Consider the following 72,089-nt stretch of genomic DNA (forward strand, 5'->3'; position numbering starts at 1 on the left):
ATGCATAAAAATTGAAAAATTTCGAAAAATCACAAAAATATGTCTCTTAATTTCATAATTTCAAAAACCATAAAAATTTGAAAAATTTAAAAATCCAAAAACAAGTTCATTTCCTTTTTAGTATAGTCGTGTTTATATTGTTTTGTATATATTATGTTTGTTCTATCCTTGTTCACATTGATCGACTATGTCACATCCGAGACATGAGGATATTGAAGACCGCATGGTATGATCTTTCCAATCTCCTTTTTCCTCTTTATGTTAATGACTATGTGGCTTTATTTTGATTGATGCGGTAAAAACAATGTGAACTTAGGATTGCATTTAGAATTATTTGGCATATTAGTTGGTAGAATCATTTGCATTAGGATGTTTATATGTTAGTTGCATCATGGCATGTAGTTTGCATGTTAGAAAAATTTTGTGAAACCGTCTAATTGGGAAGCTTGACAAGTGTATATAGGCCCTAGTAGATGCTTTTTATTCTTAAGACTTTGCTTGTTAGAATACTTGTAAAACACCCTAGGATGTGTCATGCTAGTATCCTTTGACCCATGGTTTAAGGCCTAGTCAAGAGTACCTTGTGGTGTGATAACTCCTTGGCTACCGTTTATTCCAAGGTGACCCTTGAAACCATGCATACTTCCATCATTCATCCATGTTCTACCATATTTTCGTCATCAAAGGGAATGGGCACAAAAAGAAAGTCAATTTGAGTTCAAAGAAATGAAAAGTGAAAGAAAGTTTGCAAAAATGCATCAAAAGAAAAGAGGAGCAAAAAAAAAAATAGACTCCTAAAACTTCAAATACAAGGCACCCTTGTTACTAATTGGGGTGACTTTGAAAATGTTCAAAAAGAAATGCAAAAAGTTGTCAAGTGTTGAAATGCCACAAATCAAAAAGAAATGGCAAAAAGAAAGTGTTCTCAAATGTTATATGCCACAAGAAATTGGGGGGAAAAACAAAAATGAAAGCAAACTCCCAAAGTGAAACTCAAATACTATCGATCCCTTTTCCATCTTATCCATTTTTGTGCATGGTAGAGAGGGGACGACCCTTCTTCTTGTCTAGGCAAGAGGGGGAATTCCGCGATCCTCCAGTGTTTCTAACACCATAGGGAGTCTATTCTTGACAAAAGCATTTAACGATTGAGGACAAAGGGACCCTAGCTTGACACAATTTGGAGGTGATTTATTGGTATCCTTCTAGGCTTAGTAGTTTGAAGAAATTGCATCTATGAAGGAGTGTGTACCCTTGAATTGCTTCCCTTGTAGATAATTTCCGCCGCTTAGATGAGGAAAGTGGCTATTCTTTTGTAGATGCATCCATTACTTGATTTTGTGTGCTTTAATGTTTGGATGTGTCGCCATTTTGGCAAGACCCACCTTGCCTTGCAAGAAGGCATCCTACTTCATGGTTGTCTTGTTGTGAGTTGAAGGGGCGGAGTGAGACCCGCTAATTGTCTCATATCGGCTATGTTATTAGGTTAGTTTAAATAAAGGTCTAGTTTTAGTCACCTCTTTACTCGGGACGAGTAAAGGTTCGGTTTGGGGATATTTGATGTGACCATAATTAGCGCACATTTAGTCCCCTAATTGAGCCTTTTTTGCATACTATTATAGCACTTCATGGCCATTTTATCCGTCAAAACCTTCCTATTTGCTTTTCTATCGCATTTCATATGTTTTGTAGAAAAGGAGAGAATAAGGCGGAAATTCCCGTCTTTCATGCATATTTGGAAGCTACTTGACGATAATAGATGGACTAGTATGAAGAGGAAGCAAGGACAAAAGACCAATCTCGAAAGAATAAAATGGAAATGAGCAAAAAGGGAAGAAACGAAGAAGAACCATTGCTGAAGAACAATCGAGCGGATTGTCAAGAATCCGCCCGTCCCATCACCACAATCCGAGCGCCCCGCTCTCTAATCCGCTCGGATTGCCCCACTAGAATCCGTCCGGATTCCCCTGAATCCGCTCGGATTCCCTTACTGTGAAGCCGCCGTCCCGACTCCCATCCGCACGGATTGTAGCACAAAGACGTTTTCATTCTCCTAGCAACGATAAGAGAAGCCCTTCTCTCGGACAATCCGGAGTCTCCCGCTCAAATCTCAAAAGTGTAATTACTAGTTTAGCCCTTAGTTAACCCTAATGCATCCTCCCTAATTTTCACTATAAATACCCCATTTGTAAATAATCAAAGGGGGCTCTTTATGTTGTTTTAGAGTAGAAAATCCTTCTTTAGATTAGATTAGGAGTAGATTAGAATAGATTACCCTTTAATCTTTCCACAAATTACACATTAATCTCTCCTTAATTATTGTTCAAGTTTATTATTCAAGTTTATTATTGGGTAATTGAAGATTATTGGGTTATTATTGGGAGATTGACAACCTTCCATCAATCAATCAAGTTTCTTCTATTATTCTTGCTTTATTATTTGGATCATCTTAAGTTGGTATAATTCCTTTACTCTTTAATCTTTATTGTTCATTCCTTCATTCTATTATCATGTTTATACTTGTTGTGATGATTGACACCATTAATGACATGTTTCCCATGATAATGAGTGAGTAGTTTCTTTAGCTAGGATTAGTGGGTAATTAAGGGAAACCAACATGGGATTGATTCATGCTTAATCTAATATGTTCACATGATTAAATTGCTTGCTTGTTGTGATGTCAACTTTATGCACATGTTATGTTTGATGAAATGCTAAGCCTATGAATCCTTGCATTTTTACCATCTCTTATCTACTCAACTTGACTTGTAAGATATAAACCAACTCGAGTCTTGTTAGACCATGCATAGAAGTTGATTAGGAGGAAAGTAAGTCGACTTGTAGGTGTTGTACAATCTAATCGATTCGGCTCCGGGACCCAACTCTTCCTAAGAACCGTAAGATATAACCCAACTCGGTTTCTCCACAACATTAATTGCTTGCAACCTTGTAAACATGTTTGTATGATCAACACCATGAATCCCCTATGACCCCATGATATCCTAGCACTTTTAATCAATTGTTTACATCTTCCCTTTTTATTGTTTGTTTTACTATATTGCTTGCATTAGTTTAGACACAACTACAAACCCAAACAAATTGTGACACTAGCATAAATTGAGATAGATAGACTTAGAACCCAAAACACACCGTCCCATGGATCGACCTCGACTTACCGCTAACTAGTAGTTTGTTGAGTATTATAAATGTGTTTGATTGGATGAGTGACGACATCGTTCCGGATCAAGTTACAACTCTAAATTAAAGTATATGTAATATATTGATATGATTATTAAGACTTTCTTGTCATTAAATAAACTTTTAACATTATACATCACAAATTATACCAAATTTTTTACATAAACTTGTTTATCCAAGCTATTTGTAGGATCTTACGATCCTACTTCGATCCGAAGTAGGATCTCGATCATGACAACACTGTCTACAACCCTTAATAACAATACACAAATTATTGATAAGACTGTATTTTTCGTATTATGACTAAGATGGATTAAGTATCATATTATTTATGTATATTAGACAAATATAATGTTTTTACTTATGTATTTTTACATATACAAGTAATACATACTTAATTGGTCTTAAACTTAAAACAATAGTGTTATTTTAAGGGAGACTTATCAATAACTATATAATCTTATTTAAATTGTGTTATAAGAACTCAAAGCAAAATAGAACATTAATTTTATGATGCTTTCTACTACTCCATGAAACTAATTAAGAGAAAACTAGTGTAGATCCCGTGCTAAAGCACCGATTTTTGAGATATAATATGACATAGTGTAAAATACTTTGGTAGGATATATTTTTGTATAAATATTCACAAATAAGAATTATATATAAGGTAGGCCAACATTTGTATAGATTATAGAATGAGCAAAAATGTTAAGCCCAATACCAGATAACTACTCCCTCCGATTCACTATGATCTTCCACATTGCTTTTTGGGGGGTTTTTAAGAGGAAGGGGATTTATGGTGGAAAATGGAGGAAAATGAAAATAAGAGAGAGAATGTGGGGTCACAAGTCATAAAAACCACAAATAATAGACTAATAAGGAAAGTGGAAGAACTTAGTGAATTTGCCATTTTCGGAATTGTGGAATATCTTAGTGAATAGGAGGGAGTATTAAACATGTTAAGGCCCAATATATATAGGTAAAAAAATTTAAGCAGGAAAATTTCTAGATTCGCCCATTCTTTTAGTAAATAGAGGATTGTACACGAGTTTTAGATCACATAATCGAAAATTTGTACTCCCTTTATTCCAATAGTGCTGTTTGGGGTGTATTGTATTAGTCAATAGTTAGATTTGTGTGGAGTAAAATTAATCTCTCATATTTTTTTGTGTTGATATCAAAGTAATAGATAACTATTAATTAAGACGAAAAAAAGTAGAAGAAACAAATAAAATTTATTGAATGAAGATTTTTTAGGGATTCATAAAGGTAAATATAACGCTGACTCGATTGAATCAGAGTCGCGAGTATCTAATATTTTAGCAAGTGATCTAAGTACTCCCTTTGTCTCAGTTAATTGTTATCATTTACTTTTTGGACACTATTTATAGAGGATGACAATCTTTAAAGTAATTTCTAATACATAATATAAATAGTCATAAGGAATCTTATTTGATTCGTCTTAATGAGTACATTGAGAATATTAAAGTTTTATAATTTTACACTTACATAAATAAAGATATCTACAAAATGAAATGAACATTGTCAAACATGCAAAAGCAAATAATAACAATTGGCTGGGAGTCTGAGACAGAGAGAGTAATATTTTCAAAATTATTGAATGAAATTGGAATGGATACTATAATGCAAATATTTGTAGGCCTGGTAAACGGGTTATTCGATTCATTTTCGCTTCATATTTTTTGAGTTGAGAGTAAAAAAATTAGCTTAAGTGTACATCTATAAATATTATTAAAAGGGTAAACCTTAAAAGCCATGTAGACAATGCCACCTTGCATTACCAAAATTCCACTTCACCAATCCTCCATGTAGTATGACGTGTTTAATTAAGAGGGTAACTCATGTTCGTATAATGATCCATTTAAAACGATACACAAATTGAAAAATATTTACATAAAAAATAAATTAGCATAACAAACATTAAATTTTGCCCTTTTTAATTTCCAGATAAATTAAAAATCAATTAAAAATCAAAATTCATACTAAATTTTAAATTCTACGTTTATTCTTAGAATATTTTAAATTTTTAAGTAACAAATAAATATCACATAATTCTAATTCTACGCCGTTTATGAAATAATAAGGAATTTGTAAATATTAAGGGCAAATAATAACATACTTAACATTAAACATTGACATTTTAATTTTAAAACTACAATTGGTTAAACAAAAAATAAAAATTTACATCACTCTAATTTTAAATTATCTATAAAATCTTATTAAAAGGCTAACCTAAAAAATGTGACATGGCAAGTTTAATTGTGACGTGGCAAGTTTTAATGTGGACATCGCAAAAAAAAAGTGACATGGATTACCAATTTAAGAAAATTAAAAAATATAAGTTAAAAAATTTAAAAAAAATTAAGGTATAAAAAAAAAATTATTGTAAACTATTGATCTCCTCTCATAATTTTTGTTATTTATTTACCTTATTTATTTAACCATTATTTCCTTTATTTAATGAAATGACCTTTTAACTTTTCTTTCATCATTGCTATATATACTCAGTAGTTATGTACCATATTTTTTATTTTTGTTTCATTCATAAAATTTGAGAGAATTAGTAATAGAATTTTTCATATATATAACTACTATATTCACCCTAATTTTCAATTTTATTCAAAAAAATAGCACCTAAAGTAAACATAGAAAAGTAAATTAATTTTTTCGTTTTTATTATTCTTATGTTTTGTATTAATTTGTTATTATTTTTTATGTTTGTATTAATATCGCAGGAGAATTAATTTCCATCTTTATTCAAACTTAGGTATAAACACAAAAAAGAAAGAAAAAAATATTGTAAACTATTGATCTCCTCTCATAATTTTTGTTATTTATCTACCTAATTTATTCAACCATTATTTCCTTTATTTAATGAAATGGTCTTTTAACTTTCCTTACATCATTACTATATATACTCAGTAGTTATGTACCATATTTTTTATTTTCCTTTCATTCATAAAATTTGAGAGAATTAGTAATAGAATTTTTCATATATATAACTATTATATTCACCATTATTTTCAATTTTATTCAAAAAACTAGCACCTAAAGTATACATAGAAAAGTAAATTAATTGTTTTATTTTTTTTCATTCTTATATTTTGTATTAATTTGTTATTATTTTTTGTGTTTGTATTAATATTGCAGGAGAATGAATTTCCAACTTTATTCAAAAACTTGGTAGGTAAGGTATAGCTAAAGAACTAAATTAATTATTTCGCTTTTTATTTTTATTATGTTTTGAATTAATTAGAATCTTATTAGTTATTTTTTTGTGTTTATATTAATATTTCAGGAGAATGAATTTTCAACTTTATTCAAAAAATTGGTAGGTAAAGTATACATAGAGAACTAAATTAATTGTTTCACTTTTTATTTTTATATTATTATATTTTGAATTAATTAGAATTTTATTAGTTATTTTTTTTGTGTGTGTGTTTGTATTAATATTATAGGAGGATGACATACTCACATCTCAATAACAATGCACGAGATTTGAAATAATGGCTATGGATCATCTTTATAGATTTTTTTCTTTGTTTCGATGACTCTTTCACTTTTATCGGTTTTTCTTTTTTTTCTATAATGGTGTATCTATAAAACATTATTAAAAGGCTAGCTTAAAAAAGCCACGTAGACAATGCCACATGGGATGAAAAAAAGCTACGTACGCAATAACAATGTGACTTGGCAAACTAATATGACATGGATTATCAATTCATTATTATATTGCATTAATTTAATTCACTTATTTCCTTTAAAAATCCATCCATATTCCATTAGCTTTAAACTTAATTAACTAAAAAAACTACAATAAAAAAATACGCATTAACTATAAGTTAATAATTTCAAGATATTTCATATGGAGTAGTATTATATGTATTCGAAATAAAAAAACCGAATACATGAAATTAAAAACGAAGAAGAATATATGAAGTTGAAAACAAAAAAAATTGCATCTATACAATATAGTTAAAAGGCTACTTAAAACATTTAATTTTTTTCCACATGCGATTTTTTATTGGTAAATACTAATTCATCTATATTGATTACTTGATTATTTATTTATACAATATTATAAAAGTTTAGATTATGTATTAAAAAGTTATCTTTAAAACTGTCACATGCTTATAAGTACAAAAAAAATAAAAAAATATTAATTGCAAACACAAAAAATAAATTAATACAAACTCTTTATTTTCCTCTCATAAATCTGGTTATTAATCTACTTATTTATTTAACCTTTAATTTCTTTTATTTAATAGGATGGTTTTTTGGTTTTCTCTCACCATCATTATAATTTGTAGTTATCATAATTTTTTTTTATCTCCATTTTAATTCACAAAATCGTTCCTCTTCCCTCGAATAAATTGTTGAAATTAATCAATAATTAATAACAAAAAGTTTCCTATATTACTATTATAACAATCCTAATTTTCATTTTTATTCAAAAAGTTGGTAGGTAAAGTATACATACATAGATAATTAAATGAATTCTTTCGTTTTTATCCTTATTATGTTTTAAATTTATTAATAGTTTTTTTTTTTGGTGCTCTTAAATTTATTAATAGTAAGAATATTATTTAGTTATTGTTTTTGTGTTTGTATTGAAATTGCAGGAAGATGACATACTCAATTATCAATAACATTGCATGAAATCTATACTATCTAATTAAAAGGGTAGCTTAGAACATTCAATTCCATTTCACATGACATTTTCACACCCCATTAATCCTTATTCATATTTATTGATTATTTAATTATATTGACAATATGACATGCATGGAATAATAATTGAATTTATAAAACTATAATCTATAATTAAAAGTAAGCCAAACTATCTACCATTATCTGAATGTCATATTTTAAATTTCATAAGATAATTTCAAAACCACTCTTATGCTAAGTGGATTTTGTAAAAAAAAAAAAGAATAATAATAATAATATAGCAAATCTTTTACATTCCATTTCTCCTTTGCTCCATATTTATGTCTATATTAAATTTCATAATAATGAGAAAAATCTATAACTCAATAATCTAAATATAAAATATATAAATCTAATTAAAAGGCAAGCAAAACTAACTATCATCATTTACATGTCATATTTTAATTACATAATAAGACAACATCTTAAATCAATCTCCTATAAAGTGGATCTTGTAAAAAAGTCATAAAACGCATCCTCAATTCTTTATATATTTTTTATGGAAGACAAAATTTATAAGCCAAAATTTTTCTTATCTCTATCGTCAGTAGAACTATATGTATCACTAAACTTTCCTATCATTCTATTAACATCAAGCCAAGTGTATTAAGATTTTAAATTTATTAACTAATTTATTTACTTTTTATGTAAGTTCCATTGGGTTATGAAATGTTCATCACATAGTCAATTTCATCGTTTGTGTTTGTTTTGTTCTCATTTAGGGCTATCAAGATTTGTGGTGTTGAGCTATTCAAAGGTAATGTACTTACATCTATACGACTTCATTCTCATTCCCTTTAAACTTAAGTTAACAACGATAATATTGCATAAAACAAATTTCACTATTTTGTTGGTTAATTCAGACTAATTACTGAGTTACTTTTTTTATAATAGGGTCGATTCGTTGGAAAAATAAGACTATATGGAGAAGTAAAATACTAGCTAGGATAGCTTAAATAACTATATACTGGAGACTAACTACAAGATTGACGACATCAACGTGAATGACTAATAGTTTTTTTTTTCTTTTTTTTCTTTTTTTCAAATGTATATTTTATTTTGGTATTTGTTTTTTTTTTCATCATTTTTACCTTCGAAAAAATAGCAATACTCACCTACTTTGGCTTATTTAATTTATCGACTTTGATCTTTATGTTAACATGTAAATGCCCGTAATCTTAGTACGCAATCAACGATGACTTATTCATAAGGTGAGCTTACTATATGTTTTGATATTTTATAAAATTTCAATTACTAAAAACACTAGAAACATCACACTCAAAACAAAACATCCCGTGAATTTTACGGGCCACAAAACTAGTTATGCTTTTCAATTTGGATGTAAGAATTCATAACATCAGTAATAAATAAAAAATCAATGAAAAACTACCTAAATATGAGTGTATTTATGAGAAAATAAACATTTTTCATTCGTGTCAATCGATTTAGTTATTCTTATCGATTAAGATATATTCAGGTTCGAGTATCATTCATTGAGTTATTGTTGAATTCGATTCAGTTTCGAACCGAGTTTGGTTTCGGGTACCATTTAGATTACTCATATCGGGTGTTTGATCAGTTATCAATTCAGATGCTTTCGATTGGTTTTTCGAGTTCGGGTTAAATTTATCAGTTCCAAATATTTGTGCTATGACTTACATAAATTCACATAGTTAAATAAAATAAAAACAAGTTATTTTTAACTTTTATAGTACTCTATTTTTTATCTTATCTATTCATATGAATAATATTCATATTTGATACTTCCTCCATTCTCCTTTGATGTTCCCATTTTCCTTTTTGGTCCATTCCATTATAATGTTCCCATTTGCTTTATTTCCTTTTTTGGGCCAAAAAAATTACCAAATGGTCCTTATGCCCATTACATATTTACACTAAATACCCTAGATTAGCCCATCTAATTTTTACTTACACTCTAACCTATTTATCTTAATGACTCCCTCCATTTTTTTTTTCCCACCAAAATTTCTGACCAATACCCTCATAACTCCTCCACTTCTCTTCATTAACTACTCCATCTCCCCCTTTCTAGAGTATTCCACTAAAAACCCTAGGCATTGTTACTCTCTTCCGCCGTTTGCTTTCTCCTCCTTCTCTCTACACTCTCTAGATCTCACCTTTCATCTCCTTCATTTACTGCCTCTCATCCTATAATCTTCATTTTTCATCATAAAATCCATCATAAAAATCAATATTTCTTCGATCATTGCTGCGATTATGTCAAATAATCCATCAAAACACCAACCACTTTCTCCCTCTTACCATGAATCTCTTGATCATCTATTATTTATACCCGGTGTTGGGCATGTTGCACCTGATACCTACTCCTCAGGTTATGGTTCACTTCTTGACTCGATGTTGACGATAATACCGAGGCTACTTCTCGCGTTTTGTCCGAGTCAAACACCATTGTTCGATTTCGTTATTGATGTCCCCGCTTATAACGAAAGTTGGTATTCATGTTGATGAAGGTAGATCTGGGTCTTTGTCACCGCGTACTAAAAAGTTCAATGCTTTTTGTTCGAGAGCCATAGAACGGGAGAGAAAAAAAGAGGCTGAAAATAAAGGTAAAATCTCAAACTCGTCTTTTAAATTTGTGTTGTTGTTTGTACTTGTAAAATTTCAGAGGAATTTGTAAAATAAAGGTACTTGTAAAATCGATATCTGATGATTTTGTCTTTTTATTTTGAAGGTAAAGTTGATTTTGTCCCAAAGGAAGCCGTCGATGATGTTGATTTGTCACCAACATCAAAGAAATTCAAGAAATTTTGTGATAAATACTTGGGGGAAAACAAGTAACTGTGCTTAAGGAGGTTTATCTCTTAAACTCTTTTTTTTAACTGATGTCCATTTACGGTTTTTGTTGGGTATTTGGTTCTGGCTGTGTTATGGAGTTTGTTGGGTATTTGGTTATCATTGGTGATCTTGGATTTTCGATGCAGGATATTCCGTCTATTTTGGTTATTGTTACTTCTAAATTTCTATGATGTTCCCATTTTCCTCTTGTGTGCCCTCGTTCATTTGCAGTATATGGGGGATGTGTTCGGGTTTGTGTTATGGAGTTTGTTGGGTATTTGGTTATCTGTTGGTGATCTTTGGATTTTTCGATGCGCAGGATATTACATCATTTTGGTTATTGTTACTCCTAATTCTCTATGATGTTCCCATTTTCCTACTTTGTGCCCTCGTTGCTGCATTTGGCTTTAAACATGACATTTGTGTATGTGTTGTTGAACTTTTAAGGTTACTGTCCTATATTTGCTGCCACCAAGGGGAATTTCATGTTGAGATACTCTCTAATTTAGTTGAGTTTTCATGTTTTGTTTCCTCCTGATGAGGCACTTATATGTAGTCATGTTACTCCATGAGGCACAATTGCTTGCTGAGAGTAACCTTCTTTGTCATCACTAAACTACAAATGTCATGCTTTACTTGCCTTTGCTGCTGTCATATTTAACCTCAGTGAAGGTCTTTACTTGACTGAGAGGTTAAATATTGTTGTTGCCTTACTTGTAAGGACAATACACATATACTCCTAAACAGAGTGCTCCATGTATCCCATGTTGAAGTGCCCTTGTTCATAGGTGTATATGGTTATTGATCCATATTTGATGCCACCAAGAGTCTTATCATGTTGAGACACTCTTTTTGCATTTTCTGAGTTTCCATGTATTCTCTTGATGAGGCACCTATATGTGATCAAGTTACTCAATGAGGAAATTGTGCTTGCTGAGAGTAACCTTCTTGCATTCATTTACATTCTGATGTTTGATTTATTTGCATTTAGTTTTGCATTTCTTCTTTGTGATCTTTGAGAGTAAAGTTCGATGAAATTTTTTCCATTTCCAAGTTCATTGCATACATACTTCACAACACAAAATGGAGTCTTACAAAATGGAGTCTTACAAATTTCTTGAACTAAATAAAATAAAACAACCTTCACTTTGTGATGTTTGATTTTGGCAAACTATCATGTCAAAATCAGCCTTGATGATAGTTTGTCAAACAAACAACCTTCTTGGTTGTTCAAAAGGGGACTTGGATACCTAGGTCTAACATGAGTTGATCCAATTCACCAATCATACCACATGTAATTAAGAATTGAATGCATTCCTTCACTAAATCTTCATTTACTTGCAAATCTCTTGGAAGTGTCCCTTGCCTCCTTTGTGCAGCTTTTGCCAAGTGTGGTAGTGGGTAGTTATTGTGCCCCCTTTTTTGCATTATTTCAACCATACAAGCTTGCAAGCTTAGCCAAACATTATCTAAAGTTTCAAAAGTTTCATCTTCATATGCTTGAGTCACATTCTTCACTAATTCTTCAACTGTCTTAGCTGGATTTTCATCTTGTAAAGATTGAATGGATCTAAAGAAACCTAAATCCAATATGTTTAAATCTGGAGAGTTTGTTGGTTGTTGTTCTAAAATGATGTTGAAACCATCTCAAGTGGTTTGCTTCTTTGAATTCTTTATCTTTCCCACTTATATGAGGCTTGGCATTATCTTGTTGTATGCTTATATCCTTTGATGCGAGATCTTTGGCCATTTTTGTTTAATGGTGGTATCACTAAGTTGATTAAAGCTTCTTTTGTCACCTTCTTTGTGATAGATTCAATTGGTTTTGTTACTATTGTTCCAGTTGCCCTATTCTTGCTCTTTCTTTTTTTTGGTTCTTGGTAAGTAAAGGGCCATATACCCGACTTCCCATCAAACAAAACTTCTCCATTCTCTTTGTATGTTGGCCTTGAAACAAAGACTAAGAACATTATCTTTGTTATGTACCTCTTGCTTTTACAACTTCTGTAAGGAAGAGCTTCATTCACGCCAATGTAGTATCGACACTTTGGATTGGTCATATAAAACCACTTTTCATCAATATGAATGATATGGCTCATATCCTTGAACATGACACACCTCAATATCCTATCAAACACTAATTTACCAATGACAAAATGCAACCTGGTGATTTTATGGTCATTACTCAATCTTTGGATGTATTGAATTGGTATGAGACTTTATAAGACCTTCTTTTACCCATCTATGACATGTTGATGGGGCATGTCCTATTACCTTGCCTAGTCTCTTGGTGTTGTTCTCTTTTCGACATCAAGTGCCATGATAGCCTGAATTGGACAAGGTATTCTTTCTTTTCCCTTCTTTCCTTTTATTTTACTCCTCACATTAATAGGCACATGCCCCCCGCTCTGGTTTTTAGTTTGTCCATTTTGTGAATACATCTTCTTGACACATTGAACATGGCGAAACTTCATTCATCTTACCATGTTACGGTTTATTGTTTTTGCGGCTCTCAAGCAGAAGACACACGATTCTATGCCTCTCATCGTCTGTCAAATTTGGTTTTTTCATTGTAAAAGTAGTTTTGAAGTGTGTAATTTCAGTAGTTGGTTTACTGTTTTTGAGACTTGTAAAATATTTGGGGTGTAATTTGGTTTGTGTTTGATGATTTGTAATGGCAATCAGACTAGTGTAAGCTGTTTGCCTATTTGTAACCTAATTTTAGTGATGGGATGTAATTTGGTGGGAACTTTAAAATTTCATGTGAAATTTTTCCCCCCTTTTTTGTAAAAAACCGGGAAGAGTACTCTGTGTACTTCATTTCCAGATTTTTTTATCAATTTCCTACTTCCAATGCAAATTAGTGATTTTGTTTAATTCTTACCCCACTTGTTTACAAATCTGCTTTTTGCCTAATTATTCATGCTAATCACCTCTCCTTGGTTGTTGTGCCATTTGCAAATGGGAACATCAAATAAAAATGGAGGAAGTACGTTATTATCGGTGACAAGCTAGACTTGCTAAACGACTTATTACAACTTACAAGGTACTCGCACCAAAGAACAACTTACAAGGTACTCGTAGAAGAAACAAAGAAGGGGTTGGTTTTGGGGAAGTGTGAGATATTGAGAAAAAAAGGTGAGTAGCTGACAGTGGCGGCACCGCTTAAGTTTTACTTATATGCTCATGTCCCTTCAACATTCTTACACCACCCTCCCATTGGAATTGTAGGCCATTTTTTAGGCTTTTATATATTCTTCCCAAAATACCCTTTTACTTGTAATAAAACCCTTTAAATTAAGTATTTCCTTTCTTGGAAGCATGAGACTTTGAGTGGTACATCACCTCAAAATATAATTACTACTCTTTGAAGAAACCATTTTTAAATAAACTAATTATGTGTCTTATAGTATCAAAAATAAAGAAGTGAAATTTGTTTGATTGTTATTAGAAATTTGGAGTCCTATAAAATCTTAGGAAAGTGTAGGAAAAAAGGAGTAATCTTTTTATTTGGTATAAAGAAAGAAGAATGTCAAATGGAAAAAGAAGTGGGTTTGGAGATTGGGACAAAGGTGAGACAAGATCCCAAGATGTTGGGTTGGGTTTAAGGTTACAACATCCTCACCAAAATCATGTCTACTCTTCTTCAGGTTATTTTGCTATCAATTTTACTCTTAAAATAATCTTCTCTTTTCTGCTTATTTTGATTCTTATTTGTTTATTGTTGATGTTATGTTCTCCAATTAGGTCAATTAGTTCCCATAATCCTATCTTACTCTGATCCTTTACTTTGGTTATTTAGTGGCCGACACAACACGACACTTTGATACTTCCTTTTAGACTAAAAATTGAAAAAATCGCACAAAATAGATGTATCCAACACTTTGACATAGTATGAGACGGTGGTGTTACCTCATACTAATATTTTTATAATTTTTTAGTTAGTAAACTTTGTTTCACCATGTTCAATTAATTCTTGCAAATACCATTTTCAAAATTAAGAAGTGAACTGGAAGGGGTACACCGTACATGGTTGGTTAATTCTCTTAAATCTAAGGCATTCTCATTTTTGTGTTTGTATTCGAGGTATGTTGAATAATACGGAGTATAATCGTTATGGTTGCCACTCGAGACTTTAATATTCGATGATGACATTAGAAGCAGAACTAGAAAACATAATTTTCAAAAAACTTGGGAGCTATTGATTTTCATTTTGGACATTTCCCTGGAACATTTAGCGATTCTGAATAATTTGCTACGATGCTAGCTCCTCTTCCTTGGCTGCTGCATTGAATAATCCTTTATAATTGACAGTTGTGGGGGTAATGTGTAGGAGAAGGGATGGCAGCAAAAGCAGTATTCACAGCAAACCAAAGGGAAGAACTAGAGAGACAGACAATGATATACAAATACATGATGGCATCCATACCAATTCCTCCTGAACTGATCATTCCGCTTTCCAAGTACCCTAATTTACCACCTTTACTCAACCACAATGACCACTCTTCTGTTAGAAAAGGATTGCAATTAAGGTATACTGGTGGTGGGCGTGGCGGTGGTGTTGGCGTTGGTATCAATGGCGATCCAGAGCCATGGAGATGTAGAAGAACAGATGGAAAAAAGTGGAGGTGTTCAAGAGATGTAGCACCTGATCAAAAATACTGCGAGAGACATTCCCATAAAGGCCGTCCTTCAGCTCGTTCAAGAAAGCCTGTGGAATCCTCTCTTGTTTCTTCAACCTCTACCGTTACTAGTACTACTACTAGTAGTAACCCTATTGCTCTCAACCCTTTCCAACATCATCCTTATAACTATGACTCCCCATCTTCTCTTACTCAATACAACCACCACACTTCCCTCAGGTGACTTTTCTTTCCCGTATTCTTTTATTTTCTTTATAATCTTCTACAGTTTTGGATGTTCTTATAAATACATTCAGACGTCAGCTAGTTCAATCAATTGGTATGATGAATGTTTAAAACTCATCTATAACAGTTAGCTCCCTTTGAAAACAGAGAATGATTAGTTACTTAACTACAAGAGTCTATTGTCACCTCGCCCCTCGGTTATCTAATCGTCAAGTATTTTAAAAACGTAAAGAATCTAGGAAACAAAAGGGAGTAAAAGAAGAAAAGTACTATAGTTTTTTATTTACCATATTCAAATTGTTCTTATCCAGTTGGAGTATTTTTGGAAGAAATATACGAGTATATTTACTTATTAGTACCACATAATATCTCCTTTGTTTGTTAGTGATATTTGTTTTTGTGGTTGGGGAGTAATAGACATTAATTGTGGGTCTTCATATTTATGGCAGCTTCCCCCACCTGTCATTTGTTTTTGTTCAAGTAAATGGTTTAGGTAGCAATAACAATAACTACTGTATGAAATAAGACAAATTGAGTTTGAGTATCTGACTCTATAGTAGGACTTCCTTAAGGCGGATATATCCGTTTTATCGTTTTAAGAATAAAACGGGTCAAATAACATTTTACTTGCGTAGATGGGACAAATCTTTTGCTAATCTCAATGCATTCTGTTTTTGTCATGTGTGATATTTGACCTGTCTTAAGATTAAGATGGATATACCCGTCTTAAATGAGAGTTTGTGCCAACTCTTGAACCTCTCCCAACTTGTAAATAATTTTGTAGGTATCCAGACTGGTTCATGAAGGAGGAGCATCTTGTACCATCTGCTCAAGTTTTGTACTCACAACAAATGCAACAGTTTTCTGGTGAAAATAGAGGACATTCACATGCTTCTCAATTTAAGCCGAGAACCAGTCCTTCGGACCAAACTACCCGTCCACTCCCTCGCCCGTTTATTGATGCTTGGTCATTGGAGGATATACACAAGGTTGCTAATACTAATCTTACCCTCCCCACTGAAGTTACCAGCAGTAGCAAGTGCACTAATCATAATTCCTCTCCATTGAATGCTAATTTGCCACTTACTTTATCCATGTCAGCCGGGTTTGACCCTAATAACGATCATAACAGCGCTAAAGATGAGGATTCTATGACCCTCAGAGGAATCAGGTCGTCTTGGGTTAATATGCCGTCTGGTGGGCCCTTGGCTGAGGCATTGTGCCTTGGAATGTCGGGAACTACTAATGCTTGGGGAACTCATTCGGATGAGTTGGTGTCTCCGAATGGACATAGCACTAGCTCTACCAGTACTACCATGAGTAGTAAGGGCTCTCATGCTAGTGGTGATACTGGTTGTCAAGGTTTCCATCTACGATGAAGTCGATACGACTTGTGATGTTTGACCTGTTAGACTTTTGTGATCAGTGGCCAAGTCAGTGGACCTTTTTTAACTTACGTAGCAATGATCTCTCTTACTTTGTTGTAGGCTGAACTCTTTGAGAAGATTTTGAAAACGAGATTGAAGGCAATCTCTAAGTCGCTGAAAATTTGTAAACAACTTCGCTATTGTCGTGCTATTCCTCTTAACAGCGTTGCACTTAATTTTTCCTTGAGCTAATGTTTTATTAAATGCGAAACGTTTTCACTAGATAGTTGACAAAAGTGGGGTGTCTGTTTCGCTCTAGATAGTTCACACATTCACTGCGTTAAGACTCCCCAAAATGGAGAATTACATATTAAACCTTCTAAGTTGCCCGACAGCCTTGTGATTACCTGAACTTTTTCTACAACTTAGGCCTGTTAATCCTTGCAGTTGAGTTTACCAGTCTTCCAGGAGCATAATTGTGTCAATCACCCATTCCCTTATCGTCTCTGGGCAATTTAGGTCCAACATGAATGGTTCAGGAAAGAGTAGTTTTTTTGCTACGACAACATAACCCAAGGGAAACTATGCAAGGAAAAAAAAAACACTCCTTGATCTTAAGCTGAATCCAACGAAAATGTCAACAACGCTCTGGTGTTATTATACGAATCTAGTACGGAGTAATGTTCAGTGACAAAAAAAAAAAGAAAAAAAAAATCTCTTACGAAACTGTTGTGCATAAAAAACAATTTCATTTCACTGCATTACTCATTTTACAACAGAATTATTGACCAGTATCTATACAACGGTTTAACATAGGGTTAGCTAGTCCAATCTCTATATATATATAAAAGAGAGTTTTTTCGAGCGATCTGAGAGTGTCCACATCATCACAAATCAATTTAGGAAAGTATAATTTTTGATATAAAAAATAAAGTGGAAAATCTTTTAATTATTATAATATGTATATTTCCTAAATTATATTCAAGTGATATTTCCAATTTTTATATCAAACTTTTACATTTCATTTGGCAAAAAAATATCACTAAAAAAATTATGAAAATAATATAATTAGCTTTGTGTTAAAAAATGCTATCATTAGAGTATAAATTTCATATTATTTGCACATATTAAAGATGGTGTACTTCTTAATACGTAAAATTGTGTACTTTTTAGTATGTTTTGTCCCACATTGGAAAATAAGTAAGTGTGGTGAATATACTACATATAAATAGTAGAATTGTCCCACATCGAAAGATTAATATAAGGTGTTGTGATCCTATGATTATAAATAGGATGCATATTTAGAACTTATGTATCCACCAAAAAATTTTTGAGTCTCATAAATATTGTTTTAAAGAGCTTTTAAGATTTTCTATCATTATCTACGATATGATATAAAAAATAAAGTGGAAATCGTTGGGAACTACCCGGGAAAGAGTTAAGAACATGAACAAGAAAATAAAAAAATAACTAAAGGTTTTACTAATGATAGTCTCCTGACACAATACAAAACTAAAGATTTTACTAATGGTTGTCTTCTAAATGCAGTAATAGAGCGTTAATGAGTCGTTATATGTACGATGTAGAGATCCATATCTAATGATCGAGACTAAGTGGTTTTACCTTCAAAGAAAAATAATATGTATACAATAGTGGTTTTTTAAGAAGAGACAATGTATTTCTTGGTATGTTATATCTTTCACATTGAAAAATAATGTAAGCATTATGAACATACTACGTCTAAATAATTAAATTATGTATCTCACATTGAAATAATAGTATACGGTAGGGTGATTCTATAAATATAAATAGGAGGCATCCTTGAAACTTATGTATTAATACACAATTTTTTGATATAAAAGATATAGACTTTTTAGTATGTTATATGTCCCACATTGAAAAATAATGTAGGTGTTGTAAATATATTATGTATAAATAATAGAAATGTCCCATATATATACATTTTCTATATTATATTAAAGTGATATTTATAATTTTGATATAAAAACTTTATATTTCATTTGAAAAAAAAGTATCGTATGAAAATTATATAATTAGATTGTGACAAAAAAATGCTATCATTAGAGTGTATATTGTATTGTATTGTATTTTCTCATTATTAAATCGGGTTGATGTCAAAGTAGGTGCAAAAAAAATGGTGTACTTAGTATGTTATTTGTCCTACATTGAAAAGTAACGTAAGTGTGGTGAATATACTATGTATAAATATTAGAATTGTCCCACACCGGAAGATTACCATAAGGCATTGTGATCTTATGATTATAAATAGAAGTTATAACCCAAAATCTTTTGATTCCCTTAAGTATTGTCAGAGATAACTCTTAAAAGAGTTTGTATTACCGTCTCTACAATAATGATTTCTAACCTAAGTTAATGTTTGGAAAATCTTTTATTTATTATAATATATACTAACAAATAGAATTTTCCCACATCGAAATATAGCATAAGGTGAGTGATTCTATGAGCATCCTTGGTACTTAGGCATCAACCTAAAATCTTTTGAGTCGCTTAAATATTGTCTTGGAGAGCTCTTAAAAGTTTATATCATTATAGTTTCTACCTATAGATTTTATATGTCACATATTGAAAAATAATGTAGGTGTGGTAAATATTTTATGTTTAAATAATATAGTTAGAATTGTGTTAAAAAATATTCTATCATTAGAGTATAGTTTCTTATCATTTGCACATATTTTAATTATGATAAAAAAAATAGAAAACAAACGTCCATGGTAGCATATGTAATCTATCAAAGTTCAAGGTTACCATGAGGGATTTCCAATATTATAATGATATAGTTAATTAAATTTGTATTTAAAAGAGAGATATCTGTACCAATAAAACAATAAAGGGGTATTATTTTTTAATTGTTATTTTATTGTCACGCCATCAAACTTAACATCCATTTAACAGTCTTTACATTAGGGGGTACCATGGGCAAAAAAATGGAACCTCAAGGGTATTATAGGCAGATTTTTAAAAGTAGGGGTAACATGAAAAATCTAACAAAATTAAGGGGTATCATGGGAAATTTCCATATCTCAATTATGTTAAAAATTTTTTGAAGAAAAACAACGTACAAATATTAATGGAGAGTACTTGATCATATTATTAAATTTAAATATAACTATTAGATATAATGAGTAGCAATTGTCTGTATTCGGTATTCGAGATCTGGTTGGATGTCGAACTAAGTGCAAAAAAGATGGTGTAATTTTGAGTATGTTATTTGTCCCACATTGAAAAATAATGCAGGTTTGATTAATATATATTACGTATAAACAGTGGCGAATCTAGAATTTTTGAAATGGGGGTGTTTAATAAAATTTATAGCGTAACAAATTACCAAAATATAATTACTCGAATCGGGTTGTCTCTAATATTTCAGGGACCCTGTACGATATTCAAAATATAGACCCCTATTAATAAAAACTTTAATTAATATATATGTTTTAATTAATGATTATCAAAATACTAAAAACTTTTTCCTTTAATGCCCAAGAATTACTTATATTGCTCAAATAAAAGATAAAAATTGCCCTTCTTTTCAAACTCCATCCTTATCCCACCGTACTCCCTTGTTTCTCTTACACCTTCCTTCTTTTCCTCTTGCATCATGAACAATATTTTATTTCTATAACATTATCTAACTGATCAATGTAAATTAATTAGCTCTTTAATTTTCAATTTAATAAGTTTAACGAGTGTCATGGTTACTAATTTTGCATTCAATATCTGTTATACGGTATAAAAATGTCATAAAATAAAGAATTTGTAATTCACAACACTAGATGAGTGAACAAATTCTGGAAAATTGGCATAAAAAGTAGTGAATTAATGCTTTTAAATCTCTAGAAAAATACCATATGGAAAATTGCTTCGTCCATGTTCACTTTCTGGAAAATTGCAAGGGGATGGGCTAGAACATTTTCTGTTTATTTTAATATAAAAAATTAAAAGTAAAAAATGCACCTATAGTGTTTCGAACTCGGATTGCTCAAGGAAGAAAGACTAATCCTACCACTGAACACTAAGGCTAGATACAATATAAGAGCACAAATAAATATATATCTTCTTTCTTTAAATAATTGTTTTTTTGGAAAATTAATGGAGGTGAGGGTTCACCCCCATCACCCCCTATAAATCCGCCCATGCGTATAAATATTAGAATTGTTCCACATCAGAAAAAAATCTAATTTTTGTGAATATTATTTATAAATAGTAGAATTGTCCCACATCGAAAGATTAGTATAAGGTGGGATGATTATATGATTATAAATAAGAGTTAACCCACGTATATATTAATCTTTTATTTTTTTGAAAGAGATATTTTAATAATATGCAAACAAATCATTAGACATATAATGTAAACATTAAACACTTATAATGTTTTTTTTTTACATTATAAATAAGTTAATTTTCCCGTTGCAACGCACGGGCATTCAAACTAGTAATATAATGGTTGTAAGACTACGAGTCTTGTCAGTTGCGTGTTCATATTTTCTTTTTGCTTTACAAATAGCGTACATGACTAGTGCATATTTACAGGTTATATTGATTGTTATCTTCCAAGTGTAGATGAATGTTATCAGCGTATTTTACTTAGAAAAGACGAGGACGCACCAAAGTAGCATAGCGTACCTGGAATTGCGTCCATTTCAAGGTCCACATCCAAATTGCCGGTGAATTCTACTTTGGAATTGAATTAGTTAGGGGACAACTCCAGAGATTTGAAAGTAGGGGGTTGTATTCCTTGATGAATGCTGGGTGGCATCATTAAGTTAAAGCAACTCAGTTGAGATGTTTGTCTCGCATATTGCCGGAAGGTCCTTGTAACATAGCTTGATCAACATGCAGCTCAGAAATGACTGAAAGCGAAGCACTGTGATACGGAGCGATGATAATGATCGTCACCATGGGAACAGTAGAATTAACGTGTTTATGATCATCACCTATGAAACATTTAAACAGCAGTCTCATTAGTACGTCAGACATAACACAAGCATTAGATACTCACACAACACGACAAATATGCCGTATTTAGTGACTTGCTCCAAACTTGGAAAAAAATGAATCTACGCAAACCCGTTTGATAATAAGTTTCAGCACTACCCAATTTGTGAATTATTTTAGTTTTGAACATTAATTAAACAAAGAAAAACATTCAAACAACAATACGTATTGACGAGGGTAATGTTAGACCCTGTCAAACATGGTTGGGTCAAAAAATAGGTCAAGAAATTTTTTTAACATGTTCACCCATAATATTTTCGTACTGCCTGCAACAAAACAAATCCCAGTGTCTAAACTCCTATTTGTGACAGCGAACAATTTTAAGACGTGAACTTATTGCAGGGTGTTCAAATGTGCAAGAAAACAAATTCCTCAGAGAATACAATATTTACTAAGAGATTCACTAACCTTCTGTTTAAGCAGTTCCTGTAATTAATTTCTCTCTTTGATCCAATCTCTTGACCTTAATAACGCCAAATAAAGCTTGAAGGCCAAAAAGTGCACAGACAGTGAAAGCAGTAATAGCAGGCACCTGAAATGGGCAAGTAAATTCAATCATTTGAGTTTGATACTTTCTGCAAGTGACAATGATACTGTAAAAATCTCAAAACGATTACTTACTCGAATTGAGTGAAGGTACAAAATTGTGGCCAAATTGATCAAGGTCCCAGCAACTATGGCCTGTTAACATGATAAACTAAATTTCTAAAAACATGATTTTAAGTTTGACCTCTACATACACCGAAAAAATAAAAAAGACAAGAAACACAGTTCACTAAGCCATTTTTCTTTCCTCCAACATATCCGAAAACCATAGAATAGTGAATCTTTTACTTTCCTGGAAATGGAGAAAATGTTAATCACACTAAATATGTTGAGATAAAAATTCATCTGAGGACTCACACTTCCTATCGTCTTCTGAACTGCAGCAACTCGTTGGAATGCCCTCTCAGACTCCAAAGCCCTAACACGAAGCTTCAGGTCCCCCTTTTCCTGTCAGATTATTATTGCCACGTATGTGGTAAGGTACGGAAGCAACATGAAATACTAATACTCCCTTTATTTCATAATAATCTTCCCACTTTCATTTTGCACAGAAAACAATTTATATAATTATGTAATGAAGAGCATAGAAAACAGGACAAAGTTTAGACGGAAACAAACAGCTTTTAGTATTGAAAAAAGAAAGTTGGGAGATAATTCGAGATGACTAAAAAAGTATGGGAAAATAATTTTGAGATGGAGGGAGTAATATATGTCTCTTGAGATCATTGGAGGATGAGTACCAGCCGTTCAATAATGTCAGCGAGCTTCCCAACTCTATCTGCCTGTCTAAACAGGTTATAGAATGCACTGGATTGTCTGTCCCATCTTTTCCGGAAATCCTAAAAAGAAAAAAAAATGAGCTTTTTAGAATATAGGAAAGTACTAAGCCTACGACACACTGAAAAAGGACTCAAGACTAGTAATCTAGTACCTTCAAAACAACTTCAACGCCAGCTTCACGAAATTTCAGCAATTCTAGGGCATAGCTGGAAGACAACATTAACGTGTTAACCATAATTCCATAAATAAAATATATAGCCTCCATTGAGATCAAATGTGAAAATAGCTTAGAATAGGGGATATGAATCCACTCTTACGGTTTGGCGATTTCAGTGATATCAAAACGTGGATCAAGCCCCTTGCCAATGCCATCTAACACTGAAAATATTTGAAGATGGAGTCGTAAGTTTAATTTCAGTAGGCCCTACGCGATGAAATATAAAAGGTATAAGTCAATTGTCAAATACCAGAAAATGCCCTGACCACAAACGTGAAGGTAGCGGGAAATCTGAATGGTTGGTCAGCAGCGATTGCCAACAAATCTTCCCCTGCATTATATAATGCCGTAAAATAGTCATAATTCAGCAGATTTACACCAATTCAGTGATAGTCAGAAGATACATCAAATTTAAAAGCAAAAAGTGCAGGATTCGAAAGGGCAAAAGATGAAATGGATAGAAATTCACTACATTTTCCTTTTTGGTCCATGACTCCATTCATACCAATGAACTAAATTACCTTCGATGGATAGAAATGCACATACAAAAAACGGGCGGGTTCCAATTTTCTTACTCATCCACTAGAATTAATAATACTCCGTAACGGTTCCAAAGGATGATTCATGTCAGCCGTCCCCAAATCATTTTGGGATTAAGGCTCTGATGTTGTTGTAAGTATAAGGCAGCTTGTCTCAAAACCAGGTAAATAGCGATTATTATTGCCATTTCTACTTTCAGCTGCCTTAGCAATAGTATCATATCCAAATGTCTTCTCGAGACTAATCGAATGGACGAGACGAGGTGTGATTCAAACACAGGTCTAATACGAAGCTTAAATTTAACTTATGACTTAGCACGCATGATAGCTGAGAATAATTAAATGTCTTCCAGATATTTTTCGACAACACTGACAGTGCCAGTTAAGAAAAAAAAAGCTCCAGTTAGTTCTTTTAGAGTTGGAAAAAACAAGTCTACATACAAATCAAGTTGAAGGTCTTATACACGACATTTTATTGCTATACTTGAATTGTACCTATAGCAGCTAGTCGTTGCTTTTTCTTCTCGAGTTTCTCTTCCTTGCTCAATTGCTTTTTGAATCCAAGTTCTGCTTCTGCTTTTTCTCTCTCTCGCCTTTGTGCTGCAAGACGCTCCTCAAAACTGCATAAGAAGAGTTAATGGGTGTCATAGAGTCACTCTGATAAAAATAAAACTTCTTTCTTACTTCTTAGTTATCTTTAGGCATCCAGATAAGTTGATAGTCAAATGAGTATGTAAAGATGCTATGTTTGCCAAATAAAAGGGCACCTAAATTTTAAATGAGAAAAAGATGTACAGAGAATATCATAGACAGATAGTCTAAATTTCAATGTCTTTCAAACTGGCAGAGCAGGCCCTATTTAACATTATGCTCTAACAACTTTCAGATGTATGGTTTTGGATCACAAGAAAAAAAAACACTAATAACTTAATATGCATGTTTCTATCCATATATCTGATGAAATTACCTGTCAAGGAAGAATTTTGCGGTTCTTCTGACAGCAGTCATATCTCCAGTCGGCACCAGAACACCCATTTGAATCATAGCTTGAAGGACCTGTATGTGAGGGTAAATTTCACATATGCACAAGAATAGCGACAAATAATAAGATTCAGAATTTCAGATAGCTTCACCATCAGCTAGGAATTTCTGAAAACCATGATACAAAATTTCAAAATAACCTTGTCAGGATCTTTCTCATAGACTCCGTAAAATGTCTCTAACAAGCCTTCTCTAATGTTTGGACTTATGCTGCAAGATATAAAACTTCTTTACTATATTATCACGAACTCCAGAAGTAGATGTACAACAGGTGGAGGATATATTACCTTCCCATCATTCCAAAGTCGTAAAATATTAGTCTTCCACCATTTACATCATCAACTGCAATATTCCCAGGGTGCTGCAAAGATAAATAAAAAACATTTCAAGCAATATCGCCTAGAAAACAACTAATGCAACTTTCAACCACTGAGCCTTTAAAAAGCAGAATTGCAGTAAATGGCTCTCAACAACTGATAACTACCAGATCTATCACTATAATTTAGTCTCCGTAGTCTATACATAGCACTGTATCAGGACAAAATAAAAATTTTGGTCATCAGTCATTCCAACACGAGCACAACTCCACAAGTATATAGATGACGTATAATCATGTTTGACAACACATCTCCAAGAGGATAAATTTGTGTTAAATCCTAACAAATAGTCAATCCTAGGGTTTCAAAACTTACAGAAATAGAGACAAAGAATACTCACCGGGTCAGCATGGAAAAACCCATGAGAAAGTATTTGTTCTAAATAAGATTCAACAGCGTAACGACTTAACCTGAGACAGTAACCAATAAGAGTGGTATATGAGTTGTTGGCAGTAAACTAATATCTTTTTATCAAAAGTCATCTGGTAAGACAAGCAATAAGATGCTGCTTGACATTAGTAGGATCATACTTTTTGCGATCAACGCCCAATTGGTCTAATGCTTGAATCCTGTTTATCTTAATTCCAGGAACATACTCCATTGTCAAAATCTACAACAATAGTAAGACATGTCAACTAGAAAGCATGGAACTAGAATATAGAAAAAAAAATTGCTTTGACAATATTCTCAATATGCTATACAATCAAACCTGTGGAGTAGTGTATTCCCAGAATATTGTAGGAACCTTGACATAATCCATATTTCTGAAATTGCTAGCAAACAAGTCTGCATTAGCAGCTTCCTTTGTGTAGTCAATTTCCTGAAAATTCTCACAGTTACTCCATCAATCAGTGCAAAATAGCAAATTGCACCATAAAATAAAACAAAAGATGCAGACAGAACTAATACAGCTATAAGTGAATATAAGCTTCGCCAAAGGCACATAACTTACCTTGTAGGTTGTAGCTCATGAAACGCAAATTAAACATGACAATCATGTAAATAAAAATAGAATTATTTTTGAATAATATACCTCTCCCCGTAGCCAAACTAAATGCACTAGAGGACTATAAATTTTCAGTACCTCACCCAAGTCTTCAGCTTATTTGCAATTTTATTTTTCTATGCCAATGGTAAATCATTAATGGTCAATACTACTTTGCCTTTCTACCATTTATATCAATATTCTTGAAATAGTTGCACAAGTAAGGAGCATATTCCATAGAGAGGTCAATTTAAAATCTACTCGGGCAATCACCATTCACCAAAAACAATTATTAGACACAATTCATTCATGCAGCAAAATTCTCGTCCCTTGAACTTCGAAATCACAATAATGCCATCGAGTCATACTCGTGTCTAGCCTATTTCTCTATCATACGATTATAAGCCTAGACTAACGCAGACTTTCAAGCAATCCAGTTATCTACAACATAGAATGAAAAATGTGGAACTTCAAAAGTAAATTGAAATGGCAAATAAAATACTTCAAAGTGGCAGTGAATGCCAACCTGGTATAAAACGTTAGCACACTCATCATATATTGCAACCCAGTCCCTCTTTGCACCATCTGACTTTGGATCAATCTTTTGAAGGTATTCAGCAATCACCTACAGACATACCACCAAATTAATCGAAGTATCAAACAACATGAAGTCAGAATATCAGGTTTGATTCAAACAAATAAAACATCCTTTGAAGTATATTCTTTTTTTTTTTTTTACTTGGAGCATATCTGCGTAGGGTTAACCATAGCTAACATCATTAAGTTGCCAGAGTTAATAACAAAGATCAAGTTAGCCAAACTGTGAAGTAACACATAAGACAACTCAAGTTCTTTTCGCCTCAAATTCTCAGAATACTCAAGATAGCTAAAAGTTTAACACTGGGAAGTAACTTCGGCCTACGTCTGCTGCTTCATCTAAGATAACAAATCCATGTAACATCACTTAGGGATCACTACCAAGCAAATCCTCATCTGTCCTTCAATAAACTCAATAATAGTGAGTTTACCAGTGACATAAGTGAACGACGAAATTTTTTTTCGTCCAATCCTGATCCCCCACATGCTCCATATTTCCAATGAAGCCAAAGACTCATTACTCTTTGGTTCTGGATTATGATGGAGTAAAGCAAAATGGCAAAGTGGTTGCGCTTCTTTCTCTTGTGAAGTAGTAGTCCTTCGATGCAGTTCTCGACGCAATTTTCATCTTGGGTCATTCGGAAACAGCCTCTTTGTGTTTCTAACACAAGGGTAAGGCTGCGTACATCCGACCCCCCTTACACCGCAATTTGCGGGAGCCATTGAGGCACTGGGGTAATGTTGTTGTTGTAATCCTGATCCCCCACAATATGTCACGAAAATGTGTAAGCAGCCTATTACATATACATATAGAACTGCTGGCTTTAGGTTCTGATATAAGCAATACCGGCTCACAAACCCTTTTCTTTTTCAGCATTATTTTACCATAAAGCAACAATAGATAATGTGGATAGCAGACCTACAAATTTTCATCACTCTAGCATAAATGTACCCAATAATTTGAACTCTTTCATCCACATTCAGGATAATAAAATCATGCTTCTTTTCAAAGGCCAGGAGGTTCTTTAGATGAATAGCCAGCATAAATAAACCAGTTGAACAGAGCTAGAAGCGAGAGATATAAATATCAAGTATACAACACATGACTAAATATAACACGAACCCTTAGATTTTTAAGATCGATGTCAAAGAGATCTTTGAGCCCAGGCCTCTGTACTTTAACAACAACTTCTTGTCCTTTCAGTCTTGCTCGATGAACCTGACCTGCAAACCAGATATTTTACACTGCTATGGCTAATTAAATCAGTCAAAGTAGATAGGAGGGGCGTAATAATTACCAAGACTTGCAGCTGCTATGGGCTCATAATCAAACCGTTCGAATACATCACCCAAGGGAGATCCAAGCTCCTCTTGCACAATAGAAAGTGCTGTTTTTGATGGGAAAGGAGGAACTTGGTCCTGCACATGAACAAAGGTTGTTGAAGGATTAGCTATGACAAAGGCATTGTTTGGATAGGTGGATTTGAATGGAAAGGGAGGGGAGAGATTGGGAGCAAATATCCTTTGTTTGGATGGCAAAGTGGAGGTGAATGGTCCTGCACAGTTTGCATACTAATGGCAAGATACAGAAAGTCTCATAAGCAACCTTAGATTTGACTTACATTATTAACTATAAAAAATGGTTCTATAAGATCAAACAAGGAAACACTTTTACAAAGAAAAAATGGAGCCACAATAGAGGCCATGCAAAAGAATATCATAATCAAATAAAGAAAATTTGAGCCTCTCAATGAGAAAGTATGGCACAACTGCATGAAGATGTTCTCTAAAACTCAATTTTCAAATTAATGGCATAACATTTACCTGAAGTTCTGAAAGTTGATCGACGTATTCTTGAGCAAGAATATCGACTCTTGTAGAGAACTGTTGTCCAATTTTTATGAATGTTGGACCTAACCTCAAAATATTTTCCTTCAACCATTTTGCAAGAACTATCCGCTTTAGCCGTTTCTTCTCTTCAGTCATCCCTCCTGCAAAAGAAATTTGAGTTGTTATCCATTAGCTTGTTAACATACAAGGCATATGACAAATAACATGAATTGTGATTCCAGATGCATGAAACGTCCAGTGAAAAGGGTTATACCACAGTACCAATATACCAATATATTCCAGAAGGGGGGCATAAACCCTACACAGAAGGACAACAAAACACAAGAAGGCTTTTCACTTTGGTGATTGGTTAAAATCACTAAAGCGCCATCAACAGGAGTGCTCTGATGAAGGAATATATCCCAGAAAACGAGGGGATAAACCCTACACAGAAGGACAACAAAACACAAGAAGACTTTTCACTTTGGTGATTGGTTAAAATCACTATAGCACGATAAACAGAAGTGCTCTAGTGAGGGAATATTAACTTAAGTTCTGCATAAGTCATTACTGAGAATCAAAGTCCCATTTTACTTATCTGCAAACAACAAAAAAGAATACTTGTAGGCAGGCTTCCATGCACATAAATGTCTTAGTGAGACATAACAGAAAAAGATTTACTAGTTTTACCTTTATAAGAGAATTTCTGATTGTTCAACCAGACTCTAAAGACAAAAGTCAGAACAAATCCCCAAATTTCTAAAGTCCTTTGAATCGTTGAATATGTTTTAAATCTGCTCCAGCGGCCTCCAGGAGCAACAGAGACCTACAAAAGGCAGCGAATTGTATGTTATAACAGGAATTAAAGCATTGATGAATAAACCCCAGTTATAGCGATTAATTATAAACATCGCATAGAAACATGCTGCAAATGTAATACATACAAGGACAGACTAGGGAATAACGGTCAAAAAATTCTAACTGAAAGGTTTCTTTGATAGAATCATCTTCAAATGTTTCTTATACAAGAACAAGAACATTGAGACGTCACTTCAATCTTTGTACTAATCCGTTCATTTCTATCATACTCTCTAGTCTCTACCCTCCATATATAAGTAGAATTAAACAAAACAAAACAAAATTAGTCACGGGGACAAATAAACATGCTCTAAATTCAGGCCTAAATCCACGACTAGAAGCTATGGCACTTCTAATCCATCGAAAAAGATAGCATTATATAAGTGTGTGCTGTGATATGCCTAGGAAGTTCATCCAGAGAGAGAGAGATAGCAAACGGCCAGTAACAGCCTGTGTCTAACACGGAATGACATAATTGTCGCAACATATTATCAGCTTCTTAAGGGGAATTAATTATCCTAGTTGTAGTACGTACATGTATACGATATGTACGTACATGTACACGGAATGACAGATTGCACGTCTTGGACTCTCTAACTTTCATTGAAATAGTCAGCGAAACACATCTATAAACTACTCTTCTAATCGCGAAAAAAGAAATGAGTGTTGTATAGTGGTTGTGAAAAGATAATTATGTCAAAACTCGAAGAACTTCCGTCTCATTCATTTATTTAATACGTCTCACGAATAACAAAAGAGGGGGACGAAGTAGAATTAAGAAAACAAAGTGAGAAAATACCTCCAAACGATCACGGTCACCTTGCTTAAACCAAGCATCTTCTTGACCAATCTCCTCCACCGTCTTATTCTTCTTCTTCTTCTCCTCCTTCTCCAAAACTACTTTCTCCACCGCAACTTCCACCGTTGTTGCCGCCGCAACACCACCATTAACGTACTTCATCAAGATTCCATTACCATTACCATTGCCATTACTATTCAAAAAAGCTTCAATCGATTTATTTCCATTTCCATTGAGTTTAACAGTGTCAACTCCATTGATCACCACTTTACTTTCTCTCTCCCCCGCCGAAGACTCCCTTACCGCTCGCACTTTCGCGAATCGACGTCGCCTAGGGTTTCGAATTGCGCTAATTTTACGGCAATTGAACTCGAGTTTGGGAACCGTTAGTGGAGTGAAGTCGAGAGAGTAGTGTGAGGAAGAAATCAAAGAGGGAGAATACGCCATTAATTAAGTGAAGTAGCAAAGTGTGAGTTTCAATGGTGGATTAGTAAGCTTTGTTGTGGGTAATTTTCATGGCGAATGAGTAGAGTGTTAGAAGAAGCAGACAAATGGAAGGAATAATGAGGAAGGGGTGGTAAAAGAAACGACACGTCGGAAAAGGAAGATGAGGCTGGGATTTTCGAGTGTTTTCATTGGTAGACATTTGTGAACGTTATGTCCGCGCCAGCGCCACAAGGGCCAAACTCAAGGGTACGGAATAACTCAGGTATAGAGCTAAACTCAAATGGCTTATATCGGTATGGATATGGGTCTTACTCTAATGGGCCGGATACAAGTCTTCTTATTTTGGGCCTGTATGGGTCGGGTAGAGGTATTTGGATTAAAAAAAATCGGGTACGGGTATGGGTCGGAAATCAGATCCATACCCATACCCTTAGAAAAATGTATACAATATATTTAGCTTAATATTTTCAGTTAAAGGTATAAACTTGATTGACGTTGGCATTTAGGTGCTGTGTGGCCTTGTTTATGGAAAATGACTTTTCCTTTTTAAAAGGAGTTTATTCACAAGTTACTTTTCGGAAAAAAATTAGTTGTTTGGCCATACTTTTGTAAAAGTGGTTTTTCACAAAATTTATATGTTTGGCATAACTACTTTAATACAACTTTTGTTTGCTTATTTGGTTCTTTATGTAAGAAGTAGAAGTAGAAGTAGTAAATATCTACTTCTCCTTTTGGGTTGAATAATCAGTTTTTGACTTCTCAAAAGCACTTTTAAAACTCTTTAATTTACCATGTTTGGCCAAGCTACTACTTTTTCAATTACAAAAACATTTTTTAAGTTTGGCCAAACAGCACCATAATCGGCGTCAAGAGTGGTTGTTTTCAAATTACATGTATGGTGTCTTGATATATTGTGAATGTAAACATGAAAGATTTTATTGTTTGTCTTTGTTGTTACATTTTCAATTAACTTCATGATATTTTAAACCGCGAAAGTGGTGATTAGCCCCCATAACTTTAGCTAATTGTGAGATTAGGCCCCATAACTTACAAATGTAGTAATTAGGCCCCATAACTTTGATAAAAAGTGAAATTCAACCCAATTTTTTATATTCAACCAAAATTGCACCAAAAAATTCAATTTCATTCATCAATACAATTTATAAGTATACAATAAAACTTACAAAGAATTTAAAATTGTGTATGCAATTTATTACACATTGTTGGAAACAAATATTTGAATGAATTAAATAAAATTAAAAACTTGTAAATATCTCGTATATGTGAATTATAATAAAACTAGGTTAAAACCCGTGAACTTCACGGGCTGTTTTGTAGATAGATCATTAGAATAAAGTTAATAGATCATTAGAAAAGTTAATATATATTGCTAATAAAGTAAAAGTTGTATTTGCCCAAATCAATCTCTTATAAATATTAAATACTACAAATTAAAGTGGGTTTTACACAATCCTTATTCCATATTAATTTATGATAGTTTATGAGTTTAAAATAAATTTTATTTTATTTTATTTGATGATAATTATTATCACCAGTAATCACGAGCATATAATTAAGGGTATGAAAATAAAAATGGGAAAGATTGAATTTCAGGGATACCATGTATGAGAGTATTCGCTATTCCGTGATCTCTATTGTAGTAAATCTTTATTTGATTTAATGATAACAATCATCATTAATCAAGTGATTCAAGTAGACCCGTCAAATTCAATCTAGACCCCTGACCCGTTTTTACAAGATAAGAATCGGAAAACCTCGACCCGAACCCGAAAACCTCGACCCGAACCCGAAATGATCCGTTAGTTTAGGGTAGAACCCGACTCGTTGGGTCAAAGATAAATCAAGAATTTTATTAAAATGTTAATATATATTATTTTAAATAATAATTAAAAGTAATTTGTTTTTGTACTATAAATTACAAAACTAATTAAAAAAAATCAATAATATATAAATTACAAAACTAATTAAAAAAATCAATATTATATAATTTTTGTAACTTTTAATTTTAAAATAAATTAATTTCTATAATTGTGACAATATAATTAATGTAACCATTTAATATGCTTAAAATATTAATATTAAATATGTTTTATTTTTTACAAAAATATTTTTTCTGATTTAGAAAATGGTGGAAAAAAAAGACGTTAGAAACTATTTTTGACTCGTATTCTGACTTAACCCGACCGGTAGTCTACCCGGCCCTTTATTATGACCCTTCCTGCCTGACCCGTTTGACATGACCTTCCTGGCCCGTTTGACATATCTAGATTCAAGGAAATATAATATAATGATGAGTATTTCTTTTAAAAAAAATATATACTTCGTATATGATGTAGAGTATAAATATAAACGCAAATATTACCCTCAAAAAAGAAAATATAAATGTAAATATGGTAAAAATTAAACACTAGATGTTAAGGAGCAAAAATCACGGACTGAATGGGCCATGTTATGTTGCTTTCTTGTGGCAAATATTTCTTTCTTCTTTTAGTCTTATTTTGTGTTTTGTTAAATGGCTTAATGTCATAGTGACACGTCATCTATAGTGGTATATTATTATGCCATGTAAGTAGTTGAGTTAGATGATTAATATATTATACTAGGTTTAAACCCGTGAAAATTCACGGGATTGATTTAAAATTTTTAATATTAACAACTACTTGGAAAACTTACTCCTTACTTAATAACTCATTTTATATAATTATAACACTTTGTTAATAGTCATGATAATGTCAATACGTAATGGCGATAAACATAGTTATATATGTTCGAAAATGAAAGAAAAAAATAGATTTTATTATTTTGTTATTATTAAGCATATTAAAATAATAATTAAGTTTTTTATTATTGGAAAATACTATTCATAAGATCGTATGACAAATAAACCTATCAACATTAACTAAATCTCTACATGTCATGAAAAATCATTTTGAAGTTGGGTGTATAAGTAACGAGTACATTGACTCAAAATTGCTAATTTTAAATTTGGAGTGACCGTAGTCTGGAAATTAGAAACTTAATTCCATTTAAACTGCTCATTTTTAAATAAAGCTAATATTTAATAAAATTATAACATATTCAAATTTACCAATATTTTTCACGCATTGACCTTTTTAATAATATTTTGACAAATAAGGTAACTATAGTATCCATAAAAATTTTTAACATTTTGGAAAAACAGTTTACCCATTTTATGTGAAAAATATTATAATTTATTTCCTAAAAAAATAGCCAATATATATCTTGAATTCAGCGAATCACTAATAAAATCCTTATTTTCACTACTACAAATATAGGCAATAACAACGCCCCATTAACAACGCATATTAACGCATTATATGTAATACCGTTGTTAATCAGGTTAGTATATTTTGGCGCAATTCTATGAAAAGTAATAACGGTTATTTCTTTAAAACCGTTGTTATTAGTAATCACAACGGGTTTCATTTTAGAACCGTTGTTAATAGTTGAAAAGTTATAATAACGGTTTTTTGCATATAACCGTTGTTATTACTTTTAACAACGGTTTTTTGCATATAACCCTTGTTATTACTTTTAACAACGGTTTTTTTTACATATAACCCTTGTTATTACCTTCGCACCAAAATATTTTCATTGTGGGACAAACCGGATCCCTTATGTTTCTTTCCCTTTCTATTCTTTATTCATCTTCAACCTTCGCATCTTTATCTCTCTCACACTCGAAAACAAAACCTCTCACACAATACTCACTCAAAACCCACCAAATCACCCCCAAAACACTCAAAAGTTCTCCCTAACTCAATTTACATACTTATAACCCATTTTCCAACCTTCAAAACTACCAAAATCACTCAAAATCGACTTTTAGAAACCTAGGGTTTTAAAAATACGAGAGCAAGAAATTGATTTTTTGGTTTGATTTCCGCCTTATTACTTCGATTGTTAGGTATGAAATCCTAACCTACTCGATTTATTTGTCAACACAAAATCTTAATAATTACACATATATTTTATTTCCCATTTTACTGTTGTTTGACTAACCCTTCTTTATCTCACCATCGACATCACTCTCCCCTTTATCAATTATTCATTTTACACTATCAATTACCCTATTAAATTTTAGGGTTTTGTTTGGTTTCATAAGGATCTCATCTTTCAGAGTATCCATGAAGGGATTCAGATCTAGAGGTACTCTTTCTAACCGTAATTGCTTCGCCTATTTTGATTTTAAAATCTCTGGTGCCTTGTTGAATTTTAGGTTTCGTTTGATATTTGTACTTTTTTTACCGTCTCGCATTATTCTTATACTTGGAAATTTCTACATTGTAGTCTTCAGTCTTGGAGTCTTGGAGGTAGTATGCTAATATGCTCAGCTGATTTAGAAGGTCAAACATGGTGGAAGTTTGTACATTGTAGTCTTTTACCGTCTTTCTTGTTAGGTAATCTCGCTCAATATATAGGCTCCTTATTTAATGATCATATTGTTTGGTGGACATGACGCTTCTTTGTATACTATTGTTCGATTATAGATGATTAATTTCAGAGGTGCGTGAAATGGTATGCATTCCTTCCTTTTCACGAAGATACTAACCTGTGACCTCTTCATTTTCCCCATTTCAGCGGTATTACCTAGCATTGGGATTGTAATATATGCTCTTATTCAGGTTAACATCTTAAATTGACCTCTTCTTTAGAGAAATTGATCCTGCAGGTAGTAATCACTTCTTCTTTGGAGCAACTCGACTCGACAAAGCAGACGAAAGCCACTTCGTTTGGTAATTATCACTACTTTTTTCACTAGAAATTATGTTGTTCATATATAGTTTACATATAGTGCAAAGTTTTTAATTGCTAAGGATTCGCAAGACTCAGAATATTTTGTCTTTGGAATGTTATAGAACTGTTTAATTTATTTGTTGCATATCAACAAGTCTTTCAACTATAACTAATTTGACTCGGTAATTTAGTTCACCCACAATATCCATTATGGTTTGAATCTTCTTCCAAATTTTATGAAGTTAAGATGGATCAATGTTGTTTGTGTTACTTCAGTTTCAAGTGTTTGGGTTCACGACTTTTAGTTTTATGGCTAAAGATGCAATATATGCTCATTTTTGGCTAAACTTGTGAAATTTCTATGTTGTGCTACCTCACTTTCTTCTTTTTGATTTCTCCTTCATTTTTAATTTCTGCTTTATTCCTTGATTTTTGCTAGTAAACATTCATTGAAGAGTCTATAGATCCAAAATACTCAAGGGGGGGTGGGGGGGGGGGGGGGGTGAATTGAGGATTTAAAACTTTTAAAGCTTTTTCGATTGTATGAGTATAATTGATTAAACTTTTACTAATCAACTAATGAACAAGTAAGAACAAAGTAAACAAACAAACGAAGGAGAAGGAGACACACGGTTTTTGAAGTGGTTCAGTTTCACAAATCGAAACCTACGTCCACTATTCTCGATTAATAAATTTAGTACCTTTCTACGGATTATAAATTTACTAACCCAACTCGTACAACTAACTCTAGCTGTAACTCAATGAGTACCGTTAAATACTCGAGTGACTAACTTACGCTAATAAGAAAGCACTAATGATTCTTGCAAAGGTTCACGTTAATGAACAAGTAAGAAATCTATTGAGCACTATTATCTAATTATAACGATAACTTGACAAATGAACATATATATGAGTTTAAAACACATGGCCTTTTGAAAATAGCAAATCGGTTTTCTTGCTTGAAATACACGGTTTTGCTCTTTGAAAATAAAATCAATTTTATGCTTAAGGTATCTCTTTTAAATGTCGCAAAAAAGCAAAGTATTTATAGTAAGGAAGGAAGCTAGGCTAATCGGTTTTCACGAAACCCTTATAGCCGAAATAAGAGATGTGTAAACAAATCATATCTTCTATTATTTCTTCCCTTAAAGCCTAAAAGATAATAGAGAATATTCCAAAAGATAGAATATAAATTATTCTATTATTATCTTTTCCATAAATTCTAAGATATGATAAGATTTTCCATAACAAGAATATCTTTATCATAAATAATAATATTAAGTAAGATATAAAAGATATGTAGAGATATTCCTTACAGAATAAAATCTTTACAAAATATATCTTAGGTCACACGAGATATCACGGCTCATATGCCTCGTGACTCGTGTAAACCCTAGCTCAATATTAGATTAGAATTTAGGTTTTGGGAGTAGCTATATTAAAACTCTAATTAGTAGCATGGTCCAACTCATAAGTTGACCCAAAACGACTACTAACCAACGTTCAACATAAATCCGAACTCCGCATTAAACCGGGCTTTATTTAATAAATACTTTTACTAAAACGTTTAAAATAAACTTAAACAATTTTCAAAAACAATTTTGAAACAATGTATGTCGTGTAAAATAAACTCAACATCTCAATGTTATAGTAGAAGAGCTATAACATTGAGCTCTTTTACTAGTAATGTTATAGCTGCAAAGCTATAACTTTACCAATACAAGAAATTCACTCTTAGTTATTATTACGAGATAATCACCTATACTATTCTAATCTTCATAGGAGATCTTTGAGCATAGGCTACTTCATCATTCAAGCTTGATCAATCTTTAAATGAGCTTCATCCTCTCATGAACGCTTGAATAATTCTTCCACTATCTTGTAATATCTTGATCCGTGAATGAGGGCATGATCATGATATGTTCTTGTATACTTCCGTCACAATTCTTTAATGCTTGCGATTAGTAAGTCCAATCTAAAAGACTAAACAAACAATTACGCGCAACGAGTATATAAAATATAAAGCACTCTTGACATCATCAAAACATAAACATATATTCTATATGGTTCAACATTCATTTTATGTTGTTTGTAGGTTAGACTTTTGGTGATTTTCATATATTTTCCTCAGGTATCTTCCTCCTTTGTTTTTCCTCAACTTATTGCTTCCATCCACTTCTCATATCTACGTAGGTTTCCCTTTTTTATTTTCATCATGTTAACTTAAATGTATCATTGCAGATTTAAATTTAAGAGTGTGTCAATTGAGGAGATGAGAGATGATAATGAGGTGTAGACTTACCAACTATTTAGGGAATACGTAATATTGAATAGTCTATTCACTAAGATGTTATTGTTATGTTGGATGTGATGCGAGATTGATGTAAGTTTGTTGGAGTTGTATTGTTGAATATTTTATTCACTAAAATGTGCATGCGTAGTAGTGGAGTCGTAACTCTCGGATGTAAATGGATGTTTGAATTGTGGTATTAATATTTTGAGAAAATCGTTGTGCTAGTGCATAAAACTTTGCAGGTGTTTAATTTTGGGTTAATCAATTTAAAGTGAGCTTTTGTTGTATGTTAATACTGCTGCTGTTGTTGATACAAGATTTTTAATGCACTAATTTTGTAATTTTTAAAAAAAAAAATAATAAACATCAATAACAACGGTTATATGCCAAAAACCCGTTGTTAATAGTCAATTTTAACAACGGTTTTTTTAACATATAACCGTTGTTATTACTTTTAATAACGGTTTTTTTTTAAAATATAACCCTTGTTAAAAGTCTTCACAATTTTGGTGGGAAAGATACAACAACGGTTTTTTATATTATAACCGTTGTTATATCTTTCTCACCAAAATTTTGTCAAACTTTCCACAACGACTTACTCGCAACAACAACGGCTTTTAACCGTTGTGAATAATTTCCACAACGGTTTTAGTAAATAACCTAACCGTTGTAAATACCTGTTACAACGGCCGCTTTAACAACGTCCGCTTTTTGTTTTAACAACGGTTTTTACCCGTTGTTATAGCCTGTATCTGTAGTAGTGTTTAGTTGTTTTAGTAGTGTGAACATTTAAATTTGAATTTTCGAAATAAAGTAGGGAATAGCATGGAAATTCTATTTTTATAATAGGTAACTTTAATTACTCACTAGATTTATTTATTTTCCTTGTATAACTGTTTTCTCAATAAGTGACATGTCAACTTTTGATGAAAATTTATAATGCCACATCATCAACTTGGCTATTGCATTAAAGAAATATATGATATGATGATTAGTAAAATAATATTCTAAAAATTATGTTAAATTAAATAAATACTTTTAAAATGTTAATAATTATTTAGTGTACAATGAACTTATATATAAAATGATTTAATTATATGATTTAAGTTGAAAAGAGAAATTGAGTTAGATTTCACTTTTTGTCAAAGTTATGGGGCTTAATTAATACATTTGTAAGTTATGGGGCCTAATCTCACAATTTGTTGTCGTACGGGTATGGGTCTACGAATTTCAAACCCCTGACAGGTACACGACTACACGAGTACTGTCGTACGGGTATGGGTCTTATATACCATACCCATCGCCGTCCCTACTTATGTCCAACAACCAATGACGCATTTTTGCCTTCATAAATTTTAATGAACTATCCAAAATACCTTGTTTGTGGCTTGAATCTTTTAGTGTCGCTTCGAACAACTATCATGGGGTCTCAATAAGTGGATTATACATCCGATGTACTACCACCCATTTATATTTTTTGAGCATTATAATAAAGTTTTTGAACTTTGTTTTAAAAATTATGAGTCTTACTATAAAGTTTCTGAATTCATTTACTAAAACATTAAGCTCAAAAAATTACAATAAAACTCAAAAACATTACATATAAAACTTACATAAATTTGAGTTTTGACGGGAAAAAAAATTAAAATTAAAATTATAAACTTTATTAAGCTAAAAAAATATACACATATGCTCAAAAACAAATAGAGTTTGAGGTAATAAGCTCAGAAAAAATAGAAAAATGATCAAAAACAAGTAAAATCTGAGGTAATACATCCGATATATATTCCTTTTTCTCGGTCTCAGTGTCTCACTAATCGAATTAATAAATTAATTTTGAGCTTTTGTAAGGATCGAGTGCAATCAACCTAACTCATTAGAAACACAAGCCTGCTTTTGAACAACGTATAATGAAAAAGGTTTTGAGAATTAACGCAAGACTGAAAGAACATTTATATCCTCATGAACATGAGTGTAACCTGAATAAGGTACAAGGTTTTACAAAATTGAGTACATGAAAAGACCATGATAAGAGCTACAACTAGAACTTCACTCGAGAAGGTGAATCTGGCGTCAGATTCATCCACATGTATAATTCAACTACATCTTGTTCTTGTAACTTAGCAGCGTTTAATTATTCCTCTACTAACACTATCAACGACTCCGACACTGCAAGTTTACACCAACTCTAGAATGAAACATTACTCATGGCAAACAGGGTATTCCTGCCCAATATAAACCTTGTCCGGGTAAAATGACAAAATATTGAAGCTCAGTCTAATGGCGGTCATCTTCCACCAGCCAGAGAATAGAAACGGTCACCAATCGCTCTTCGTCTTCCTGAAGATGGATTATAGGACTTTGTGGGCCTTCCCATAATACCTGTTAATAAAAGGAGACTGAACGAAAAAACAGTCAACACCACAGTTTGTCGCTAAGCAGTAGCAAATCTATATAATTCTTTCAAAAAATCCAATTCATACAAACTATCCAACTTTTAGAAATATTAATTAATTATTATGCCGTAATCTGATCATTCTGATGGCAAATGTATACATTTGATACACATATGACTAAAGTTGTCATATAAAAACTCTAACTGATCAGCATATAAATGAGTACACATTTGAGCCACAAAGACAGCTTAGATTTTGATGAGCTTCATTCTTATGTCATGAGCAACACACATCTCAATGACTTTAATGCCTTCGGTAGCAGACTACATAAATCTTATGTTGTAGATTAAGTTACACAAAAACTCAAGTAGGGCATTTTATATCTTACACACAGGCCTATCAATTATCTGGAACTATAATCAAAGAATAGACATCAGAAACCACACATCTTCTATTCAAAGAAAAAGAAGAATCAGAACTGTACCTTCACTTGTGATACATCAGGGGAATTTGGTGTAGCCACAGGATAAAATTTGTAAAATTTAATGTTCTCAAATGCAGCTTTTGTTTCTGCACTCATCTCCTCTAATGCTTTCTTTCGAGCTTCCCTCGCCTGCAAAAATAGGAAACCATGCTACACTTCAGAAAACCAAATTATCATGTCAGGAAACCATACTACACTTGAGTAGTCATCCATCACATACCTCCCGATTTGTCTTTTTAGCTTCCCGTACTTTCTCTTTAATATGATTCTGACAAATATTCAAAAAGTTAGGTTCATTCATGTTGCTTTTAGAAGATAGAGAGCTTTCAGATAGTTCAATATGCAAACCTTGAAGTCCTCCTTGTGTTCTGAAGGAAGTGCGTCATCACTGATAAGTTTATCAGCAAATTCCTGGAAGATGTTGAATCAGTATAGCATTGAGTATAAAGACGCCACAGACTCACATACACTAAAGCCTCAAAAAAGCTAAAGACTTAATATTAATCCCTTCCAAATTTCATCTAGACATACAATTAATATATGTATTACATTTTTTTTTTCTGAAAAGTAAGAATTCAGGTACTACAGTTCTCTTTCTGATTTGCAAACTCCCCTCTTCAAAAAAAGAGCTTAGCAGACAAATACAGGAACATGAAGACCGAAAGAAAACATGGATGGAGATCCCGAGGGCAATCAGAAATATGACATATCTTTGTTGACGTAAGCTATAAGGATGATAAATCAGTTGCACAGGGATAGCAATTTCACACTAATTGCCATGAAATTCACTTTTAAATTGATGTCTCTAACATATGAAGGAGCAAAAAGTAATGAGAGCATATATCATTTGGGTGGGGGGGTGGGGATAAAAGCCCATAACCAACGGCTTATCCAACACAACTAAACTTGACCAAACACCAATCACTAAAGATACTACAATACCCCAGTGCCTCAATGGCTCCCGCAAATTGGTGGTAGTGGTGGGTTAGATGTACGCAGTCTTACCCTTGTGTTAGCAAACACAAAGAGACTGTTTCTGAATGACCTAAGATGAAAATTGCGTTGAAAACTACATCGAATCACTAAAGATATCAAAGAAATTAAAGTAGGTAAGTATAGGATCACAGCTACATTAAACATACTATACTTATATTATTAATATTTAACATGCTGCCACAAGACTCAAGAATATTCCTTCATCATACAATACAACATAAAAACTAACTACCGGCCAAAGCCTGCAGATTGTATGTGAAAGTCAAAGTGTACCTCAAGTTCATCAAGCTCCCAATCAAATTCACAAAGTACCTGGAAAAACAAAGATATGAATGGGTATAAACTGAAGCATAAACCACAAACAGAAAAGTGCTAACAAATAAGTCATTGGAAATTCTGATGAAATACAAATAATACACCATCAAGCAAATTCTGACATAACATCAGCTTGTTCTTACCGGCTTTGGCTCCATGTCGTATACAATTGTCACTTCAGTACTCTGTTCAAGCTCGTCTTCCAGAAAGGGATTGTAGAAATCTACCAGTTATAAGAGGGATTAGCATCATATGGTCTCAAGTGATTACATGGAGAAACAAACTCAAAAAGTAAATTAAATACATGAAAAGATTTGAAATTACACATATGACATATCAGAGTAGAAACTAATCCCGTCATCTAAGCCTTTGTCAAAAATGTTGGTGACCATAGTTTGGGATTATTGCGCTTCACATTTGGTTTTGAGTTCTTCAGAATTCAGATTGATCATCGATTTTAAGTCAATTTTGCCTTATACAAAAAAAAAAAAAAAAAAAAAAAAAAGGATAACATAGCCAAGACCACTACAAATAAACTTCAACATTACTCCACTGTGGCAGTGCCTCAAAGATTCCTGCTTACGGCGAGGTAAAGTGTGTTGGGCTTTGTGGCCCTTTGAATTTTTAAATACAATAGTCCAGTGTCAATGGAGAGTAAGCATTTGACTTAATTTGGGAATGGAAACAAACCAAAAACACTGCGAAATTAAGAAACTTCAAGAGTGCAAAAATTTTGGGTGGATGTGAATAACTTTTCGTATGGACCTCACAAAGGGATTAAAAGACATTAGCTCTGTAGTTTTTGAAAATAATTGCATAACCTCACTTGGGGTTGGGACGGGGGCGATTCTAGGATTCAGTGGACGGGGGTGCGAAAAATTAACGAAATTACGGAAGTTGCGGAAATATGTTTATATAATGAGAAATCTGGTTTTAACATAATAATTTCTTGTGTGATTGGAAAAAATATACACAACACAAATGGTAAAAAAAAACATTGAATAGAAAATGTTTACTAGGAGTATTGAACCCATGACCTTGATCAAAGAAAAACTACCCATAACCACTAGACCAACATAATTAATATGTCTCCTAATTACACAAAATTATACTCCCTCCTAGTCTGATTGTTGGTTCCCTTTCTTTTGGGCACCAAAATTAAGGAAATGAATTTGGACCACACAAAACACCTTACCCCACATGGAATTGAATTTGGACCACACAAAACTTACCAAAAAAGGAAAGAGGAACCAACACCTGACTAGCATGGAAAAGGAAAGAGGAACCAACAATCAGACTAGGAGGGAGTACTTATTTTTTAACAAAGGGGGTGCGGGTGCATCCCCTGCACCCCCTCCATAATCGCCAGTGGGTTGGGATGAAGCATCCAAGTTGAATACCATGTTCCTAATAGATACGTTGAAGGATTTAAGGACTATGCATACCTATGGGCCAAGAATTATGCTGAAGAACTCACTAAATCTTAACGAAAGCAGGACTTATAAAATAAAATATATCTAATTCTCCAATATGAATAGGTTATGTTGAGAACTCACAAGGCAGGCAGTATTCAAATTTCTTGACCCGCTCTTCCCTCAAATGCCTTAGTGCAGACCTGCAGTGAACATATTAATAATATGAAACATGTCCTCAACCTAAAAAATAGAATTAGTGTCTCAAATGGGTGGATAAACTGAAATGCACTAAAAAAGAGAAAGGTGAGGTTCCGAAGGAACCGGCAAAACAGCAAATTAATCTCACAATAGATTGCAATGCAAAGTACTGTCACACCCAAACAACTAAAAGAACATAATGCAAACAAGCACAATTGTACAAAGTTAGATCTTTCTAGGCCTCTTTGGTCACTCAATCAGCTCTGACTGATTTACTTAAGAAATGAAAATATGAAACATATGACCATATGCCGGAATTCGGAAATCAAACAAAGTTGCACGAAGAAAACACACTTTATAGCGCTACTAGTAGAGTCAAAGTCATGTTTGAACACATTTCTTATGTACTCCCTCCGTCCCAAGCATTTGTTTGCCTTTGATGTTCTTTGTCCGGGGTAATTTAATCAAAGGCAAAGCAGTTTGTCAACTAAAATAATAATTATTTTTTTCTACCACCAATCTAAAGAGGCAACAGCCAAAAAACAGTTACGATGATCAAGGTAGTACAAGAGGGTAATCAGTTACCTTCTCTGAGTGCAACCCAAGATAAATATCTCTGATTTCAGCCTTTCAACCATTCTATCCCTGTAGATAAAATCATAAGCTACAGTAAACAAGAACCTTGGGATATAAGGCCAACAAAAACAAGAGATGCACAAATACCAGCAGGTAGTGCACTAAAACAAATACCTATTCTCGAAAGGAATATATGGGACCCAGTCCATCTTCATACGCTTCATGGGAACTATTTCTTCAGCCTCCCTTTGGACAGAATTAATCCCAATCTTGTCTGAAGGAGGAAAGGGGGAAACAACCTGTTCAACAAGAGGTGTTCAATGCATATACGCAACAAAGTTAAAGGAATGTTGCAACCATGTAGAAAAATAACAAAACCAGCTGAAATAAAAAGAAATTAATAAAAGTACTTTGAGGTCTGAATACTATAAGAGCACTAGAGCAGCAATCCTATGTTATGATAACAAAAAAATCATGAGCCATGTTATGATTTTTATGTCATTACATTAATCATCCAGAATATAAAGCCAGAGCGACAGAGGAAACGTAAACGCGCGCGCAACTCTAACAGACAAAGCTAATAAAAAACAAAGTCAATACATAGCATATATAATCTTGATACTAGTAATGCAGATGAAGCGGAACATCCCTGAGACACTAAAGTCCGTTACTCATGATTTGACACATCTGCTTATCAAATTCTAGAGCCATAAAGTGGCAACAATAAAACAAAGGTGTTAAAAAAACTTTATATGTTCTCTATATGGCACAACAATAAATAACCAGTGTATTGCCACCATCGCAAATCAAACAAGGCAGGTAAACCACAAATCAAAGAACTACTATTTTCAAACTTCATACATGCATGTCGATAAAGTAACTTACCGCAACCACAGCAGGCACAAGTGTTAGTCGCATCTCACCATTGACTGGAACCATTTGAGCTGCATCCAAGCAAAAAGTGAACAAATTAAATGTGAGAGAAGTCGGATGAAAGTACATTGTTTAAATGGAAAAAAAATAGGATCAAAGAGGAAAAAGTAGTGTCGTGTAAACAAGAATTTGATTTAATGATGCAGAAAGCGATACATACGTTCTGAGCACCCAAAAAGGTACACTTTCTTGCCATGTAGATCTCCTCCTTCCTCAAAAGCATTCTGTCAAATATATGAGAAGTACACAAGCAACTCACATGGTGCAACATCTAACAATAGCACTAACCCGAAGGCACAAATAAGAATGGCAAACTAGGCTTTCTAATGTAACATACCTCCAAATTTGTAAAATCCCAATTGTGTTGGTACATCAAGTGTAGTTGATCCCACTGACATTCAAAACAAAGATTCAAAATTATTATCCACCACAACTCGGGTGAATTAGATAACGAGAATATATAAAGCAAAGTAGGCATGAAAAAACAGTTCAAACCTCAGTGCCAACTGGAAATACTTGTTTCCACAAATCCTCCTGAATACAACAATCGAGAAGAGAATTTGAAGACATGAATAATGATACCACAACAAAAACAAGATTGCAAAGACTGTCAGCTAAGTTAATTTCAAGTTGGCCCACGTGAAATCGTGAATATGAAAAATCAAGACTCTGCTACCACCCTACAGATCACAGGAGAAGAACAACTCTCAAAGCAAAGAACAAAAACAAGTGCTAAGCTTTACAAGAGAAGCCTAATCAACAAACACACAAAAAGAACACCATTTTCAAAACAGACCAGCCAACAGAAAAGTACAAGTTCACAACTTGCAGAAGAAGCAAATAAACAGGTACGGATTGTGCATCTGTATGTCAGATAACAAGAACACAACAGTCATGTTATTTCTAAGCCTTTGTATCAAAGACACAGGCTTTAAAAGCATGCAGACACAGCCTTTTGAAGTAGTGGCACATAAACTCATAAATCAAACACACAGGCCCTTACAGCGAAATGCAAGCCTTAATAACCCCATAATCATCACATGTACTGAGTATTACTTAATCGTAAACTCGACAATCAAGCTTACAAGCATTAATACCTAAGATAAAGCAGAAATCTAAACACCTAAAATAAAAAATTCATCTGACCAACAAAGATCGCTGGTAAACAGTAATCAACAACATGAAACGAATAAAAAAAGAATTAAGGATAAAGTAAACAACCAAATTGCGAGTATCTTCAAAGTACTCAGGTTCAGGATTAGGTTTAGAACGCTTGTTAGGCCGTTTCGAATCTTTCTTATCCTCCTTAACATCATCTTTCTTCAACTTTTGGTGATTCTCAGCTACCTGTTCCGTACTCTTTTCTTGAATTTGTTCATCTTTTTGTTCTAGCTCAGAAATTTGTTCATCAACAATAGTTTTGTCTTCGACTTGAGCATTCTTCTTCTTCGCGGCAGCACCTTTTCGTTGAGCAAGCTTTCGCTTCGCCATTAATGTCGGAAAGGATAAATTAGGGTTTGGTATTGGGGGGAATTAGAAGGGGGAGATGAGGGTGGTGGGGATAGTTTAATTTGAAGGTTTGGAAAGAGAGAGAGGCGGGAGGTTCTGTGAAATTGAGGTTTTCACTTTTTTTTTTTACGGAGTTTTTATATGTGTACAACGGGAGTTTCAAATTGTGCGTAAGATCAACGGCGGAAATTAGTTTTTGTTTTCAATTTTTTTTTGGGCGTGTTAAAGAATGACGAAACGATAATTAGTATATTGAACTAGTTTATGGAGTGTTTGGTTCGCATAAAGGTATTGGTATGGAACCAGGAATCAAACCAGAATGGTATGGGTTTGGAACTCGATCCTCATACTTGTGTTTGGTTCAATTCTGGAATGAGGATTCAAATCTTGTTGTATTTTTATTTTATTAATAAAATTTTGTACAATTTAGTTGTGTATTAATTTTCTACTTTAAATTTTGGTGTATTAATTAGTTAAAACTTTTTTATAATTTTTTTTATATCTGTTACTCTTTTTTTTTAATATCATAATATTTTATAAATCATTATTTGTATTTTTCCCGGCAAAAGTCTCAAAAACTAGTTAATTTTATGAATATGTAAAAAATATGGATCTTTTCACAACTTTTTTCTATTTAATTCTCTTCTTTTATTTGATACCAAAGGTATCATTCTCATAAATCTCATACACACCTCCCCCTTGGGTATGAGAAACTCATACCTCATAGGTTTGAGGTATGAGTATCAAAATACAAAAAACATGAAACAAACACAAGGTATGAGTTTGACTCATTCCAAACTCATACCTTATACCTAAAATTGGTGAACCAAACACCCTCTAGATCCCGCGCAATGAACGCACAATATTTATAGAGTTTTTTTTTTTTGTATTATTTTCATATTTCACGTCATTATATTTTGATATGAGAACAAATATTGAACTGTAAATTTATTCAAGAAAATTGAATAAAATTGAACTATAAAATAATAGTGACATCTTATTAATTGTTCATTTTTCTCGTTAAAGATTTAATAGTTTATAGTTTGCCTTTATTTATATTTTAATTAAAATATTATAGTTTAGTTTTTAGTGAAAATTATATAATTTGATGAAAAGATTAATTTTAATGAAAAGAATTATATAATGAAATACATTATATTTATTAATTTCTTTATTTAGTGAATGCAATTAAATTATCAATAGTTTCCTTATTTAAAAAGATATTTTTTTGAAGGAAAATGTGTGGGTTCACCTATTCTTTTAGTAGATAGGAGACTTCAAACTTGACCCTCTCCCGAAAAGACTATGATTACACTCAGTGTATAGAATATTGCGAGTAACATCATCACACATATGACACTTATGGGGGCATGAAATAAAGTCTTTTTTAATTTTCATTTGTTATATTTTGGAAGTCAAAATTTAGAAAATCAAATTTTAATCTTTTTTCAGATAATTCACGCGGTACCCCTGAAATTGGCCACTTTGCACAAAATACCCAAATTTTTTATCCGAAAAACTTAAAGAGCCCATAACTCGTGTTTATGAACCATAAAGTAAAGATTTTTTTTTTTCAAATCGATCATCTTTTCGACTACTACGATTTGAAAAAAAAGTTTGTCGAGTTTAGAACTCGTGACTAGGAGATATGTTCACTCAAAGTTTGTTCGGTCGAAAAAACTTTGACGCATAATAACTCCTAGTAGCGGAATCCAAATGCGACAATTTTTTTTTTCAAGTTCTCGAAAAGATGAGCGATTTGGAAAAAAAATCGTCACTTTTGGAACTCGTAAATACGAGTTATGACCTCTTTAAGATTTTGGGATAAAAAATTTGGGTATTTCGTGCAAAGTGGCAAACCTTAGGGGTACCGCGTGAATTATCCGATCTTTTTTTTTTCAAATTATTATTAGTATCTTTTTATACCATAATTTTTTTTTTGATTTGGTGAGATAATATTCTCATTCCTTCCTCTTTTACGTTTTTTTTTTCCTTAAGAACAAAGTGTACATCCAATTAACACCAATTCGTAACACCATCACTGCCTCCTTCGCACCAGCCAACCGCCTACGGTGCCTGAGACCTATCACGCCGGCGAATGACCCTGGCCACAAGTGGCGACGGAGACCTCTTCCCTGCCAGGCAACCTCCACCGGCATACCAATATCCTCGACCCCACCAGTAGAAGACCCAAGATTCTCAAGCCTCTGGTTGTACACCACCACTTCACGCCGCTCATCATCTCTTCGTCCTCCCCATATGCCGACTTTAGGAAGTTTCGCGGAAGGTGGCTCTGAGGAAGGTTCCTCGATTGAGTACAACAACACTCGATCGAGTAAGCGACTTCCCGACTCGATCGAGTGAAGCTTGACTCGATCGAGTGAAGCTTGACTCGATCGAGTGAAGCTTGACTCGATCGAGCGTCCAATCTTCTAACTTGTTTTCTCGTGTTCCTCTTCCTCTTGTTCCTTTGTCAACTCTCCTAAATTCTCATGCCATTCCTTTTATGCTCCATCTTGCCGACTCCGCGGTACTCCATTTCACTCTTTTGCTCCATAAATGAACTTATCCTGCATTAAATACCAAATAGCGGAAGTATCGACATTTTAGTATAAACGGCATATAAATGACACAATTAAGCATAAAACCGTCTCAAAAATGACTAAGGGGAGGCATAAAAATGTATATAAATATGACTCATCAAACTCCCCCAAACCATCTCTTTGCTTGTCCTAGAGCAAAGCATTACACAATACATAAGACAATCATACAAATGGTAAATGAATAACTCAGAGCTAATGTTTATGCACATACAAATCCCAAGCTATCCATATCTTTAACAAAGTAAGGGCAAAGGTGTACCAATAAAACAAATTCAAAGGCACGGGTAATAGAAAATGCAGCTCACGTCCCAAGTTATTGTAACACCCGCGAATTTCTCATTTTGACATTTATAATTTATTTAACCATTCTTACTTTATTTTATATTTTTAAAAAATTTAATTTTATTAATTTTATTTTAAACATGATTTTTATAAAAGTAATATTTTAAAGTTTAAATTATATAAAATACGTATTTTAGTCGGATAGTAATGATAGTGACAATAATAAAGATAGTTTCCGTCTTAAGTTAATATAGACTCGAGACTTTTTCCCGTCTAGCAAAAGACCGTCACATTTCACTTTTGAACCTAGTTTAATCCGGACCAACCAAAAATCGACAACACACTCACCTACTCTCTTACCCTCTACATTTATATTATTATTATTATTATTATTATTATTATTATTATTATTATTATTATTATTATTATTATTATTATTATTATTATTATTATTATTATTATTATTATTATTATTATTATTATTATTATTGTTATTATTGTTATTATTATTGTTATTATTATTATTATTATTATTATTGTTATTATTGTTATTATTGTTATTATTGTTATTATTATTGTTATTATTGTTATTATTGTTATTATTATTATTATTATTATTATTATTATTATTATTATTATTATTATTATTATTATTATTATTATTATTATTATTGTTTAGGTGATTTTTACCAAATTGGTTGTTTTAGGTCAATGTGGTCTTACTCGTTGGTTATTTGATTAGTCGTTTGTATAATGATACTTAAATAAGGAAATAATGCTTGTAATGTAAATTGACACGTAAGATTTGGTGACGCGGAAAACCCAATGTGGGAACAACCGCGGGAGGGACGGTACCCTGCCAAATATTGCACTAGCTTTGAATAGGAGGATGATTACAACTGAGATGGAATGTAAATCTTGCTTGTACGTGGTATTGGTTGAGTATCTTGAGTGAATGTATGTGTCCATCTTTGATTGCTTCCTTGGCTATTTATAGGGTAAGAACCCTAGACGTATCCTACCTTGATTATGGAAAGGAATATAACTTCCATAATAACTCTTTCCATAACGCACGGTCTTCCTCTATTCTCCCTGATCTCCCTGACTTCTCCCTGACCCCTCTTTCCTAAGTTCAGACGCTTCTTTTAACGGGCTTCAGCCTTCTTCCCACGTGCGTGCCGACCCATTCTCCCTTCCTTGTACTCAGCTCAATCGTGGGCTCCCCTTCTCCGATCCCTTCTCTTATGGTCCATTACTTGTTACGTGGGCCTTTCCTATTATGTGATTTTTAGCCCAAACAGTTTGCCCCAAATTTCTTGTGAAGTACGCTTCGAGGTGTCGAACAAGGAATTTACGTAACCAACTGCTAAAACCCTAAGCCGTCATTTGCACTCCTTTTCATGCAAATCCATCATCACTGCCGCCCTCCTCCTTATTTCTCGCGCCCCCCTCTCTCTCTTCCTTTATAACCTCAACTCCCTTTCTTTACTCCATTAACCATAAAATCATTTCCCATAAACTCTCTCTCTCTCTCTCTCTCTCTCTCTCTCAAATCCTTAACCTTCCTTCCCTTCTTCCTCTGTCGGCTTCACTGCTCCACTCTCGTCGTTCCCAGGTATTTTCCTTTCCCTTTCCTTTCTTCATTCCCATTTTCTCTTTCTCCGTCATGGGAAAAACCCGACACTCATCATCGACTTCCACTCCCTCTGATCGCAACCCTGACCCGGTCTTTCCTTCCCGGGGACTCTTCACTCACCCCCATGACTGTGACTCTGCCCTGACCCACGTCGACATCCCTTTGATCAAGGATTTACTTGGTCTTGGTGACGGGGTGGATGTCGCCATTCCTGAACCCGACCAAAAAGCTGATGCCATCCGTCCAGGGTGGGTTTGCTTTTATTTATACCCATTTAGATATGGTCTTCGCTTCCCCTTTCCCAAACTCGTTCAAGACTTCATCTTTACAAATAACTTTGCCATGGCACAAATTTCTGCCACTGTCTGGAGGGTTCTTCTCTACTCCTTGGCCGCTTGTCAAAATACCGGAAACTCCATCTCTCTGGGCGATCTGGCTCATATGTATGATATCAGGTCCCTGGGTAGGGACCAATTCTCGTTCCGGAGATCTGGAGAGGCTTCTTTCAGGCATGTGTCAAAATCTCGGGATGAGAAATGGTTCGAGGACTTCTTCTTTGTGAGGAAGGCTTCTATCCAGCCGCCTGCCGATTACATCTTCGAGAAATGGGTCATAACTTCGAGTAAGTAGCCTTCCTGTCATCTGATTCGTTTATCTTGCTGCTTACTAGCTTAATTCATCGTCCTCGTGCAGGTCCCTGCTACCTGACCCGTATTGGTGCCCAAATCCCTGCCCGCAACAAGTTATTCTGCATTCCTCAGTTAGAGAGGAAGTTTCGACGACCGCTTCCCGGATTTTCTCCCGCTTCTTCCTCCAACCCCTTCAATCGTCTCACAAAGCATGTCTTCCAAGAAGCTTTCGTAATCGTTTCGGTTTGCGTGCAACCTTATCGATGCTCAATTTTCCGACGTGAAATGATGTTTGCTTGCGGGTTCAAAAGTTGACCCTTTGGAAGCTATACTCCAGAGCGCAAAAAGAAAGAGATCCGCTGCCAGCCCTGATGTGGCATCTGCCTCCAAGAGGAGTGCTCCTGATGCTTCTTTTCTGACTCCTCCTACTCACTCCACCTCTGCTAGGCCTGAACATTTGGAGGTCGACCCGTTGTCTCGTCATCCCCCTACTCCTCCTACCAGCCCTCGTGCTTCAGCTAGTGGAGGCATCATTGCTCACTTCCCAGAGGGTTTTGGGAACGTTGATAAGGTGCCATATTGGCCAGAAATCGACCATTGCTTTTCCCTCCTCTAAAAGAGGCCTTCTCGAATTTTCTCGGAGGAAATGGTGAGAATGATGTGCTGTAATGCTTTCATGGTGAGTAGCCTTCGTCTTCCACCGCTCTAAATTTTACCTTTAATTCCTTGCTAACTTTTAATTTTTCTTGCCCCAGACCCTCCAGTCTGCTCTTTATAACAGGAAGATGATCAACATAGTGCGGACCACCGGTAGTGCTACCAACGCCAAAAACAGGAGTTGATCGCGTCTAATGCCGATTTAGAGAGAATGCGTGTCTTGATTTGAGGGGAGGGTAGCCGAGCTTTGAAGGCGGATCGGCGGCGCCAAGAGGAAGTGAAGGAGGAGCCGATCGGTGGCTCGTACTCAAGAGGTTTGCACCACGTTCTCGACTCCTTGAAGCGTTCGAGGAGAGGATCGGTGAGTTGATCACCCCGGCCACAAATATTGTTGCTTATGCCCCGGCGCGGGAAAGATCAGCGGGATGCGTGCTGCCCTTGAAGAGGCTCCAACCCAGCAAGCCATAGAAGAGGAGGAGAGACACCTGGAGATGCTCTACCCCGCTCAACCTGACCTGAGTGCACTGATGCCTGAGGTTGGTGAGGTGAACTCTCCGTCTTTGGCCGAGCAAAGCCTTCTTTGGAGATGTTAGGTTGCCCAGGAGGGCCGACGGAGGTCGAGGAAGCTATGGCGGTGAGGTGTGCAAGCTCGTCCGTGCACACGAACAGGATGGTCACGGTGGCGGAGGAGATGCCAGATGTGGAGGTCATTAATGTGACCGATAATTAAGATACTATTTTTTTTATCAATGAACTTTTGGTAGTCTGGCCCTGTGGTGGCAGACTTGCAATATTTTAACCTTTTTCTGGTAGCTCGCCATGGTGGCGTTTAAACTCTAGGGCCGTTCTTTTGGCCACGTTTTGGAATGCCCCTTGCCGTAGTTAGGCAAGTTTTAATTACATCTTATGTGCTAGATTTCGTTTTTCTTAGTTTAGGAGGTTGCCGTGTCAGCCTGTTGGCTGATTTAGGCGAGTCATGTCATCCTGAGGAGGCTGACTCAGACTCAGCTAGCTACCGTGTCAGTCTGTTAACTGATTTAGGCGTGTGCCGCATTGTAAGGAGGGGTGGCCGTGTCAATCTTAGAGGCTTATTTGGACCAGTCGAGTCAGCCTGAAGAGGCTGAACTAGACTCAGCTAGCTGCCGTGTCAGTCTGATGATTGATTTAGGCGTATGCCGCAGTTTTTGGACTACTTAACCTTGTTCATGACGCAAGGTGTGTTCATCACGTTTAAAGCCAACAGGGGCGTAATTTAGGCAAGTTTATCGTCGTTCTAGGATCAATGGGACGCTGCAGGATTCTGGTAGCTCAGAGATCCTTACGTTCCATATTTGTGTGCATGCATGCTGGGGCCCTGATTAATTGCGATTAGTGCGAGCTATATCCAGGGGGTGGTATCAGGGGTAGCTGGGTAAGCGTGTTTAGCTGTCAACCAGGCTCCCCTTTCGTATGTTCCACAGTCCGCCTGGTGAGGGTGCTCCTAGTGGAGAAAGTAGGTTAGGCATGTTGGAGTGCCATGTGCCTTGTCACCCCGCATTGGAAGTTGACAGTCCTGCTAGATACACTTTCAACGTACCATAGATATTAGGATTCAGAGTGACGTACCTAGAGAAGCCTGAAAACAGAAAAGTCTATTAGAATGGTATGAAGTACCTGACGCTATCTCATGGGGTACCAGGGCAATTGTGGTCCCAGGACGCTGTCAGACCATACCATTCAATAGTAGTTTGAAAGTTGAAAGAAAACAAAGATATCAGGAAAGGATATGGAATTGGTAGTATGCCTACTACCGGATTTTATTTCTTTGCTTAAAATAATTTGGCTTTTCATGGTACATTACTCCGTAAGCTAAAATCTACTTATTATTAAAAGTAATATCTCTTCAGGTGAAGTATGTTCCATGGGCGTTGTATGATTTGACCGTCCATAGTCATCAGTCTGTATGAACCATGGCCAACAACTCCTTCTACCTGGTATGGCCCTTCCCATTTGTAGGCGAATTTACCTGCCTTTCGGTTTTTTGTGTTCTGAAACACTTCACGGAGAACCAGGTCCCCTACCTCCAGGAGCCTGACTTTCACATTCTTGTTGTAACTCCTGGCCACCGACCATTGTTTCAGAGGCGACCAGGACGTATTTTTGCACTTTTTCTCAGCTCGTCTACTGTGTCCAGGCTTCTGACCATCTCTGCATTGTTTAGCTCCCCTGTCATACATCCATACTTGTGAGTGGGAACAAGAACTTCTGATGGAATGACTGCTTCCGCGCCAAACATCAGGCTAAAGGGTGTTTGGCCTGTTGCTATCTTTGGCGTCGTTCTATCTGACCATAACACCAGTGGCAATTCATCTGCCCACTTTCCTCCTAACTCCTGTAACCTCCTTCTCAGATTGTCCATGATAATTTTGTTGCTGGACTCAGCTTTCCCGTTAGACTTTGGAGTCCTGGGTGCTGATTTTTTCAAGGTGATGCTCCATCTGGCACAGTACCCTTCAGCATCGTTGGAGATGAACTGTGAGCCATTGTCACATATGATCTCTGATGGGATACCAAACCTGCAGATGATATTGCGTTTTATGAAAGAGATGACTTGTTTGTCCTTCACTTCGTGAATGCTTCGCCTCTATCCACTTGGAGAAGTAATCTGTCATTGCCAACATCCATATTCTATTCCCCGTGGCTCTTGGTAAGGGGCCTACTATGTCCATGCCCCATGTCATGAACGACCAAGGAGAAATGATAGGGTGCAAGGGCTCTCTTGGTCGATGGATCATTGGTCTTTGAACGCGGCGGGCGTCACACTTACGTGCGTATTCTGTTGCACCCGCCCTCATTGTGGGCCAAAAGTATCCTTGTCTCGAGATCTTTATTTGACAGACTCGCCCCCGCATGGTTTCCACATTCACCACTTGTGGAGAGCATGTAACACGATCCGCGCCTCCTCCTTGTTCGGGCATCGCAAGCGGGGACACCGGTGACTTCTGAATAGTGCATCATCAATAAGTATAAACACGGGAGGCCTTTACTCGAAAGCCCTCACTTCCTTCTTGTCATCAGCGACTTATTATGACGTGACCCGGTCTAGGTAGGGTGTGCGCCAATCCCGATTTATACTCTGTGCGAGATGGTTGATCGGGCCGATCGACCGGGCCGAGAGCCTTCCGGCTTCCGTAGCTATCGGACTCCCACTTCGTCCCGATGATCCTCAGTTCTCCTTTGTCTATTTCATCGTCTTCCGGATAGAAGGTTCTAGCATATGTGCGATAGGAATGCTGGATAGTTCTGTTGGCTTGAACGTTGCCCCTAGAGTTGCTAAGGCATCTGCTTCCACATTCCGATCCCTGGGAATCTGCTTGAGCTTGCAAGTTTTGAATTTCTGTTTTAGCTCTTTTGCTATTTTTAAGTATGCAATCATCTTTGAATCTCTGGCTATAAACTCATCATTCACGTGGTTGACTATTAGTAGAGAGTCACTTTGGATATGTGCAGTGCGACCCTAATTCCGCTAGCTAGCTGCATTCCTAATATCAAGGCCTCGTATTCTGTCTCGTTATTAGTTGCCTTGAATTCACATCTTACTGCTTGCGCTATCAGATCTCCCTGTGGTGACCACAGGATCAATCCTACACCCTCTGGTTGGAGGCTCCGTCGATATGCATCTGCCAGACTTCTACCTCCATGTTCTCTTCTAGGGCGAGGATTTCCTCATCTGCCAGATTTTGGATGGCTGGGCTGAAGTCTGAGACAAAGTCTGCTAATGCTTGCGATTTGATTGCTGTTATGGGGTCATACTGGATATCATATCCACTAAGGTGTACGGACCACTTCGACATTCTACCTGACAGTTCAGGTTTCCTCATGATAGACTTCAGTGGGTAGTTGGTCACAATGTGTATGGTGTGGAACTCAAAATAGGGGCGCAGCTTATAAGATGCTACTACCAGAGCTAGTACTAGTTTTTCAAGAGATGTGTACTGGTCTCGCGGCGCAGAGACTTGCTTACGTAATATCCGGCCTCTGTTCCTTCTCCCGCTCTCGACTAGAACAGCGCTCACTTGCCACCTCTCGTGACGGCGGGTAGAGGAACAGTGGTTCTCCGGTTACGGTTTTGACGGCGGTGGTGGGCTGCTAAGGTAGTGTTTCAGCTCTCTGAATGCTTGCTCGTGATCTGCGGTCCACTCAAACTTTTGTCTTTTCCTTAGTATGTCGTAGAACAACCTGCACTTATCTGAGGATCTTGAGATGAACCTGCTCAAGGCTGCTACCTTGCCAGCTACTCTTTGAACGTCCTTAGGTTTTTGGTGACTCAATTGCAAGACGGACCTTAATCACGCTCGACATCGGCTTCTATCCCTCTTTGAGTTACAATGTAACCTAAGAATTTCCCAGAGGATACCCCGAAGGTACACTTAGATGGATTTAGCTTCATTTTATATTCCCTCGGGTCTTTGAATGTTTTCGAGATCTGCATATGATCTTTGGCTTTCTCTGATTTTACTACCATATCATCGATATATACCTCCATAGTTCTTCCTATTTGCTCTTTAAACATGCGGTTGACCAGCCTTTGATATGTGGAACCTGCATTCTTTAGGCCGAATGGCATGACGTTGTAACAATATATTCCTCTTTCAGACATGAATGCCGTTTTTTCTTGATCTGCAGGATCCATCTTAATTTGATTATATCCACTCCATGCGTCCAGGAATGTCAGCATCTCATGTCCAGCTGTCGCATCCACCATTGCATCGATGTGAGGTAGTGGGAAAGGATCTTTAGGACATGCTTTATTGAGGTCCGTAAAGTCCACACATACTCTCCACTTCCCATTCTTCTTAGGAACCACCACCACGTTGGACAACCACTCTGGATATTTCACCTCTCTTATCTTCTTTGCTGCCAGAAGGCTATCTACCTCTTGATTAATTACCTTATTCCTTTCTGCTGCAAACTTCCTTCTTCTCTGCTGGATGGGTTTACACTTTGGGTCAACACTGAGCTTATGCGTTATGATGGACGGATCTATTCCTATCATGTCGTCGTGTGACCATGCGAAACAGTCCATGTTATCTTGCAGAAATTTGATTAATTGTTGTCTTAGGTTCCCTGTGCATCCAGCTCCAATTAACACGGTCCTTTCTGGGTGTAGCTTGTCCAGGTTGATCTGATCTAGCTCCTCGGCTGGGGGCTCAATGTATTCGTCCGGACAGTCGCTTCGTAATTGCTATCTTTGGAGGACCTGGTGGTGCACTTTAGTGCTTTCTTGTAGCAGCCTCTAGCTTCCTCCCGATCTCCTCGTATTGTTTCTACCCCCCATGGAGTGGGGAATTTTATGCATTGATGATATGTTGAGGGGACTGCTTTTATTTGGCGCAGCCAGGGTCTTCCCAGAATGACGTTGTAGGTGCAGTGTCCGTCTATGACCAGATACCTGATTTGCTTGTTGACCCCTCCTGCTGCTTGCCTCCACGTGGTAATAGGTGGCTCAGTTCACCTTGTTTGTACAGGCGCTTGATCTCTCTTCGTAGTGTGTAACAGTCTTCAGTGTTATGCCCAATATCACGATGGAATCACACTTCTTCTTGCTATATTTTCGCCATGCCTGTTCTTCTACTGGTGGCTTGGGCCACCTTAACCTGTCGCCCATCTCCCTGAGTGCCTTCAGGATTCCTCCGGTACCTGTAGTGAATCCATACTCTGCCAGAGTAGGGAGTAACTGATTTTCTTCGATTCTGTTGACTCCCCTTCCATATGGCCTATATCTTTCATCCCTCTTACTGGTAGGTTGCTTTCTTCCTGATTTCTCCACGGCTGAGGTACTGGAAACACTTAATGTATTAGGAAGTCTGGCTCTGGCTAGGATGTCTTCCTCTAGTCTGATTGCGGCCATTTTTGCTTTTTCAGACCGCCTCGAAGCTATGACATGGATGCATAGTCAGCTGCTTGTACAGGTCGGAGTCATGGTGGAGGCCTCTCCTAAAGGCTTCTACTGCTGTCGAAACGTCACATTCTCGTACTGCCACCTTTTCATTGTTGAATCTGGTGTTGTATTCTCCGATGGTTTCTCCTGCCCCCTGGACGATTCTATACAGATCCCCTACATGCTTTTGTGGCTTCCTGCTGCTTGCAAATTGCTGGGTGAACGCGTTTACCAATTCAGCAAATGTGGATATCGACCTATTGGGTAGACTCACAAACCATCGAAGTGCCGGCCCCGTTAAGGTGGATCCAAATCCTTTGCACATGCAGCCTCTTTTACCCGCCCTACTACTACATTATTGTCATCATATTCGCTTGTCTTGGCTTATATGGTCAAAGGGATCTGTTTGTGCCGTCAAAGAGAGGCATATTTGGACTCGTGAATCCCTTTGGCATAGCTGTGATGGATATGGCGTCCACGAATGGCGAGTCGGCATAACTGTCAGGTGCTGCTTTCTCAAGTGGGGGAAGCAGTCCTGGAACCCTACTTAACATCTCTCTTAACTCTAAATCTTTGACGATTTGTTATGCTACCGAATCCGGGTCTACTGTCACCGCTTGCGATTCAATATCTTGCCTCCTAACCCAAACTCTTGAAGGTTCGATGTGTCCCGGACTAGGGGGTTGAAGTAATGATCGTTCCCTGCTGCCGGTTTACTTCTTTGGTTCCACTCGGATCCGCTCCAGTGTCTGGTCAATTGTTGCGGAATTCTTTGTGGGGTTCCACATTCGTGCTTCCACACGGTGGTGACGGCCGATTATCCGGTGTGAGGTATCCCAGTCCTTGCGGGATTATTTTCCCCTCTGATGGTACTGTAGCTAGATCCAACCTTGTTACCAGTTCAGCTGGTATCTGCCGAAGTGAATTTCTGCTGCCTGATGCCCCCTGTGTCAGATCTACTAACGAAGATCTTCCTTCACCTGCCCTGCTTGCTGGGGTGACAGACTGCTGTTTTAGGATATCTATCTGCGCCCAGAGCTCTCTGTCCCTCTTCCTTGCTTCAGCTTCAGCTTTCTTCTGGTCTTCTCTCATGTTTTCCATGGCCTTCTGAAGGCTTTCTACGCCGGCGAGCAAGATTTGTGTGGGACTGGGTGGCGGGGTGATGCATGAGCTTGCGGCTCCCTTACCTGATCTAGCCTGGGTTATGACAGTAGGAGTTTTAGGAGGCAAAGAGCTTTTTGCCGTTGGTGTGATTCTTGAGGTATGTCCAGGAGCCTGTGTTGCCACTGTCGATGCCGGATTTTGAGTAGAGGTCGGCGGTGGCGACGGTTGTCTGCTCCCTGACACGGCTTCCGATGCTTGCTTATCCATTGCGTACTTAGATTATCAATGATTAACGACCACAATGCCCCACGGTGGGCGCCAAACTGTTTAGGTGATTTTTACCAAATTGGTTGTTTTAGGTCAATGTGGTCTTACTCGTTGGTTATTTGATTAGTCGTTTGTATAATGATACTTAAATAAGGAAATAATGCTTGTAATGTAAATTGACACGTAAGATTTGGTGACGCGGAAAACCTAATGTGGGAACAACCGCGGGAGGGACGGTACCCTGCCAAATATTGCACTAGCTTTGAATAGGAGGATGATTACAACTGAGACGGAATATAAATCTTGCTTGTACGTGGTATTGGTTGAGTATCTTGAGTGAATGTATGTGTCCATCTTTGATTGCTTCCTTGGCTATTTATAGGGTAAGAACCCTAGACGTATCCTACCTTGATTATGGAAAGGAATATAACTTCCATAATAACTCTTGCCATAATGCACGGTCTTCCTCTATTCTCCCTGATCTCCCTGACTTCTCCCTGACCCCTCTTTCCTAAGTTCAGACGCTTCTTTTAACGGGCTTCAGCCTTCTTCCCACGCGCGTGCCGGCCCATTCTCCCTTCCTTGTACTCAGCTCAATCGTGGGCTCCCCTTCTCCTATCCCTTCTCTTATGGTCCATTACTTGTTACGTGGGCCTTTCCTATTATGTGATTTTTAGCCCAAACAATTATTATTATTATTATTATTTTATTATTATTATTATTATTATTATTATTATTATTATTATTATTATTATTTTTTTTTTTTTTTTTTTATAAACTGCGCGCAGCTTTCATTATAATAAAAATAAAAGGTTTACATGAAATTGGTGGGGAGCCGAGAGACAATCTGGGCTCCCACACCCTTAGCAATAGTAAAGCTAATACGAGTAAAAATGTAAGCGGCTACCCGAGCCCCAAGATCTCGAGATACCGAGAATTTCCGGATCCGCTTGAGCAAGGCAACAAGATCCGAACTCAACTCCCAAGTGAAGAGAAAGAGAAAGGTAGGAAACCATAACCCGCTACCGCGCACAAATCCCCATACTTAGCACACTTTCGCTGAGCAGCATTAGCGACAACCCGGCCCGGCACAAAATCCGCCAACCCAGTCTGAGTCAAAGGTGAAGAACCTGTCAGGTCGACGCACACATCACGCCCCCTGTCCCAAGAATAAAGCAATAAATCCGCAGGACGAAGAGAGCCACCATGCCCATCAACCAAACCGATATCAACCTCCTTCCCCGCAGAAATACGGATCTATAGCAAGATGTCGAAGAGAGTGTCCCGGACAAGGTTATGCCGATGTTTAACGCCCACAAGTACCAAAAGACAAGAAACAGCGTGGTCCCCAAAAACATCCCAAAGCAAAAACCCGAGAGCAAGCGGGACGGGGCCTAGATACCGAGAATAACGGAACACCCGGACGATACCCCAAAGACACTACGGTAAGTCCTCCCGTTCATAGTCCGCCCCAACCCCGAGATAGGAACCGCACGTAACCAATCGGAGGAGTGAGAACCCCGCCGAGATCGCTATAGAGCGATCCGGCGAGGTGTCAAAGAAAAAAGACTACGAGGCAAGAGCAACCGTCGTGAAATAAATATCGCCAATTTCTTCATAAGTTTGGGGGCGCAATTTCACTAGGGTGACCTAATATATCGAACCTCGTAGTCGCAGAAACACCGTGCGGCATCATCAAAAGCGGGGCCAGCGGCTACAACACGAGAAGGGCCGAGGAGCTTAGCTCGCAAACCACAGATCGCAAGCGGGGACGCAATAAAAGCATAGAACAAAACATCTCCGGCCGCATAAACACCAAGGCCACCAAGATGAAAAGGGAATGTAGCAAGGCGCCACTGCCAATCCCCAAAACCCTACGATGCGGTGACAATACGTTCCAAGCTAGAACGCAGAGCGGCATCAAAAGGAAGATGAACAGACCCAAAAACACTAGGGGAGCAAGTGCGAAGAGAGAAGTAGAGCTTAGATATACCAAGACAAGCTCGAAGAAGAAGCAACTCACATGCGGGTCCTCAATCCTCGCAACCAAGTCCATCACTCAATGGTCTTAGTTACTCTCGTCGCCACAATCTCACTGCTAAAACCAGGACAAGTCTTGTGGGTCCTCCCAAAGCGTAACACCGCGCAATGGCCGAGAAATAGAAGTGGGGAAAACCCCGGAAGCCGGCTCCGTGGATCCTCAACAGGCCAAAAGACCTCCGTCTTGGAGACATTTAGGTGTAAACCAAAACGAGGGCCATCCAACCTAATCAAGTCCAACACCTTCCCCACCTCCAAAGTATCTCCCACAATGGTGCCATCATCTAAGTACCATGCCTGCAAAGTGAGGTCAAAAGTGTCCGGATCTTGCAAACCAAAGGATGCAAAACCAACGCGAAAAGCAAAGGCCCCAATGGATCACCCTGCTCGAACACCCCGACAAGACCACAAGCAAGTGCTCCCCATAAAAAAGGCCGGCCGGGCTGGAATAACAAAACTCCACCCAACGGGAGAGAGAGCGGCACCGACGGCGGACCTCTGAAGCATGGTCGAACGGTCAACAAGGTTGAACGCATTCAAGAAATCAACCAGCAGCATAGAAAGCCCCACTGTTCCCCCGAGCCTCAATGAGCGGTTCAAGGCATGCAAGATAGCCTCTCCTTCACCGGACACACCCACCCCGAACTGAAGCCCATCAAAATAAGAAGATAAGGACGGGCCAACCATAGAAGCACCAACCTTAGAGACAAGCCGTCTCCAGACCGTACCGACAGCAATAGGACGAACTCCACCACCCGGTTTAACGAGTGGAGTGAGAGGTGCGCTGACAATGTACTCACCCAGAGGAAGAGGGCACCAACCCTCAAGAAAAAGATTAACCACCCTAGTAATAGAAGTGATCAAATCATCGGAGATAGCCACAGCAGCGCCACTCAAACAGTCCATAAGGTGCTGGGCACGAAAACCATCCCTCCCACAAGAAGTACCACGAGGGAAGCTCCGAATCATATCCAAGACCACCGCGGAAGAGGCAACCAGAGGATGATGATCCCCAGACAGAGGAGGCAATGAAGGAGGCGGGGCGACAGGATGCTTCTCACGCAGGGCCACGAGAGTGGCATCGGAGTAGGGGGCGACCCCAGAGGAAGAAAGCACTCGTACAGCAGTAGTATAATGGCCATCTGATATCTTCCGCCGGCATTGGCGGAGGTTAAGGTCACTCAAATCGAGATCCTCATCCACATAAAAAGAAGAAGGACCCTCATCAAAGCACTCCAGAATAACCGCAAACCCCCCAGGTGTCCCCCAAGCAAGAATAGCCCGGCAATACTCTCCTCCCGATCGACGCCGAATAGCGATCGACACTCATGATTACTCCGAGGAGCGAAAGTCCTGAGCAAACAAAGAGGTAAAGCAAGCAAACGAACCCAGCGGGAGAGATCACTAGGGGCATCAAACACCGCATCCAAGGCCCCTTTCAAAGCCCGAGCAAACCCAAGACGGCACTTAGGAGGAATAGATTTCACAGTGCGAAGGCCCAAAGACAGCAAACGATCCAACGAAGATATAGACCACTGAACGAGCTCCACACTATCATCAGAAGAAACCGAAGTAGAAGGAGCCAAAGGTCTCGGAATACCATGAATATGGAAGGTGTAAATGCCATCAACACACTCCGGATGCTCCACAATATCACCCCGATTATGCCGACATCTAGCACCAAGAGTATGGGTCATAAAACACACCCCACACAACCAGAGCCCCATCCGTCTCAAAGAACTCTCGGCATTGGAATAAACAGTCAAACTATCAGAAAGAGTCTGCCGCGTAAGGTCCAACGCCCCGTCATGACAATGTCGGTCCTGCAAATGTTTCTTCCAAGCTGCCTTTGTAAGGCCCTTACCGAAACCATCCCGACACCCATGAAGACTCGAAAAAGGACAATGATACCGTACAAGCTCGGGCATTAAAGGACAGTTAACCCAACACCCTTCCTCGCGCAAGGCGGTATTGAAACACCTAGGGCGACCAACACACCAACCACAAAAATGGTTGACAACAACCCTAGAAGAATCGCACAACCCGGATCCCAGACCAACGCCACTACACCTACACATAGGAGGATGCAGCGGCAGTCCACAGTACCAGGGCACCACCGGACCACCGTCGGAAAACAGTAAACAGCGAGAAAACAAAAACGGAACCGAAAAAGGTAAAGAAATCAGAAAAACTCACCGGCAGGGGGCAGCGCCGTCAACCACCACAGCAATGGCGGCGACTTGAGGTCAAAGAGCCAATGGGTGGTGGCGCAGGACGATAGTGGCCGCAAAATAAACGACAAAGCCGCCTGAAAATAGAACGCTGCACGATAAACCCCCGCAACCCCGAAATGCACCGCGAAAATAACCACCACTCCTTCCCCTGACCGGCGACGTGAGGTCCAAAAGGTCGACGTGGGGTGGATGGCGGCAATTAGCGGTGGAAGAGAGCACAGTACTATGCCCTAGAGGAGAAACACGATAACCTGCCGTTTCACAAAACCGCCCTAAAAAAACCCACCTGAACCCTAACCTGAAACCTAAAGCCGACGATAAGAATGGCCGGCGTGAGGCGGCAGTCCTGGTGGTGAAGAAAGGCGCGGCAGTGAAGACGTTGACGGCAGATGGACGTGCGTGCTGCTGATCGCCTCTCCTCTCTCTCTCACTAACCTATTATTATTATTATTATTATTATTATTATTATTATTATTATTATTATTATTATTATTATTATTATTATTATTATTATTATTATTATTATTATTATTATTATTATTATTATTATTATTATTATTATTATTATTATTATTATTATTATTATTATTATTATTATTATTATTATTATTATTATTATTATTATTATTATTATTATTATTATTATAAAAGGATGCGCGCAGCTTTCATTAAAAGAAAAATAAAAGTTTACATGAAATTGGTGGGGAGCCGAGAGACAATCTGGGCTCCCACACCCTTAGCAACAGCAAAGCTAAGTCTAGTAAAAATATAAGCGGCCACCCGAGCCCCCGCATCCTGAGATACCGAGAAATTCTGGATCCGCTTGAGCAAGGCAACATCATCCGAACCCAGCTCCCCAAGCGAAGAGAAAGAGAAGGGAAGGAAACCATAACCCGTTGCCGCGCACAAATCCCCGTACTTAGCACACTTACGCTGAGCAGCATTAGCGACAACCCGGCCAGGCACAAAATCCGTCATCCCAGTCTGAGTCAAAGGAGAAGACTATGTCAAGTCAACGCACACATCACGCCCTCTGTCCCAAGAATAAAGCAGCAAATCCGCAGGACGAAGAGAGCCACCATGCCCGTCAACCAAACCGATATCAACCTCCTTTCCCGCAGAAATACCAGATCTATAGCAGATGTCGAATAGAGTGTCACAGACGAGGTTATGTCAATGTTTAACGCCCACAATACCAGTACAAGAAACAACGTGGTCCCCAAAAACATCATCAGCAAAAACCCGAGAGCAAGCAGGACAAGGCCTAGATACCGTGAATAACGGAACAACCAGACGATACCCAAGCACACTACGGTAAGTCCTCCCGTTCATAGTCTGACCCAACCTCGAGATAGGAACCGCACGCAACCAATCAGAGGAGTGGGAACCCTACTGAGACTGCCAGAAAGCAAGCTGGCATGGTGTCAAAGAGAAAATAGAGTCTGAGGCAGCAGCAACCGTCGCGAAATAAATGTCTGCCAATTTCTTCATAAGTTTGGGGACAGTAATTTCACTAGGGTTACTGTTTAGGTATTTTTACCCAAGTCGATTGATTAGGGTCAATGTAGTCTTATTCGTTGGTTGTTTGTATGATCGTTCGTACGTCAGTAAGCAAATAGAAAAATAAAGCGCGTAATGTAAATTGGCACGTTAGATTTTGGTGACGCGGAAAACCCAATGTGGGAACAACCGCGGGAGGGACGGTACCCTGCCAAGTATTGCACTATATGAATAGGAGGGTGATTAAAATTGTGGCACAAAGTTAATCCTGCTGGCCCTAGGTATCAGGCCTGCAAGATCTTGGATGAACGTATTTTCTATGTCGAGATGTGATCTTGAATGTTGATGTATGAATACGGGTGTGTTGAATGAATCCCTTCTTGATTTGATCCTTTGGCTATTTATAGGGTAAGAACCCTAGATATGTCTTTCCTCGAATATAGAAAGGGAATATAATTTCCATAAGGACTCTTTCCAAACCCGGATTCCCTTTCCAATTCTCCCTGATCTCCCTAACTTCTCCCTAACTTCTCCCTGACACCTCTTTCCTTAATCCGGACGCCTTCTGATGGGCTCCTGATCTCCCTTGAGCCCGTTTCCCCTTTCTCCAACCGCGGGCTTCCTTCCCCCTTATCACTCCTCCCATAGCTTTTATTTTATTAAGTGGGCCTTCCTCATTGTGCTATTTTTAGCCCAAACAGTTTGCCCCAAATTTCTTGTGAAGTACGCTTTCAAGTATCGAGCAAGGAATTTACGTAACCAAATGCTAAAAACCCTAAGCCGTCTTTTACACTCCTTCCCATGCAATCCATCATTTCAGCCACCCTATTCCTCTTTTCTCGCACCCAACTCCCTCTCTCCTCTTTATAACTCCAACGTCCATCCTCCACTTTCATTAATCCCAAATCATTTCAAAAAATACTCCTCTCTCTTAAACCCTCAACCTTCCCTCTTCTTTCTTCTTCGCCGGATTCACTGTTCCTCTTTCTCCGTCTCCTTCATCAGGTAATCCTTCCTCCTATCTTCTTTTAATTTCCATTTTCTCTCTCCACCATGGGTAAAACTCGACAGTCCTCATCAACCTCCACACCCTCCGACCGTAATCTTGACCCAACCTTTCCTTCTCGGGGACTTTTTAAACATCCCCACGAATGTGATTCCGCTTTAACTCCGGCCGACATTCCCATGATCAAGAATCTGCTTGGTCTTGGTAACGGGGTTGACATCGCTATTCCTGAACCGGGGCAAAAAGCTGACGCCCTCCGTCCAGGGTGGGTTAGTTTTTAACTGTACCCATTTAGATATGGCCTCCGTTTTCCTTTCCCTAAACTCATTCAAGACTTCATTTTCACCAACAACTTTGCCATGACGCAAATTTCTGCTGCCATTTGGAGAGTTCTTCTCTATTCTCTGGCCGCCGGTCAGAACACTGGTAAACATGTCACTCTGGGTGATCTAGCCCATATGTACAGCATCAGATCCCTGGGCAGGGGTCAGTTCTCATTCCGGGGCCATGAAGAGGCTCCCTTCAAACACGCGTCAAAATCCCGTGATGAGAAATGGTTTAAGGACTTCTTCTACGTGAGGAAGGACTCCATCCAGCCTCCTGCTGATTATATTTTCGAGAAATGGGTTCTGACTTCGAGTAAGTAGCCTTCCTTACACCTGATTTGTTTTATCTTGCTGCTTACTAGCTTATTTCATCGTCTTCGTGCAGGCCCCTGTGACCTTACCCGTATTGGTGCCAAGATCCCACACTGCAAAGCAAATTGTTCAAAGCATCTCGAACCGAGAGGAAGTTTCCAGATCTGCTTCCTGGTTTTTCACCTGCTTCCTCCTCCAATCCTCCTCAGTCAGCTCACAGTATGTCTTCTGGTAAGGCTTCTACAACCGCCTTCATTTGCATGTTGTTTCTGCTTGATGTTTTAAGCATTCTGTCGTCTGAGACTATATGTGCTCGCAGGTTCAAAAGTTGATCAGTTGGAAATCATCCTACAAAGTGCCAAAAGAAAGAGACCTTCTGCCGGCCCCGATGTGGCCTCTCGCCTCCAAGAGGAGTCTGCTGCCGCCTCCTTCCGAGACTCCTCCCGGTTTCCGATTCTGCATGACGTGAACCCTTGGAGGTCGATCCGTTATCTCGCCATCCGCCTACTCCTCCTGCCAGTCCTCGTGCTTCGTCCAGTGGAGGCATCATTGCTCATTTCCCAGAGGGCTTTGGGAATGTGGACAAGGTGCCGTATTGGCCGGAGATTGACCAGCTGCTCTTCCCTCCTGTTGAGGAGACGTTCTCGAGTTCTCCCGGAGGAGATGGTCGAGAATGACGTGCACAATGCCTTCATGGTAAATATTCTTCGTCCTCTACCCGTTTGTCTTTTCTTGTTTAGATTTTATCTCTCGACTTCCTTGCTGACTTCTGAATTTTCCTGCCCCAGACTCTTCAGTCTGCACTCTATAATAGGAAGATGATCAACATAGTGCAGACCACCAACCGTGCTACCAACTCCAAGAACTAGGAGCTGAAGGGGACTATTGCTGATTTGGCGCAGCAGCGGATTGATCTGAAGGAGCGTGTGGTGGAGCTGAAGGCTGAGCTTGCTGTCACCAAGAAGAAGCTGAAGGAGGGGGCTGATCAGCTGGCTCGTACTCAGGCGGTGTGCAACACTTTCTCTGACTCCCTTAAGCGCTCTGATGAGAAGATCAGTGAGCTGATCTCCCTGGCCACCAATGTTGTTGCCTATGCTACTTGGCGGGGAAAGATCAGCGGGATGCGTGCTGCCCTCGCGGAGGCTCCCACCCAGCAGGCTATATAGGAAGAGGAGAAGCAGCTGGAGATGCTCTACCCCACCCAACCTAATCTGAGCGTGCTGATGCCTGAAGTTGGGGAGGTGAATTCTCCTGCATTGGCTGAGCAAGCTGCTGGTGGAGATGCTGGAATGTCCCAGGACGCCACTGACGGAGCTCAGGGAGCTATGGTAGCTAAGGATGTGCAAGCTGGTGCAGTATCTGAAACGGGGGGTCAGTAGGCAGAGGAGATGCCAGAGGTGGAGGTCATTAATGTGACCGATAATTAAGTATTTTTATGTTTCGATGAACTTTTTGGCAGTCTGGCCCAGAGGTGGCAGACCTGTAAGTTTTAAAACTTTTTCTTGTGGTTGCTCCGCCAAGGTGGCGGTTAAACTTGGGGCCGTATTTTGGCCATATTTTGAAGTGTCCCTTGTCATAGTTTGGCAAGGCTTTAGCTTACATATTGTGTGCTTGTTATTTATTTTCCCTGTTTTTAGGAAATTTGCCGTGTCAGCCTGCTTGACTAATTTAGGCGAGTCCTGTCAACCTGAAAAGGCTGACGTTCTGACTCAGCTAGCTGCCGTGTCAGCCTGACGGCTGATTTAGGCGTATGCCGCAATGTAAGGAGGAGTGGCCGTGTCAACCTGGGAGGTTGATTTAGACCAGCCTGGTCAGCCTGAAAAGGCTGATCCAGACCAAGCTAGCTGCCGTGTCAGCCGGATAGCTGATTTAGGCGTATGCCGCAGTTTTGGACTACTTAACCTTGTTCATGACGCAAGGTGTGTTCATCACGTTTAAAGCCGACAGGGGCGTCATTGAGGCAAGTTTATCGTCATTCTAGGACCGATGGAGACGCTGCAGGATTCTGGTAGCGCAGATATCCCTACGTTCCATGTTCGTGTGCATGCATGCTGGGGCCCTGATTAATTGCGATTAGTGCGAGCTACGTCCAGGGGGTGGTATCAGGGGTAGCTGGATAAGCGTATTCAGCTGTCAACCAGGCTCCCTTTCGTATGTTCCATAGTCCACTTTCTTGAGGGTGCTCCTTGTGGAGAAAATAGGTTAGGCATGTTGGAGTGCCGTGTGCCTTGTCACCCCGCGTTGGCGGTTGGATACCCTGCTAGACATCCTTTCAAAGTACCATAGATACCAGAATTCAAAGTGATGTACTTAGAGAAGCCTGAAAATAAGAAAATCTATTAAATGATGTGAAGTACCTGTCGCCATCTCATGGGATATCAGAGCAATTGTGGTCCCAGGACCCTGCCAGACCACACCATCTAATAGCAGTTTAAAGTCTTAAAAATAACTAGAGACACTAGAAATAAAAGTTAAATTGGCAGTATGCCTACTACCGGATTTTTATTTTAACTTTAAAAGGTGATTTGGCTTTTCATAGTACATCATTCTGAAAGCTAGAGTCTACTTATTATCAAAAGTAATATCTCTTCAGGTGAAGTATGTTCCATGGACGTTGTATGATTTGACCGTCCATAGTCATCAGTCTGTATGCACCATGGCCAACAACTCCTTCTACCTGGTATGGTCCTTCCCATTTGTAGGCGAATTTGCCTGCTTTTCGATTCTTGGTGTTTTGAAACACCTCTCGGAGAACCAGGTCTCCTACCTCCAGGAGCCTGACTTTCACATTCTTGTTATAACTCCCGGCCACCGATTGTTGTTTGTAGGCGGACTAGACGGATTTTTGCATTTGCTCGCGTGGTCGTCAATTGTGTCCAGGCTGGTCATCTCTGCGTTGTTCGGTTCCCTGTCATATTTTCATACCTGTGAGTGGGAACTAGAACTTCTGACGGAATGACTGCTTCTGCGCCAAACACCAGGCTGAAGGGTGTTTGACCTGTTGCTATCTTTGGCGTCGTTCTGTTTGACCATAACACTAGTGGAAATTCATCTGCCCACTTTCCTCCTAACTCCTGTAACCTCCTTCTTAGATTATCCATGATGATTTTGTTGCTGGATTCAGCTTGTCCGTTGGATTTTGGAGTCCTAGGTCTTTGACTTTTTAAGGTGATGCTCCACGGCACAAAGTATCCTCGGTATCGTTTGAAATGAATTGTGAGCCATTGTCACATATGATTTCTGATGGGATACCAAATCTGCAAATGATGTTTCGTTTTATGAACGAAATGACCTGTTTGTCTTTTACCTCCGTGAATGCTTCTGCCTCTATCCACTTAGAGAAGTAATCTGTCATTGCTAGCATCCAAGTTCTATTTCCTGTGGCCCGTGGTAGAGGGCCTACTATATCCATGCCCCATGCCATGAATGGCCAGGGAGAAATGATAGGGTGCAGGGGCTCTGCTGGCTGATGGATCATTGGTGCTGAGCGCTGGCAGGCGTCACATTTTCGTGCGTATTCTGCTGCATCTGCCTTCATTGTAGGCCAATAGTATCCCTGTCTGAGGGCTTTATTTGCCAGACTCCTACCCCCTGCATGGTTTCCACATTCGCCACTGTGGAGAGCATGCAACACAGTCTGTGCTTCTTCCTTGTCCAGGCACCGTAGGTAGGGGCCTGCTAGCGATTTTCTGAACAATATTTCATCAATAAGTATGAATCTGGAGGCCTTCACTCTGAAAGCTCTCACTTCCTTCTTGTCATCCGGTAGCTTGTTATGGCGCAGCCATTCTAGGTAAGGTGTGCGCCAGTTGCCTGCTTGTTCGGCTATTTGGTTAGGCGTCTGCCTGTTTGGCTGGGAGTTCTCACCTTCCTCTCAGAATCGCTGGATTTCTTTCTCGCTCTGTGGATCCTCCAGTTCACCTCTGTCTATTTCGTCTGCCTTCTGGATAGAAGGCTCCAGCATGTGTGCTATTGGAATGCTGGATTGCTCTGTTGGTTTAAATGTTACCCCCAAAGTTGCTAAGGCGTCTGCCTCCACATTCTGATCTCTGGGGATCTGTTTAAGCTTGCAAGTTTCGAATTTCTGTTTTAACTCCTTTGCTACTTTTAGGTATGCAATCATCTTCGAATCTCTGGCTATAAACTCATCATTCACGTGGTTGACTATTAATAGAGAGTCACTGGATATGAGCAGGTGCCTGACCCCTAACTCCAAAGCTAGCTTCATTCCTAATATCAAGGCCTCATACTCTGTTTCATTGTTGTTTGCCTTGAATTCACATCTTAATGCTTGCGCTATCAAGTCTCCCTGTGGTGACCGCAGGATTAGTCCTACGCCTGCCCCCCTTTGGTTGGAGGCGCCGTCGATATGCATCTGCCAGACTTCTGTCTCCTTGCTTCCTTCTAAGGTGAGGATCTCTGTATCGCAGATTCGGATGGTCGGGTCAAGTCTGATACGAAGTCGGCCAGTGCTTGTGATTTGATTGCTGTTTTGGGGTCATATTGGATATCGTACCCACTAAGGTGTACGGACCATTTTGACATTCTGCTTGACAGTTCAGGCTTCCTCATGATAGCTTTTAGCGGGTAGTTGGTCACGACATGTATGATGTGGGACTCAAAGTAGGGGCGCAGTTTGCAAGATGCT

General features: G+C 37.2%; 3 protein-coding genes across 3 annotated transcripts; 1 reads left to right on the plus strand and 2 right to left on the minus strand.

Moving 5' to 3' along the window:
- Positions 1–13,736: 13,736 nt before the first annotated feature.
- Positions 13,737–17,228, plus strand: LOC141586799 (growth-regulating factor 8-like). Its single transcript, XM_074408150.1, has 3 exons — positions 13,737–14,396; positions 15,080–15,608; positions 16,399–17,228. The coding sequence occupies exons 1-3, from the start codon at positions 14,276–14,278 to the stop codon at positions 16,991–16,993; spliced, it is 1,245 nt and encodes a 414-aa protein (XP_074264251.1). The 5' UTR covers positions 13,737–14,275; the 3' UTR covers positions 16,994–17,228.
- A 4,127-nt stretch (positions 17,229–21,355) lies between these two features.
- Positions 21,356–31,157, minus strand: LOC141586798 (protein ACTIVITY OF BC1 COMPLEX KINASE 8, chloroplastic-like). The gene is made up of 21 exons (XM_074408149.1): positions 30,585–31,157; positions 29,618–29,753; positions 28,922–29,088; positions 28,396–28,516; positions 28,221–28,321; positions 27,027–27,125; positions 26,225–26,335; positions 26,046–26,125; positions 25,856–25,925; positions 25,426–25,499; positions 25,279–25,348; positions 25,065–25,153; positions 24,593–24,717; positions 23,809–23,889; positions 23,659–23,719; positions 23,493–23,547; positions 23,302–23,400; positions 22,919–23,008; positions 22,637–22,696; positions 22,424–22,547; positions 21,356–21,954 (listed from the first exon to the last, which is right to left on the minus strand). Exons 1-20 carry the CDS (start codon positions 31,029–31,031, stop codon positions 22,431–22,433), a joined length of 2,253 nt encoding a protein of 750 aa, XP_074264250.1. The 5' UTR covers positions 31,032–31,157; the 3' UTR covers positions 21,356–21,954; positions 22,424–22,430.
- Positions 31,158–40,035: 8,878 nt separating this feature from the next.
- On the minus strand, positions 40,036–47,047 carry LOC141586800 (protein HEAT INTOLERANT 4-like). The gene is made up of 14 exons (XM_074408151.1): positions 46,638–47,047; positions 45,912–45,950; positions 45,754–45,807; positions 45,577–45,640; positions 45,369–45,427; positions 44,658–44,782; positions 44,493–44,552; positions 43,851–43,909; positions 42,438–42,517; positions 42,253–42,291; positions 41,332–41,394; positions 41,204–41,251; positions 40,984–41,112; positions 40,036–40,502 (listed from the first exon to the last, which is right to left on the minus strand). The coding sequence occupies exons 1-14, from the start codon at positions 46,905–46,907 to the stop codon at positions 40,455–40,457; spliced, it is 1,137 nt and encodes a 378-aa protein (XP_074264252.1). The 5' UTR covers positions 46,908–47,047; the 3' UTR covers positions 40,036–40,454.
- Between the last annotated feature and the right edge of the window lie 25,042 nt (positions 47,048–72,089).

Source organism: Silene latifolia, chromosome 6 (assembly GCF_048544455.1).
Source record: "Silene latifolia isolate original U9 population chromosome 6, ASM4854445v1, whole genome shotgun sequence".
In the NCBI taxonomy this organism is placed as follows: domain Eukaryota; kingdom Viridiplantae; phylum Streptophyta; class Magnoliopsida; order Caryophyllales; family Caryophyllaceae; genus Silene; species Silene latifolia.

Bases quoted from the DNA above. Each gene is read 5' to 3' on its own strand.
- LOC141586799 (XM_074408150.1), top strand. From the start codon at position 14,276: ATGTCAAATGGAAAAAGAAGTGGGTTTGGAGATTGGGACAAAGGTGAG. The intron at 14,397-15,079 runs GTTATTTTGCTA...GGTAATGTGTAG, and splicing joins TCATGTCTACTCTTCTTCAG to GAGAAGGGATGGCAGCAAAA. The intron at 15,609-16,398 runs GTGACTTTTCTT...ATAATTTTGTAG, and splicing joins AACCACCACACTTCCCTCAG to GTATCCAGACTGGTTCATGA.
- LOC141586798 (XM_074408149.1), bottom strand. From the start codon at position 31,031: ATGGCGTATTCTCCCTCTTTGATTTCTTCCTCACACTACTCTCTCGAC. The intron at 29,754-30,584 runs GTATTTTCTCAC...TGCCTTTTGTAG, and splicing joins GTGACCGTGATCGTTTGGAG to GTCTCTGTTGCTCCTGGAGG. The intron at 23,720-23,808 runs GTATTTGACAAT...AAATATTTTCAG, and splicing joins TGTGGTCAGGGCATTTTCTG to TGTTAGATGGCATTGGCAAG.
- LOC141586800 (XM_074408151.1), bottom strand. From the start codon at position 46,907: ATGGCGAAGCGAAAGCTTGCTCAACGAAAAGGTGCTGCCGCGAAGAAG. The intron at 41,395-42,252 runs GTACACTTTGAC...AACATCTTCCAG, and splicing joins GGGAGCTTGATGAACTTGAG to GAATTTGCTGATAAACTTAT. The intron at 41,113-41,203 runs GTATGTGATGGA...CTATTTTTGCAG, and splicing joins CTAAAAAGACAAATCGGGAG to GCGAGGGAAGCTCGAAAGAA.